This window comes from Bombina bombina, chromosome 11 (genome assembly GCF_027579735.1).
Source record: "Bombina bombina isolate aBomBom1 chromosome 11, aBomBom1.pri, whole genome shotgun sequence".
In the NCBI taxonomy this organism is placed as follows: domain Eukaryota; kingdom Metazoa; phylum Chordata; class Amphibia; order Anura; family Bombinatoridae; genus Bombina; species Bombina bombina.
The window spans coordinates 135,879,492-135,951,580 of record NC_069509.1 but is presented as its reverse complement, the minus strand read 5'-3'; the positions used below and the strand labels follow the sequence as shown (position 1 = coordinate 135,951,580).

Genomic DNA, 72,089 nt, shown 5'->3' with positions numbered 1-72,089 from the left:
TTTGGTACAATGAAGAGATTTGAATAAAACCCCATCCCCTGTTCTGGAACTGGCATAATTACTCCAGCCAACTCTAGATCTGAAACACAATTCAGAAATGCTTGAGCTTTCACTGGATTTACTGGGACACAGGAAAGAAAAAATCTCTTTTCAGGAGGTCTCATCTTGAAACCAATTCTGTACCCTTCTGAAACAATGTTCTGAATCCAAAGATTGTGAACAGAATTGATCCAAATTTCTTTGAAAAAACGTAACCTGCCCCCTACCAGCTGAGCTGGAATGAGGGCCGCACCTTCATGTGGACTTAGAAGCAGGCTTTGCCTTTCTAGCAGGCTTGGATTTATTCCAGACCGGAGATGGTTTCCAAACTGAAACTGCTCCTGAGGATGAAGGATTAGGCTTTTGTTCTTTGTTGAAACGAAAGGAACGAAAACGATTATTAGCCCTGTTTTTACCCTTAGATTTTTTATCCTGTGGTAAAAAAGTTCCTTTCCCACCAGTAACAGTTGAGATAATAGAATCCAACTGAGAACCAAATAATTTGTTACCCTGGAAAGAAATGGAAAGTAGAGTTGATTTAGAAGCCATATCAGCATTCCAAGTCTTAAGCCATAAAGCTCTTCTAGCTAAAATAGCTAGAGACATAAACCTGACATCAACTCTGATAATATCAAAAATGGCATCACAGATAAAATTATTAGCATGCTGAAGAAGAAGAATAATATCATGAGAATCATGATCTGTTACTTGTTGCGCTAAAGTTTCCAACCAAAAAGTTGAAGCTGCAGCAACATCAGCCAATGATATAGCAGGTCTAAGAAGATTACCTGAACACAGATAAGCTTTTCTTAGAAAGGATTCAATCTTCCTATCTAAAGGATCCTTAAACGAAGTTCCATCTGACGTAGGAATAGTAGTACGTTTAGCAAGGGTAGAAATAGCCCCATCAACTTTAGGAATTTTGTCCCAAAATTCTAATCTGTCAGACGGCACAGGATATAATTGCTTAAAACGTTTAGAAGGAGTAAATGAATTACCCAATTTATCCCATTCTTTGGAAATTACTGCAGAAATAGCATTAGGAACAGGAAAAACTTCTGGAATAACCACAGGAGATTTAAATACCTTATCTAAACGTTTAGAATTAGTATCAAGAGGACCAGAATCCTCTATTTCTAAAGCAATTAGTACTTCTTTAAGTAAAGAACGAATAAATTCCATTTTATATAAATATGAAGATTTATCAGCATCATTCTCTGAGACAGAATCCTCTGAACCAGAAGAGTCATCAGAATCAGAATGATGATGTTCATTTAAAAATTCATCTGTAGGGAGAGAAGTTTTAAAAGATTTTTTACGTTTACTAGAAGGAGAAATAACAGACATAGCCTTCTTTATGGATTCAGAAACAAAATCTCTTATGTTATCAGGAACATTCTGCACCTTAGATGTTGAAGGAACTTTACTAAAGGAAATATTATCTGCATTAACAAGTTTGTCATGACAATTAATACAAACAACAGCCGGAGGAATAGCTACCAAAAGTTTACAGCAGATACACTTAGCTTTGGTAGATCCAGCACTAGACAGCGATTTTCCTGTAGTATCTTCTGACTCAGATGCAACGTGAGACATCTTGCAATATGTAAGAGAAAAAACAACATATAAAGCAAAATTGATCAAATTCCTTAAATGACAGTTTCAGGAATGGGAAAAAATGCCAAAGAACAAGCTTCTAGCAACCAGAAGCAATGAAAAAATGAGACTGAAATAATGTGGAGACAAAAGCGACGCCCATATTTTTTAGCGCCAAATCAGACGCCCACATTATTTGGCGCCTAAATGCTTTTGGCGCCAAAAATGACGCCACATCCGGAACGCCGACATTTTTGGCACAAAATAACGTCAAAAAATGACGCAACTTCCGGCGACACGTATGACGCCGGAAACGGAAAAGAATTTTTTGCGCCAAAAAAGTCAGCGCCAAGAATGACGCAATAAAATGAAGCATTTTCAGCCCCCGCGAGCCTAACAGCCCACAGGGAAAAAAGAGTCAAATTTTTGAAGGTAAGAAAAAAATGATTAATTCAAGTGCATTATCCCAAATATGAAACTGACTGTCTGAAAAATAAGGAATGTTGAACATTCTGAGTCAAGGCAAATAAATGTTTGAATACATATATTTAGAACTTTATAAACAAAGTGCCCAACCATAGCTTAGAGTGTCACAGAAAATAAGATTTACTTACCCCAGGACACTCATCTACATGTTTGTAGAAAGCCAAACCAGTACTGAAACGAGAATCAGCAGAGGTAATGGTATATATAAGAGTATATCGTCGATCTGAAAAGGGAGGTAAGAGATGAATCTCTACGACCGATAACAGAGAACCTATGAAATAGACCCCGTAGAAGGAGATCACTGCATTCAAATAGGCAATACTCTCCTCACATCCCTCTGACATTCACTGCACGCTGAGAGGAAAACCGGGCTCCAACTTGCTGCGGAGCGCATATCAACGTAGAATCTAGCACAAACTTACTTCATCACCTCCATCGGAGGCAAAGTTTGTAAAACTGAATTGTGGGTGTGGTGAGGGGTGTATTTATAGGCATTTTGAGGTTTGGGAAACTTTGCCCCTCCTGGTAGGAATGTATATCCCATACGTCACTAGCTCATGGACTCTTGCTAATTACATGAAAGAAACATATATAAATCAAAGATACATAAAAACAATAGTGTGAGCAAGATAATCAGTCTTGGGTTGGATGATAGAATAATCTGATTAAATTTGTATGTGTGATGATATACTGTGGTTTGGGACGTCTCCCTTTTATTCAAAATACTTTATAATGGTTAATTTCCTAATTTCTCGTGTATCTTAACCTTTATGTCTTAAATATTAAAACAAAATAACTTCTTATCTTAATAATTATCGATTGCTAATTATACCACCTTAATCCACCTTATATATACATCTTAAAATGTAGTATCTTTAAAAAGATATTTTCTTGACCTATTGTCAGAATAAAATGTTCATAAAAAATGCTTTGATGTTTAAAAGTCTTTTTAACTTATGTAGCAATATGCAGAGTTTCAGTATAAAAATATTGTGTAATCCAATAAACTTTCGTTATTTCTTAGAGGGATAACCTTGTAACACTTCAGTCTTTTTTATGCAATTTGTAACAAGGATTTCTACTGAGCTTACCGGGTCTTCTGACACCTGCTGTGTCTGGCGATTTGTTTGTTTATCTTACCAGGAAGATATTTATGCATTTTCTCTCTTCAATCTTGTACGATACAAGATTAGCCTGTAAGCTTGGTTCTTTGGAGCCTTTTTTGATCTGTGTGGCTCTGGTGGTGCAGTACCTTCTGTTCGGGATGTCTTTGGCTGTCAGTTTTGGCAGCAGGCTTTAGAATCAGGTAAGTACTTGCACTACACGCTCCGGCGTGTTCGGCGGCTCCTCCGATAATCAGTGTACAAACGGCCGTTTGTTTTAAGCTTCTTCCCCTGTACTTGAAGAAAAGAAGCTTAAAACAAACGGCCGTTTGTACACTGATTATCGGAGGAGCCGCCGAACACGCCGGAGTGTGTAGTGCAAGTACTTACCTGATTCTAAAGCCTGCTGCCAAAACTGACAGCCAAAGACATCCCGAACATCGGAGGAGCCGCCAAACACGCCGGAGCGTGTAGTGCAAGTACTTACCTGATTCTAAAGCCTGCTGCCAAAACTGACAGCCAAAGACATCCCGAACAGAAGGTACTGCACCACCAGAGCCACACAGATCAAAAAAGGCTCCAAAGAACCAAGCTTACAGGCTAATCTTGTATCGTACAAGATTGAAGAGAGAAAATGCATAAATATCTTCCTGGTAAGATAAACAAACAAATCGCCAGACACAGCAGGTGTCAGAAGACCCGGTAAGCTCAGTAGAAATCCTTGTTACAAATTGCATAAAAAAGACTGAAGTGTTACAAGGTTATCCCTCTAAGAAATAACGAAAGTTTATTGGATTACACAATATTTTTATACTGAAACTCTGCATATTGCTACATAAGTTAAAAAGACTTTTAAACATCAAAGCATTTTTTATGAACATTTTATTCTGACAATAGGTCAAGAAAATATCTTTTTAAAGATACTACATTTTAAGATGTATATATAAGGTGGATTAAGGTGGTATAATTAGCAATCGATAATTATTAAGATAAGAAGTTATTTTGTTTTAATATTTAAGACATAAAGGTTAAGATACACGAGAAATTAGGAAATTAACCATTATAAAGTATTTTGAATAAAAGGGAGACGTCCCAAACCACAGTATATCATCACACATACAAATTTAATCAGATTATTCTATCATCCAACCCAAGACTGATTATCTTGCTCACACTATTGTTTTTATGTATCTTTGATTTATATATGTTTTTAGATTGTCTACTAGTAATAAATATATGTTAAAATTACAATCTCCATATCGTCCTTTTAAGCTTTTTTTTTAGCGCTCCCAAACTTCAATAATTGTGTTTTTTTGGTTTATACTAGAAAGTGGTAATCATAGGGAAGATTACCTGTGAGGGAGCTAAAGGACAATAACTTGGCGCTCATCTTAAATTAACCCACACACATGATCAGAGGCCAGTACAGCACCGGTCTTGCGCGTTTCAGCTTGCGCCTTCCTCATAGACCGTGCTGTACTGACTTTACAGCCTCATTATAATCATGTGTGTTCTCATGTCGTCATTACTCTCCAACAGTTTAACCCCTCACATCCTAAAACTTGAAGCATTCAGTTTCAATCATGTCAGCTATAGCCTCATGTTACAAACGGTGCTGAATGTCTATATGTATCTTAATATGCTTTGTTCCTTTTTCCTTTTGTCATAATATTAGCATTGTTTTCAGGATATCATATTTCATTTGAGTGCTGGAGACAATATTAACTACCCTATTATACCATCAACTACATTATTCTATATATTGCGCTTCAAAAAACTTTTGCTACAATGCTGATAAATCTTATGTCTTATTAACACTCTTAGACCCATCATTCTTACATATTATAAACAACCCATCAAGACACTTTGTCAATACTAGAAACATTTCAGTCCGTTTCAACATTGGTTTACTGTGAAAACCCCTTAAAATACAAAACACATTATTTAGCAATTCTTGAAATACAAAGAACATCTTATTGTCATCATACATACATTTATATATAAAGATCGATTCCTGTTCATTGCATTTATATATAAAGATAGATTTTTGTTCATTGTAAATGACAACAGTACATTGTTGTATAAATAACCTTAGCACTGATGAATTTAACTATTAATCCTGCATGTGTTTATATGTGTTGTTCAATCTTTTTACAACTTATTTCTCCCTTTCTAAGCTTACAGCTGCTCATTAAACATCTCAAATTAGTATCTTTATTCCCAAAAGTTGATTAGATCAGTCTGTATATTCAGACCTTGGGGAGACCTCGTTTTTAACTTAAAAATCCAAAATGCTTCTCGTTTTAACAGAAGCCTGTCTCTGTCACCTCCTCTCCATGGAGTCTTCACATACTCTATTACTTGCCATCTAAGATTATCCAGTTGTTCATTATGTGTAAATTTAAAATGATAAGCAACTTGGGAGCTAGGAGATGGTGACTTAACATCATAGATATGTTCCTTTATCCTGTCTCTTGCCTCTCTCGAGGTGAGACCTACATATTGTAAATTACAGTGTGTACACGTTATTAAATACACTACATAGGTGCTACGACTGTTTGTACATGAACTGAGGTCAAAAACCCTTTGTGTGACAGTCGACTGAAATTGCTTGCCTACCTGTGTGTAAGTGCAAGCCCTACAGTTTTGTGCACCACATCTATAGTGGCCCTTGCAGTGTAACCAGCTGCTCTCTTTCCTTGTGTCTTTCATTTTTATCTCACTAGGCGATAATGTGTTACCTAATGTTTTGCTTCTTCTAGATAAACATTTGCATCCATCCTTAATCCAAGGACATAGCTGTTCATCTCCCTGCAAAATAGGTAAACATTTTTTAATAATTTTCACAATCTCCTCAAATTGATCATCAGAAGAACAATTGACACACAAGTATTTTTCCTTCGGAGGGCAGTTCTTCCTACAAAAGAGGGGCACTGCAATGGGTGCAAAATTTGCACCAGCCTTTGCCAACATTTACATGGGTTGGTGGGAGCTTGCCTATATCTATAGGGGGGACTGCCCTCTGAAAGGGAAAATAAAGCTATATAAGAGGTATATTGATGACCTATTTATATGGGAGGGGTCAGAAATTGAGTGTAACAATTTTTTATCAAGTTTGGATAACAATGATAAAGGTTTAAGTTTCACCTATGAAATGAATTCCAGAACAATAAGCTATTTAGACCTCACACTAAAGGGAAATATTGTTTTGAAAGCTATAGAGACAGGTCTTCATAGGAAAGAGCAGGAAATAGCTTGTTGCATTCCAAAAGTATGCATCCAAGACATACCAAATATGGGATATTAAAAGGTGAATTCATTAGACTGAAACGTAATTGTTCTTCTGATGATGTGTATGCTCAAGAAATAGGTCATTCTAAAATAAGGTTTTCACAAAGGGGATATCCAAACTATCTCATAGAGAAAGCTACCAAAGAAGTAGAGGGACTTGACAGAGGTTCAATGATGTATGAGGGAAGTAGAGACAAGAACATGAAGACAGATGGGAATGTTAATCTTCCGATATTTGTAACAAATTATAGTAATCAGTTTGAGGAGATTGTGAAAATTATTAAAAAAATGTTTACCTATTTTGCAGGGAGATGAACAGCTCTATCCTTGGATTAAGGATGGATGCAAATGTGTATCTAGAAGAAGCAAAACATTAGGTAACACATTATCGCCTAGTGAGATAAAAATGAAAGACACAAGGAAAGAGAGCAGCTGGTTACACTGCAAGGGCCACTATAGATGTGGTGCACATAACTGTAGGGCTTGCACTTACACACAGGTAGGCAAGCAATTTCAGTCGACTGTCACACAAAGGGTTTTTGACCTCAGTTCATGTACAAACAGTCGTAGCACCTATGTAGTGTATTTAATAACGTGTACACACTGTAATTTACAATATGTAGGTCTCACCTCGAGAGAGGCAAGAGACAGGATAAAGGAACATATCTATGATGTTAAGTCACCATCTCCTAGCTCCCAAGTTGCTTATCATTTTAAATTTACACATAATGAACAACTGGATAATCTTAGATGGCAAGTAATAGAGTATGTGAAGACTCCATGGAGAGGAGGTGACAGAGACAGGCTTCTGTTAAAACGAGAAGCATTTTGGATTTTTAAGTTAAAAACGAGGTCTCCCCAAGGTCTGAATATACAGACTGATCTAATCAACTTTTGGGAATAAAGATACTAATTTGAGATGTTTAATGAGCAGCTGTAAGCTTAGAAAGGGAGAAATAAGTTGTAAAAAGATTGAACAACACATATAAACACATGCAGGATTAATAGTTAAATTCATCAGTGCTAAGGTTATTTATACAACAATGTACTGTTGTCATTTACAATGAACAAAAATCTATCTTTATATATAAATGCAATGAACAGGAATCGATCTTTATATATAAATGTATGTATGATGACAATAAGATGTTCTTTATATTTTAAGAATTGCTAAATAATGTGTTTTGTATTTTAAGGGGTTTTCACAGTAAACCAATGTTGAAACGGACTGAAATGTTTCTAGTATTGACAAAGTGTATTGATGGCTTGTTTATAATATGTAAGAATGATGGGTCTAAGAATGTTAATAAGACATAAGATTTATCAGCATTGTATCAAAAGTTTTTTGAAGCACAATATATAGAATAATGTAGTTGATGCTATAATACGGTAGTTAATATCGTCTCCAGGGAACAGATCTCTCCCAAGCCTACCAAAAGAGACTCAATCTGCCAATCAATCAGAGATTGGTCTGGCATAGGGACTGCGCCTTCATGAGGCCGGGGTACACTTCTTGGACTGCTTGTTTTCAGGCCAAGAATGGCAGGACTTTCCAGGAAGATTTGGAATAGCCCAAATTCTGGGCAGAAGGGTAAGTTTTCTGAGTTTCCAAAAGAAACGAAAATGCCTTACAGATCTAAGACCTTAGATTTTTTTTTTTAATTTTGGCCCTCAGTGACTCGCAATGGCAGTATCCAGTCCAGGCCCAAACAGAGATTTACTCTTAATGGGGAGAGAAAGCAATCTGCCTTTCGATACCATATCAGAAGACCAAGACTTAAGCCACAATGCTTGTCTAGCTAGCATTCTTAGCATTATTGCAAATCCTTTCTACTACTGCATCACAAATAAAGGAACTTGCTGGTGCTAAAAGGTTGCCACGCCAAACAGCAGTAGCATAAAACCTGTATGCTGAAAAATACTTTTCTATCTAAAGGATTTATGGAAGAGGAAATAACCTCCAAAGGAATGGCGGCACGGCTGGCAAAAGTGAAAATTGATGCATCCACTTTAGGAATAGTTTCTGAAATCTCTGTATTAACTGAAGGAAGAGGACATATAGATTTAATCTTAGCAGATAGGAATACCTGCCTTCTGCAATTAAAGCAATAAAAACTTCCCGCAATAAATCATGACTATTTTCAAGGACACATAATTTGCCACAGCAGGATCCTGGGACATAAAATGAATTATCCTCAGAATTACAGTCCTCGGTCAGAAACACCACTATCAAAGATTTTACATAGCAAAAAACATAGCACATAAAGAGGCCTATTTAACAAAGGTCTGTCAGACCTGATCCGACAGTGCGGATCAGGTCCGACAGACCTCGCTGAATGCGGAGAGCAATACGCTCTCCATATTCAGCATTGCACCAGCAGTTCTTGTGAGCTGCTGGTGCAATGCCCCCCCCCCCCCCAGCAGGGAGGTGTCAATCAACCCGATCATGCTCTGAGCAGCCGGACAGGGTTATGGAGCAGCAGACTTTATTGACATTATTAACTGCTGTGGAGGCTCGCCAGAAACACAGGCCCTCAAGCTCCATTCGGAGCTTGATAAATTGGCCTCCATGTGTTAAATAAAATGTGTACTCCAAAATGTGAAACCAAGCTCTGTTAATTGGAGTCCCTTACCACCTCCACCAATCCTGAGAGCCTTCCTCACACGCTGAATAGCTTGCAGTCTACAGGTTGAGGGTGCAGAGACATAAGGTTTGGGGTAGCTTTTCATGTGGATTGTAGTTGCAGCAGTGAGCCAAAAAAGTTCAAGATTTATTTTTGGTAGGATAAAAAAACATGGAGAGATGGTAAGCCTCCCTGAATAGGTGGGTTTTCAAAGAGCAACAAACTATACAAGGTTGGAGACAGTCTGATTGAGTGGGATACAGAATTCTAGAGGACAGGAGCAGCACGTCAGAAGTCTTGGAGGTGAGAAGAGGGACTTAGTGGTAATAGGAGTGGAAAGACGTAGGTCAGAGGTTGATCGAAGAGGACGGCTTGGGGAGTATTTGGAGATGAGAGAGAAAATCTAGTTGGAATGAGGCTGTTTAGTGCTTTATAGACCAGTGTTAATACTTTGAATTGTAGTCTAGCAAAAAATGTATTTTCCAGACTACCGTAGGAAATTCCCCTACTGCACACTCTAAAAGGATCATGATTCTCTAAAACACGGTCCAATATATATAAAAAATATATTTAAAAACTATGCAGATAGTATATAGTTGTGCTTGTTCTATTTGAGCCAAGGGTAATGTAATTCCTGTCAAATATACATACATGTTAATTTAATAAAACCTCAAAATACATTATAAGCATAATATAAGTGATTTTAGTTGTGGCCACAACTCGTTTATTAAAACTGTATATATATACAAAGTGCAGTTAAATACTGCGCTTGAAAACTCCACAGCCTACCTTATCAGGGCTAACAACCCTATCGATCCAGCATCTGCCCTACCGGATCACCTGGTAGTGGAAGCCTTAAAAACAGGAATCGAGAGACAGGACCAGACGCCCAAAAGTAACCGCAGGCTTGCAGCCTAATCAAGATAACCATCCGGTTTGTGTCTGAGGGTATTGAGGGCCAGAATTACCTCGGGGAACTATATCTGGTCAGTCCACAGAGAGATCCGTTAGAGCCAGAGCCTCCTGCAGGGGGAAAAAAGCTACTAGTCTCTCAGGCTTGCTACTGGCCTGTTTGGAGGGCTGAGGCCTACAACCAGACTAAAGGACACACAGGTACAGGGGGGATAGAGGGTCTCATAAATATGTCTGTCCAACAATACCAAGATCTCCCAAAACCTCCCCTGTACCAAGCAGACAGCCACCTGTTTAAAAATAAAAGGGACAAAACAGAAAAAAAGTTGACACTGAGCCACGTGGCTCCATACTAGTCCTACTAGAAGCTTCCTCACCAGCCATTGCAAGGGCCACTTATACTGGCTGTAACCCTCCTTGCCTAACACTGTTACCTACATCTCCAGCTAATATTCACGGTGACATCTATAATCGCGAACCTTGACCTATACCTAGGTTAAACTACCATTGCTACCCAAGCTCATGTATCCACCTGATTAAGGAACTGACAGTAGCATATAACATGATGGCATAATACGCTGCATTTCCACCCCAGGGGGATTTGATCTTTTTTATTTACTCAGTCTGAATTTCTCTGGCCATGAGGTAACGCTCTTTTATACAGTTTCACTCTATTCTGGGTATCCCTGTATTATGTCTCAGTCTGTTAAAAGGAAGCCCAAAGCTGCAGTACCCACCAAAAAGACTGTTGTAGACGATTTTTATAGATCTCTCAGCTCAAGACCAACCTTCTACACAAAGAGATCATACACCACAGAGCCCAAGGGACCCTGCAGAACCACTTTCTAATACAGAGGATATGGCCTCCAACGTTGTGGACGTTCTCACTCAGCAGATGAACCTTATGCAGGACACACTTACAAAAGCCATAAAAGTGTCTGCCGCGGAACTTTGTAGAGATATAGTTGCCTTTGGGGAGAGTACAGAGGCGCTGGAAAGAAAGCACGAGGATCTGGCTATAGATCACCCTATAATAAAGTAGACTTTTTAATTTGTATATATCGCTCCGCATTCATTTTGACTTGGAATTGCTACCTTTGTTGCTGTCTTTGTGTTTAATCACGTTTCATATAGGGGCATAGTGGAGAGCCCCTAGCAGTTCCAAGTTTACTGGTCCAAGCCGACGTCACAGTATTGGCTTCAGAACGAGACTGCCTACCGTAGGTGAAGCGTTGTATCACAACTGGAACGAAGTTAAAACAAAGAGAGCGGGAGGATATCCATGAAACTTATTCTCAGAGACAGTTCCTAGCCATGAACGGTAAGCCTTGTTATATATACTGACTAATTGAGGGATATTATATTTTCATTAATCAACACCAGATGAACCGCTACAAGTGGGGCTCAGAGTGAGTCGTGTTTTAGTTGCTGGCAAGTTCTATTCGGGCTACAAACTTACACACTGTAATATTATTGGTGCTTATAGTTCACTCTAACCTTCTTCTATCATACTCCCAAAGTCTGGCGACCCAGATATCGGACCTAGAACTCAAACTTGCAGACCTCAAGGACAGATCCGGGAGAAATAATCTGAGATTCCGCGGGATTCCTGAAGAAGTAAATACTGCAGAATTTGAAAGCTTAGTTACTGAACTTTGCCTTAAGCTTATGCCGGCACCTGACCCTCCCGGTCTACTTCTTGATCGAGTCCATAGGGGACCCAGAAATATCCCTCAAGACAAACCCAGGGATGCTCTCTCTTTCCCCCTGTCTTGCGCTCTCTCTCTCCCCCTCTCTTGCGCTCTCTCTCTCTCCCCCTCTCTTGCGCTCTCTCTCTCCCCCCTTTCTTTTGCGCTCTCTCGCTCCCCCCTTTCTTTTGCGCTCTCTCGCTCCACCTCTCTTTTGCTCTCTCCCCCCCTCTCTTTTGCGCCCTCTCCCTCTCTCTTTTGAGCTCTCTCTCCCCCCTCTCTTTTTCTCTCTCTCCCCCCCCCCTTCTCTTTTGCGCCCTCTCCCTCTCTCTTTTGAGCTCTCTCTCCCCCCTCTCTTTTGCGGGCTCTCTCCCCCCTCTCTTTTGCGCTCTCTCTCCCCCCTCTCTTTTGCGCTCTCTCTCCCCCCTCTCTTTTGCGCTCTCTCTCCCCCCCCTCTCTTTTGCGCTCTCTCTCCCCCCCTCTCTTTTGCGCTCTCTCTCCCCCCCCTCTCTTTTGCGCTCTCTCTCCCCCCCCTCTCTTTTTGCGCTCTCTCTCCCCCCCTCTCTTTTGCGCTCTCTCTCGCTCCACCTCTCTTTTGCTCTCTCCCCCCTTTCTTTTGCGCTCTCTCTCGCTCCACCTCTCTTTTGCTCTCTCCCCCCCTCTCTTTTGCTCCCTCTGCCCCCTCTCTTTTTCTCTCTCTCCCCCCCCTTCTCTTTTGTGCCCTCTCCCTCTCTCTTTTGAGCTCTCTCTCCCCCCTCTCTTTTGCGTGCGCTCTCTCCCCCCCTCTCTTTTGCGCTCTCTCTCTCCCCCCCTCTCTTTTGCTCTCTCTCTCTCTCCATCCCTCTCTTTTGCTCTCTCTCTCCCCCCTCTCTTTTTCTCTCTCTCTCCCCCCTCTCTTTTGCTCTGTCTCTCTCCTGCCCTTTCCTATCTCTTTTTGTCTCTCCCCCCCTCTCTTTCTTTTTCTCTCCCCTCTCTGTCACGCCGACCGCGCCCGGTCATGCCCAACCACGCCCCGACAATGCCCGGTCCCACCCGCCCCCGCCACGCCCACTTTCGCCGCAAACAGCATGGATGGTCAGGTAAGGCCAGGTGTTTGTCCTCCTGCTGTCTCTACTGCGCATGACAGCTTAGGACAAACACACTTGGCCTTTTATATAATAGGATCAACTGTGTTTACTCTTTAAATCATAATGACAACAGAAACTACCCAAATGATCCTGATCAAAAGTTTACATACCCTGGTGATTTTGGCCTGATAACATGCACACAAGTTGACACAAAGGGGTTTGAATGTCTATTAAAAGGTAACCATCCTCACCTGTGATCTGTTTTCTTGTAGTGTGTGTGTGTGTGTGTGTGTGTGTGTGTGTGTGTGTGTGTATGTATAAAAGGTCAATGAGTTTCTGGACTGACAGCTCCTTGCATCTTTCATCCAGTGCTGCACTGACGATTCTGAATTCTGGGTCATGGGGAAAGCAAAAGAATTGTCAAAGGATCTGCTGGAAAAGGTAGTTAAACTGTATAAAACAGGAAAGGGATATAAAACGATATCCAAGGAATTGCCTGGCGAGAATTAATGTCTTCACACACTTAGAGAGAATTCTATGGGAGCTGGCCAATAACCCCAGTCTACCTGACAAGTTCCAAGCAATAGCCATCTACCCAGATGTGTCGTTCTTTACCTTACAAAAGAGAAGAACCTTCAGATCCATCACCCAAGCTCTTCAGAAACAGAACATTAGGTATAGATGGGGCTATCCTACCAAGCTGATTATCTCTAAAGAGAGCGTGAGCTACACTATCACTACTCCGAAAGAAGGTCTTGCCTTACTCAAGGACTGGGACCTCACTGTACCCTCTGATCCTAAGGGCTAATCGTCCCAAGCCTCAAAACTCCAATCTTCTGCTCCAGAATGGCTGTCTCGTCCACAGAGACTCTCCTCTTAAGGTGGTTCCGGGGAAATAGAAAACATGGACAGCTGACTTTTGACCCTCCCTTAGGCCTAGGGGTTCACCGCCAGCCTGTTTACTTATTACATATCCAAATAATGTTTCAGAGACGTAGTAAGTAACCTATTTTTTCTGTTTAAATGTTGTCATGTTAAATATGTTCTTTTTTTTTTCTAGGTTCAGACAGAGACAAAAACAGCTTTAGGTTACTTCTAGCTAGTTGACCTCCAGTGTAGGAAGTCTCAGACTACCCCCCTCTTAATTAAGTGATGAGATACATCTAGCTATAGCCGTTCCTAGAGATAATGTCCCGGCTGTTAATACCTTTGGAGATCCACCACACATAGTACGTGTCAATCTCGGCATTGTTTATTCTTGTTCTTCACCATTCTTTTGGATAATTCCCCCATTAGGCCGATATAGTTCCCTAGGAGGTGTCTTAACCCATATGATAGAATTCTTCCCAATAGGCCAACAGTAATTTTCCTATATCTATACAGGCATAGAACCATTATTAAGCACATCAACCCTTTTAGAGAGAGCCCTATTGCACCGCCTCTAGGGAGTAGTAACGGTAGCCTAATCTGTAACAATAGACTTCCTCCTAGGCTCCCTAAAAAACTGAGTAAATCTAATTTTCAATAGTTAATAGTTCCCCCTGGGTGTAAGTCCCTTATGCGGATCATTTTGTCTTAAACCAACATTCCCCCCCCCCCCCACATAACAAAACTGTTTTAATCCCCTTAATGGGGACCGTAGAGGTCAACGTAGTATCTTAGTCGTGCCTCAACTCTGGTGGATTAACCTTCCACCTTCCTTCAGAGAAATCATGAGACTTCACTTAACCAGATTCTTTGTTGTGTTTTGCTAGCAATTTATCATTTTGTATGACTTTATAGCTTGACTTCTTCACATTCCAAATCCGAAATTTGTGCCAAGGCGAAAGAGCGCAGATCATTTCCCTATCTGCTGTAACCCCGGCTGCGTCTTCCTATTCTCGGATCTCCAGGTGTGGTAAAACTCCTTTAATCCCACCCTTTTCCCATTGATGATGGACCGTACATTAGAAACCCTCACATTTGCATCCCTAAATGCCTTAACTCCCCCACAAAGAGAAGTATGTTAAATAATTCAATGAAATCCCTTAGCGTTGCAGTCCTTTTTTGCACACGAAACACACTGGCCCTCATCGTTTCACAAACCATTTAGTCTACCAGACTATCCCACGTTGGTCCATTCCTCTTACACTGACAAATCATCGGGTGTAGCAATATTCTTCCATAGAAATTTAGGGGTCGAACAGTTATATCTTGAAACTGATGCAAAGGGTAGATTCCTAATCCTTCAATGTAAATTAAATGGTGCCCTTTACACCCTGGTTAACTTATATGCCCCCAACCAAGCTCAACCCATCTTCTTGAGAGACCTTTTGTTTAAGGTAGATGCGATAAAAGTGGGGACTCTGATCCGGGGGACGACGACGACTTTAACATGATGTGGGACCCGCAGATGGATAAGAGGCTCCAAAAAGGTAAAAACATAGACTCATACACGGTTAATTCAGCCTCCAAGTTTAGATCCTATGTTGTCCAATATAATATTTATGATATCTGGCAGGCTCTTCACCCCAGCGATAGGGACTTTACCTTTTTCTCTAAACCACATAACTCCTACTCCAGATTAGATCACTTCTTTACAGATTCTTGGACTCTGGACAAAGTCACTAAATCTCAGATTAGAGTATGCTCATGGTCAGACCATGATATCTTGAACTTCACACTATCCACAGATACCCAACTTTCTTCCCTTCCATCTTGGAAACTCCCAAAGGGCCTGTTGAAAGACCCGAATTTCAAATCCCTGATACAGTCTTCCATAGCAGAATTGTTATCCTTTAACGAAAACCCACAGATCTCATACCAAATTCTTTGGGGCTCCCTTGAAGCCTACCTCAGAGGAATCTGTATCCAAAAGCAAGCAGCACTTAAATCACAGAGGAGTGCCCCGTTAGATGTCCTAGTGACTAAATTAAGAGTTAGTCTCTCAATAAGTCCAATCCCTCTCTAGCCATTGCAGACGAGATAACCGCTTTAAAAAAACAAATTAAGAATAAAGAACTGGAGAGAGTACGACATGCCTGTGATAAATTAAAACCACTTTTATACTACCAAGGAAATAAAGTCTCAGCCATTCTGGCCCATAAACTCAGGGGCAGAGCCGCGGCCTCTAGAATTCTGGCTATAGATAAAGAAGGTATGCCAGACTCTTCACCTAAGGACGTTGGAGATACCTTTGCTAACTACTATGACAATCTGTATAATTTGAGCCGGTCTGGAACTACTTCTGAGTTGCCGTTGGACTCTATCACAGCATTCCTACAGAATCTCAACCTCCCTTCCCTTGAGGAGTCTGTTAAGGAGGACCTGTTGGCTTCCTTCTCCCCTGAAGAGCTCCAATTAGCATTAAAGCATATGCAAAACACAAAAGCACCAGGCCCAGATGGTTTCACAACGTTTTTTTACTAACAATTCTGTTTCCTGCTCTTCCCGGTTCTTCTAAACCTGTTTGCCAAGGCATGAGATAGCGGCTCCTTTAACAAGGAATTCCTCTAAGCCTCCGTCTTGGTAATTCCTAAACAAGGGAAAGACCCAACCCAATGCAGTAGCTATCGACCCATCTCCCTGATCAATGTCGATGTGAAGTTGTATGCAAAACTTTTTGGGCAAATCGCATTTGCCGTTTACACCCAAAACTAATTCATCTGGATCAGGTCTGGTTCACTTTGGGTAGAGAGGGCCCAGATAACACCAGAAGGGTCCTCAACATCTTTTCAGAAGTGGCAAGACAGATGATGCCCATGCTGGCCCTGTCTCTAGAATCCGAAAAAGCATTTGACAGGTTCAGATGGGTATATCTATGGGAGGTACTCACCCAATTTGGATTCCCTAGTGAAGTAATTAAAGCACTGCAGACATTGTATTCTGCCCCCCACGCTAGAGTCAGGGGGATGGGGTTCTCCTCTCCAGAATTTCAAATATCAAATGGAACTAGGCAGGGATGCCCCCTCTCCCCGTTGATTTTCACTTTAGCGATAGAGCCGCTAGCTCAGGCGATTCGCAATTTCAAAGTGTCTAAGTCAGTGGAGAAGGTGAAAGGATTGCCCTATTCGCCGATGATATCACCTTATTCCTCACAAACCCGATAGGTTCTCTCCTGAAGTGTTTGAAATTATCGACCACTTTAGCAAACACTGGCCTAGATTACGAGTTTTGCGTTAGAGGCTGTGCGGTGCTAATGAGCACTTTTGTCTCACCTCTCACTTACCTACAGCGCTGGTATTACGAGTTTTCATAAACCCATCGTTAAAAGACAAGAAGTGAGCGTTGAGCAAAATTTTGCTCATTACCGCACTCCAATACCAGCGCTGCTTAAGTCAGCGGTGAGCTGGTCGTACGTGCTCGTTCATGATTTCCCCATAGGAATCAACGGGGAGAGCAGGCTGAAAAAAAGTTTAACACCTGCAAAAAAGCAGCATAAAACTCCTTAACGCAGCCCCATTGATTCCTATGGAGAAATAAAAGTTATGTCTACACCTAACATGAACCCCGAGTCTAAACACCCCTAATCTTACACTTATGAACCCCTAATCTGCTGCCTTCAAGATCGCCGACACCTACATTATATTTATTAACCCCTAATCTGCCGCCCCCAATGTCGCCGCAACCTACCTACATTTATTAACCCCTAATCTGCCGCCCCCAACGTCGCTGCCACTATATTAAAGTTATTAACCCCTAAACCTAAGTCTAACCCTAACCTGAACACCCCCTACCTTAAATATAATTACAATAAATCTAAATAAAATTACTATCATCAACTAAATTATTCCTATTTAAAACTAAATACCTATAAAATAAACCCTAAGCTAGCTACAATATAACTAATAGTTACATTGTAGCTAGCTTAGGGTTTATTTTTATTTTACAGGCAAGTTTGTATTTATTTTAACTAGGTAGAATAGTTATTAAATAGTTATTAACTATTTAATAACTACCTAGCTAAAATAAATACAAATTTACCTGTAAAATAAAACCTAACCTAAGTTACAATAACACCTAACACTACACTATAATTAAATAAATTAACTAAATTAAATACAATTACCTAAATTAAATTAGCTAAAGTACAAAAAACCCCACTAAATTACAGAAAATAATAAACAAATTACAGATATTTAAACTAATTACACCTAATCTAATTGCCATATTAAAATAAAAAGGCCCCCCCAAAATAAAAAAAAAACTAGCCCAAACTAAACTACCAATAGCCCTTAAAAGGGCCTTTTGCGGGGCATTGCCCCAAAGTAATCAGCTCTTTGACCTGAATAAAAAATACAAACAACCCCCCCAACAGTAAAACCCACCACCCACACAACCAACCCCCCAAATAAAATACTATCTAAAAAAAACTAAGCTCCCCATTGCCCTGAAAAGGGCATTTGGATGGGCATTGCCCTTAAAAGGGCAGTTAGCTCTATTGCAGGCCCAAAGTCCCTAACCTAAAAATAAAACCCACCCAATACACCCTTAAAAAAACCTAACACTAACCCCCTGAAGATCGACTTACCAGGAGAAGTCTTCATCCAAGCAGATTAGGGGTTAAACATTTTATTATAGTGTTTGTGATGCGGGAGGGCCTTGGTTAAGGGGTTAATAGGTAGTTTATGGGTGTTAGTGTACTTTTTAGCACTTTAGTTATGAGTTTTATGTTACGGCGTTGTACTTAACTACTGACTTTTAAATGCGTTAGGGATCTTGACGGGGTAGGGTGTACCGCTCACTTTCTGGGCTCCCAGGACAGACTCGTAATACCGGCGCTATGGAAGTCCCATAGAAAAAAGACTTTACGAAGTTTACGTAAGTCGTTTTGTGGTAAGGCCAAAAAACTGTGCAGTGCCACTAAACCTGCAAGACTCGTAATAGCAGCGGTAGTAAAAAAGCAGCGTTAGGACCTCTTAACGCTGCTTTTTTACCCTAACGCACAACTCGTAATCTAGGCGTTAGTTATTATAAAGTAAACCTCTCCAAAACGGAGGCCCTCCCTCTTAATTTACCAAGGTTTGAGATGGAGATCCTTCACTCTACATATGATTATAAGTGGTCTACAGATACCATAAAACACCTGGGAGTTCAGCTAGGTCCAGACATTAAACATGTTAGAGATTCCAACTATTCTTTCCTCCTACGCGAGGTTCAAAATCTACTAACCTCTTGGAATTTCCGAGAGGTTTCCTGGTTGGGTCATATAGCGTCCTTAAATGACAATTCTACCTTATTTTAGATGTTTGCAGCTGAATGTACCAAAAAACATTTTACATACCCTTCAATCCATGTTTTGGAAATTTGTCAGGCAGAAAGGAAAAACAAGGCAAAACTCCTCATAGAAGATTCGAAAAAGGGGGAGTCTCGATGCCGAACTTAGTAAGCTACTGTGAAGCTGAAAAGCTGTCTCATATACTGGCATGGACTACTTTTGGGGAAACTCAGAGATGAAAGGGTGTCGAACAGTTTTCACTGCCAGTGGGTATTCTACTAAGTGATCTACCTTGGGTCCCACTTATAAGTGGAAAGAACTAAAAGTACATAACTATGTTGTCCGGGAGGGTCTCAAGGCGTGGAAAGACCTGAGGCATTACCCTGACATCGCCCCCCATCCACTCGATCCTGGGTCTCCTTAACGCTCTTCCAGACTCACATGGATCCCAATGGAGATCGACAGGTATTCTGTCGATCTCCTAACTTTACTCTCGAAACTCTCTGAAGACCCTAGACCACGTCGATTTTGATCTTCCCAACAACCCCACCTGGCTTGAGTTTGAATACACGAGACTGTGTAGTCTCTTAATTTCCTTGGGGTTCCCCAGAGGAGGATTGAGAGACCTAACTCCTTGGGAGAAGATTTGGGAAAGTGGCTCCAGATTACCAAAAACTCTGTCATGGCACTATGAAGCAATTCTGAAATGTTCTAGCACTGGTAGGCTCTGGCAGGTCAGGACCTGGGAGTCTGACTGTTCCATATATTTATCCGATAAAGAGATACATAGAGCCATATCATTAACAAAGAAAACTTTACACTGTGCCAATTCGAATTATACATGAAGGTCCTCCTTCGCTGGTACTACACTCCTCTTAGACTTTCCCAAATGTTTCCTTTTCACCCCCCTCTGTTGGAGGCAATGTGGAGAGAGAGAGGCTCAGATTTCCACATCTGGTGGTCTTGCCCTGTTCTGGTACCTACCTGGAGACAGGTGTTCCTACTTTGCAAGAAGCTGGGTGGTAAGGTCGAAATAAAGCCAGAGGTGGCTCTGTTCAATTCGTTCCCTGTTAAGTCGCCAAAAACCATTTTAAGACTCCTGATTTTCATATTCGCAGCAATGAAAATTAATGTGGCTAGAAACTGGATGAATCCTGCTCCCCCTGCCTTTTTTTTGGTAATTGAAACAGTTGACCAGTTTGCTAAGATGGAAAGAGGTTTCTATCAGAATCTCAATAAAGAGGACGCCTACTGGTCCACGTGGGAAACCTGGTTTATGTTTAGAGAAACTCGGGATGACCTAAACACGATCCTTGAGTCCTCTCCTGCCCCTGACCCCTTCTAGGTACTTACCAGCCTTCCCACCCTTCTTTGTGCACCTTCCCTCCCCTTACCTCACTTCCCTCATACCCACCCTTTCACACCTGGAGATCCTAACTTGGGCCAATGCACTGAAGGCCCACAGAGTATACTTAAACTAGGTAAGACTGGACCGACCTTAGGTCTTCAAATCAATGAGTAGTCAAGCATATGTTAAATCTTCACCTTGACATACATCTACGGCACGCTACGCTATGTTGCCATTTTTCGACCCATACCCAAAAAAAAATGTTATGGTAGATTTTGGCCATTACTACGGGTAGCCCACATCTCATTAGGGGCAGTACTGTAGTTAATTTTGGGACATATGCTCCCCTTCTGAGAAAAAAACGATTTATTTCAGGTAATTAGAAATTTGTTGATTTTCTTTCCTTTTCATTTCATGGTTATTATCAGTAAATATATATATTACAATATAAGTTATGTCAACAGATGTTATTTAATGTCATTCAAGATTTTTATGTTATGTTCATATAAAAACACAATAAAATGTTTGAAATAAATATAAAAACATGGAACAGGTTTCTCGGCAAAACATTTGTAGGGACATTTTGGTCAAATGTTCTATCTTGTATAAAAAAGCAGCAGCTTAAATATGTTAAAAAAATATATTTAGCTGTTAAAGGAATTGTCTAGTCAAAATTAAACTTTCATGATTCAGACAGAGCCTATTATCACATTTTCTTCGTTCCCTTGATATCTTTATTTGAAAAAGCAGGAATGTTAGCTAAGGAGACGGACTATTTTTGGTTCAGCACCTGGGTAGCACTTTCTGATTGGTGTCTAAATGTAGCCACCAATCAGCAAGCGCTACCCAGTTGCTGAACAAAAAATGGGCCAACTCCTTAGATTACATTCAAATAAAGATACCAAGAGAATGAAGATAAATTGATAATAGGAGTAAATTAGTAAGTTGCTTAAAATTGCATGCTCTGTCTGAATCAGGAAAGTTTAATTTTGACTAGACTTTTCCTTTAAAATGAAACAGGAAGTGCAGGAAATCGCTGTCTAACATGGGCAGTTTCCATAGAAAAAAAAGTTAATTTATGAAGCACATGAATTGTTTAAAAAATGAAATTATTTAAAAAAAATATATAATTTGTTACTCTCTTTTAAAAACATCTGAATATCATTTGTTTTTAAAGGGACAGTATACACATTGTAATTACAAGACACTTTTGTTGTTTTGTCATAAAATATCACATAATAAACCACTTGTCTGATGCATTTGTTTTTCAATAGCTTAACTACACCCATCACTTGCCTCATTTGGAGTCTGCAGCTGACCAGACAAGCTCCAGTCATTTTGTTAGTATAAAGTGCATTATTTTGCAGTTGCTCTATTGTTAAATCCAATAAGGAAAAGGTTTGTATGCACTGCTAGGAGCAAGCTGATTGGTGGATGAACATAAATGCCTTTTCTTTGTGATTGGCTCACCTCATTTGTTCACCTAGTTCCTAGCAGTGCAAGTGATGCGCCTCCATGAAAGGATTCCAAAAGAACAAAGCAAATGTGATAATCCAAGTAAAATTGTATGCTCTTTCTGAATCCTGAAAGAATAAAATTGGGTTTTTATGTCCCTTTAAGAAGAGGGATTCTGGCCCATGTGGCCCTTGTGGACACTTTGTATTATTTACAAGGAGACAAGTACCAGATGCTCATGATGAAGTTTGTTTCTAAACATTACAGTGTGTTAGTGTGACTTCCAGCAGCCTTTTCAAATTAAAGGGACCGTCTACTTGAAAATTGTTATTGTTTAAAAAGATGGATAATCAATTTTTTACCCATTCTCCAGTTTTGCATAACCAACACAGTTATATTAATATACATTTTACCTCTGTGATTACCTTGTATCTAAGCCTCTGCAGATTGCCCCTTAGGTTACTGTTTTTTACAATCTTGCATTTTAGCCAATCAGTGCTGGTTCTTGTATAACCATTATCATTCTCCACAAGAGTGAGCACAATGTTATCTTTATGACACACTTGAACTAGCACTGTCTGGCTATTGTGCAAGATTTAAAAAGCACTGAGATAAGAGGCAGCTTGCTGGGGCTTAGAGACAGGCAAACTTAGAGATTATAAAGTATATTAATATAACAATGTTGGTTATGCAAAACTGGAAAATTGGTAGTAAAGGAATTACTAAACTGTTCTGTTAAGCAAACATTAAATGCAATTTTTTTCTATCATTTATAACAGGAGCGGCCCATTGGCCACGTGTGGCCCTCTGCACTAGAACTGAGAATGTGTCATAGATTTTGTGGTGCCAGAAAAAAAACTGAACTAAAAAACAAAATTTATGCTTACCTGATAAATTTCTTTCTCTTGTGGTGTATCCAGTCCACAGGTTCATCCATTACTTGTGGGATATTCTCCTTCCCAACAGGAAGTTGCAAGAGGACACCCACAGCAGAGCTGTCTATATAGCTCCTCCCCTAACTGCCACCTCCAGTCATTCGACCGAAGACAAGCAAGAGAAAGGAGAAACTATAGGGTGCAGTGGTGACTGTAATTTAAAAAATAAAAACACCTGCCTTAAAGTGACAGGGCGGGCCGTGGACTGGATACACCACAAGAGAAAGAAATTTATCAGGTAAGCATAAATTTTGTTTTCTCTTGTAAGGTGTATCCAGTCCACGGGCTCATCCATTACTTGTGGGATACCAATACCAAAGCTTTAGGACACGGATGAAGGGAGGGACAAGGCAGGTACTTAAACGGAAGGCACCACTGCCTGTAAGACCTTTCTCCCAAAAATAGCCTCAGAGGAAGCAAAAGTATCAAATTTGTAGAATTTAGAAAAAGTATGAAGCGAAGACCAAGTCTCCGCCTTACAAATCTGTTCAACAGAGCCCTCATGTTTAAAAGCCCATGTGGAAGCTACCGCTCTAGTAGAGTGAGCTGTAATTCTTTCAGGAGGCTGCTGGCCAGCAGTCTCATAGGCTAAACGGATTATGCTTCTTAGCCAAAAAGAAAGAGAAGTTGCCGAAGCCTTTTGGCCTCTCCTCTTTCCAGAGTAGACAACAAACAATGCAGATGTTTGACGAAAATCCTTAGTAGCTTGCAAATAAAATTTTAAGGCACGAACTATGTCAAGATTGTGTAACAGACGTTCCTTCTTTGAAGAAGGATTAGGACACAGTGACGGAACAACGATTTCCTGATTGATATTCCTATTAGATACTACCTTAGGAAGGAAACCAGGTTTGGTACGCAAAACTACCTTATCTGCATGGAAGATCAGATAAGGAGAATCACACTGCAAGGCAGATAACTCTGAAACTCTTCGAGCCGAAGAGATAGCTACTAAAAACAGAACTTTCCAAGATAAAAGCTTGATATCTATGGAATGCAAGGGTTCAAACGGAGCCCCTTGAAGAACTTTAAGAACTAAATTTAAACTCCATGGCGGAGCAACAGGTTTAAACACAGGCCTGATTCTAACCAAAGCCTGACAAAGCGCCTGAACGTCTGGAACATCAGCCAGGCGCTTGTGCAAAAGAATAGACAGAGCAGAAATCTGTCCCTTTAAGGAACTAGCCAATAGTTCCTTTTCCAATCCTTCTTGGAGAAAAGATAGTATCCTGGGAATCCTGACCTTAATCCACGAGTAACCCTTGGATTCACACCAATGAAGATATTTACACCATATCTTATGATAGATTTTCCTGGTGACAGGCTTTCTAGCCTGAATCAAGGTATCAATGACCGACTCGGAGAAACCACGTTTTGATAAAATCAAGCGTTCAATCTCCAAGCAGTCAGACACAGAGAAACTAGATTTGGATGTTTGAATGGACCTTGGAGTAGAAGGTCCTGCCTCAGCGGCAGAGTCCATGGTGGGAAGGATGACATGTCCACCAGATCTGCATACCAAGTCCTGCGTGGTCACGCAGGTGCTATCAAAATCACCTAAGCTCTCTCCTGCTTGATCTTGGCAATCAGACGCGGGAGGAGAGGAAACGGTGGAAACACATAAGCCAGGTTGAAGGACCAGGGCACTGCTAGAGCATCTATCAGCGTTGCCTGGGGATCCCTTGACCTGGACCCGTAACTAGGAAGCTTGACGTTCTGACGAGACGCCACCAGTTCTGGTTTGCCCCATAGTTGAATCAGCTGGGCAAATACCTCCGGATGGAGCTCCCACTCCCCCGGATGAAAAGTCTGCCGACTTAGAAAATCCGCCTCCCAGTTCTCTACTCCTGGGATATGGATAGCAGATAGATGGCAAGAGCGAACCTCCGCCCATAGAATTATCTTGGAAACTTCCATCATTGCCAGGGGACTCCTTGTTCCCCCCTGATGGTTGATATAGGCTACAGTCGTGATATTGTCCGACTGAAATCTGATGAATCTGACCGCAGCTAGCTGAGGCCAAGCCTGAAGAGCATTGAATATCGCTCTGAGTTCCAGAATGTTTATCGGAAGGAGGGCTTCCTCCTGAGTCCAAAAACCCTGAGCCTTCAGGGAGTTCCAGACTGCACCCCAGCCCAGAAAGCTGGCATCTGTCGTCACTATAGTCCACTCTGGCCTGCGGAAACTTATTCCCCTGGACAGGTGGACCCGAGATAACCACCAGAGAAGATAATCCCTGGTCTTTTGATCCAGATTTAACAGAGGAGACAAATCTGTGTAGTCCCCATTCCACTGATTGAGCATGCAAAGTTGCAGTGGTCTGAGATGTAGGCGGGCAAACGGAACTATGTCCATTGCCGCTACCATTAGGCCGATCATTTCCATACACTGAGCCACTGACGGCCGAGAAGTAGAAAGAAGAACACGGCAGGAAGTTAGAAGCTTTGATATCCTGACCTCCGTCAGAAAAATCTTCATTTCTACTGAATCTATCAGAGTTCCTAGGAAGGAAACTCTTGTGAAGGGAGAAAGCGAACTCTTTTCTCTGTTCACTTTCCACCCGTGAGACCTCAGAAAGGCCAGAACAATGTCGACGCCTGAATCAGAATGTCGTCTAGGTAAGGAGCCACCGCTATGCCCCGCGGCCTTAGGACCGCCAGAAGGGACCCTAGAACCTTCTTAAAGACTCTGGGCGCCGTGGCTAACCCGAAGGGAAGAGCCACAAACTGGTAATGCCTGTCTAGGAAGGCGACCTTAGGAACTGATGATGCTCTCTGTGAATCGGAATGTGTAGATAAGCATCCTTTAAGTCCACGGTAGTCATATATTGACCCTCCTGGATCATAGGGAGGATGGTTCGGATTGTCTCCATTTTGAAGGATGGGACCCTGAGAAATTTGTTTAGGATCTTGAGATCCAAAATGGGTCTAAAAGTTCCCTCTTTTTTGGGAACTATAAACAGGTTTGAATAGAAACCCTGTCCCTGTTCCTCTCTTGGAACTGGGTGGATTACTCCCATAACCAGTAGGTCTTGAACGCAACGTAGGAATGCCTCTCTTTATCTGGTTTGCAGATAATTGTGAGAGACGAAATCTCCCCTTTGGAGATGATCCTTTGAATTCCAGAAGATAACCCTGGGAAACAATCTATAGTGCCCAAGGATCCTGGACGTCTCTTGCCCAAGCCTGGGCGAAGAGAGAAAGTCTGCCCCCTACTAGATCCGGTCCCGGATCGGGGGCTACTCCTTCATGCTGTCTTAGAGGCAGCAGCAGGCTTCTTGGCCTGCTTCCCTTTGTTCCAAGTCTGGTTAGGTCTCCAGACTGGTTTGGACTGGGTGAAATTTCCCTCTTGTTTTGCATTAGAGGAAGACGAAGCTGCGCCACCCTTGAAGTTTCGAAAGGAACGAAAATTATTCTGTTTGTTCCTTAATTTATTGGACCTATCCTGAGGAAGGGTGTGACCTTTTCCTCCGGTAATGTCAGAGATGATCTCCTTCAGGCCGGGCCCGAATAGGGTCTGTCCTTTGAAGGGGATGTTAAGAAGCTTAGACTTTGAAGTAACGTCTGCTGACCAGGATTTAAGCCATAGCGCCCTACGCGCCAGAATGGCAAAACCTGAATTCTTAGCTTAGCTTGGTTAAATGAAAAACGGCGTCAGAAATAAAAGGAATTGGCTAACTTAAGACCTTTAATCCTGTCTAAGATATCATCTAACGGGGTCTCCACTTGTAGAGCCTCCTCAAGAGACTTGAACCAAAAAGCCGCTGCAGCAGTAACTGGAGCAATGCATGCAAGAGGCTGAAGAATAAAACCTTGATGTATAAAAATTTTCTTAAGGAGACCCTCCAATTTTTTTATCCATAGGATCTAGGAAAGCACAACTGTCCTCGACGGGGATAGTTGTACGCTTAGCTAGGGTAGAGACTGCTCCCTCCACCTTAAGGACCGTCTGCCACGAGTTCCGTATGGCGGCATCTATGGGAAACATCTTTTTAAACGCTGGAGGGGGAGAGAACGGCACACCTGGTCTATCCCATTCTTTAGTAATAATTTCCGGAAACTTCTTAGGGACTGGAAAAACATCAGTGTAAACATGCACTGCAAAGTATTTGTCAATCTTACACAATTTCTCTGGAACCACAATGGGGTCACAGTCATCCAGAGTCGCTAAAACCTCCCTAAGCAATAAGCGGAGGTGTTCAAGCTTAAATTTAAACGCTGTCATTTCAGAATCAGACTGAAGCAACGCCTTCCCTGAATCTGAAATGTCACCCACAGATAGAAGCTCTCCTGCCTCAGCTTCTGAGCATTGTGAGGGTATATCGGACACAGGTATTAAAGCGTCAGAAAGCTCTGCATTAGTTCTAGCCCCAGAGCTGTCTCGCTCGCTGACACATGGGGAGAGCTAGATGGCATAATCTCCCTTTTTTTAGTCAGAGAATCCTCTGGAGATAAATCTTTAAGCGCCATAATATGGTCTTTATAGTTTATAGAAATTTCAGTACATTTGGTACACGTTCTAAGAGGGGGTTCCACAATGGCTTCCAAACATATTGAACAAGGAGTTTCCTCTAAGTCAGACATGTTTAACAGACTAGTAATGAGATAAGCAAGCTTGAAAAACAGTTTAATAAAGGTGAAACAGCAATTAAACAAAAACGTTACTGTGCCTTTAAGAGAAAAAAACTAGCACTTAAAACTGCAAAACAGTGTAAAAATATAGTAAAGTCTTCGAAATTTTTACAGTGTGTGTAGGGGACTTAAGCAACATTGCACCCACTTGCAAATGGATGATTAACCCCTTAGCCCCCAAACCGGATTCAAAAACGTCAACCACTGGTAAAAAAAACAGTTGAGCAACTGCCACAGCTCTGCTGAGGCTCCTACCAGCCCTCAAATACAATTTGGTGAAGGAATAAACCCCTTATAATGGTCCTCAGATGCCAAAGGACTCCTCTAGGGAAGCTGGATGTCTCAGTCTGAATTAAAACTGCGCAGCAATAGCGCTAAAATAGGCCCCTCCCACCATGTACTGGATGTCAGAGGGGCCTTAAGAAAATACTCCTAGGAGTATCTGACTAGCCATGTGGAAAACTAGGCCCCAAATAAAGATTTATCTCCCTCAGAGAAAAAACTTTCTATTTATGAAAAACATGTAAACGTTTTGACACTGAATAATATTAACATGAGTATTACCCTGTTTTGTAAGCATGATCCCAGTCGCTGTTAAATCACTGCATCAGGCTTACCTCAAATACACAATGCTCTGTCAGCATTTTCTAGAACTTATTTCATCTCTCTAGAAATAAAAATACTGAACATAGCTCAAGGCAGGTAATCTGCAGACCGTTCCCCCAACTGAAGCTTTCTTCCATACTCTTCAGTTATGTGTGAGAACAGCAATGGACCTTAGTTACAAACCGCTAAGATCATCAACCTCCTGGCAGAATTCTTCATCTAATTTCTGCCTGAGAGTAAAAACAGTACAACGCCGGTACCGTTTAAAAATAACAAACTTTTGATTGAAGATAACACTACACTAAGTCACCACTTATCTCTTGATACTTCCCTTGTTGAGAGTTGCAAGAGAATGACTGGAGGTGGCAGTTAGGGGAGGAGCTATATAGACAGCTGCGGGTGTCCTCTTGCAACTTCCTGTTGGGAAGGAGAATATCCCACAAGTAATGGATGAACCTGTGGACTGGATACACCTCACAAGAGAAATGTGTGCTTTGGGGACTTCTGGTTGGTTTCCTAACTCAAATGCACCCTCCTGAAGAGGAGAACAGCAGATAGAGGGTAACCTGCAATATTACCTAAATCTGGCACTGTGACATTGGGCATTTTGAGGAAATATAGTTGTGTATTAAATATCTATACATTAGAAGCCTTAACCTCTGCCATCCGTTAGGATGTTCTATGCTTTAGCGCTGTTAGGACGGCAGGGAACGTCCTAACTGTGCAGCTGTCCTGAAAGCACCACCCCTGACCTGATCCTATCATTGAAATCACACGATCCCATTAATGATTGTGTGATTTCCATTTTTACTCATTTGTTTACATCAAAAATGTGTTCCGATGTAGACAAATGAGTCCCGGCAGGAAAGGTTATATTAAAATATTGATCTGCAGCCCCCATGTTTTAGGAAGTTGGCCCTCACTAATGCTGAAAGAGCAGCAGTTAAAATTTGCATTAAAAACATTAACAGGACATTATTAAACAATATTAACTTTTTGTAATTTGTTATAGAATTGGAATGCTATGGTGGTAATTGTACAAGCAAGACATGGCTGCTAGTATATTTTTAATCAGAAAACTTGTTTGTTTTTAAACTTTAATGCATTGTAAAGTAGCCTCCTTCAGATGTAGCAGAGAAAAATAATACTTTAATGTCCCTTCAAATTAAAATCCATGACCCTTTTAGAAAAGTATCTATATGACGAAGATGGTATAGATATTATATGTGCCACTTATCAGTCTTGGAATCTGTTAAGCAAGTCACATGTTCCTTTTTTCAACATGTCCTTGACTTTCCTAAGTCTTTTTTCATTGACTGGACGAACATAACTAAAGGGACCAAGCAAGGCCATGCCATCCTGAACCTCTCCCATTATCAGGAGATATCCATCCCCTGACCCTGCCAGGTTGGCACAAGGGCAAGCACCTACATTGCCACCATCTCCAATGGTAACCTCCAAATATTTTGTGTGGAAGAGGCGAAGACCCATATGGTCATCCTTTAGTACTTCATTCAGAGCAACTCGAAGGACTCTCTCCTCTCCAGATTCCTCCAGTTTGCCAACAATAACAAAGTCACTACGACACAGGCTAGGCACTAGCCTTCCTCTTAGATGGCATCCTTGGCACTGCTTGGCACGGGGCAATGGGCATCGCTCCTCACAGGCCTGTCGGGTCTCAAAATTGTTCTGATTTCCCTGGCAGCCTCCATAGATGAAAGAGAAACACTGGCGCATCAGCGTGCTATATGCCCAGCGCCACTCTGGAACCTTGCAGGGGCCTCTAACAGGTGGTAAAGTGCAAGGATCAGGAGGCTTGGGGTGACATGATGCTCGACACTCTTCATAGGTTAAGAAAACATTGCCACTGCCTGAACATCCCTTTTGAAGGAATGTTTGGCACTCGCCACTCTGAGTGTTATAGTACCAACGTACCATAACAGGACCTTGGCACTCCCTGCGATCTGGAATCTTTTGACACTCTAAAGGATGTAATGACCTTTGGAGAGCACCTTTAGGAGCAATAGGTTTTTTTAAGACAGAGAGTGGAAAGTGAGCTCGGAGAAGCCCTGCAGAGTTCCGTGCCATGCAAACATAGATGCCAGCATCTTCCGGACGGGCATTGTATATAACAAGTTGACCCGAATTAGTTACCACCAGATTTCCATACATTTGGTCAGGTCGCATCAGTGGGGTAGAAGGTACATCACCCATTTTCTCCCAGAGGATTTCAGGTTGGGGGTGTCCACTTGACTCACACTGCAAGCCCACAGTTCCACCAATAAGTACAGACTGAGGGGCCGGAGTATGATACAACGCAGGTGGAACCGATAGCTCCAGAGGTGGTGGTGGTTGGGTGGGCTGTGGTGTAGTCTCAGAAGGTGCTGGGCTAGTATTGGGCCACGATGAAACAAACTTACAAGGCACTTCTGTCAGACTGATGCCCCTGGCACAAGCCTCAGCGTCCATGTAACAGTGATTATAATAGGTGAGGCCGTCTGACGCACAGGTGAAACCTGGCTGCTTCCCACATCGTTCCCGGCAACGACAGACAGGACGTCCCTCCCACATCTCACAATCTGAGCCCTGCTGAGTACACACAAAGCCAGCACAAGTAGAAGGCTGGAGAGATCCTTGGGCCAACACACCGGAATCTGGGTATCGCGCAGCCACGCAGCTCTGTTGTCCACACACATTTGTACAACATTTTTCAAAGGCTTCACAATCCTGTGGGGAAATAAAATAGCAGATATTGTAGTAATGAGGTCAGTGAATTAATAACATTGTTAATAAGCTTTATGGGAACTTTAGTTAACAATCTTTATCTTCTTAATCATGAACATCATTATTTATTCTCTAGGACAAATCTATCCATACAAAGCTGGTATCAGTTAATTAAACGTTCATGTATATAATTTTAAACAACTTTCCAAATGTATTCTACTATCTAATTGGCCTTGTTCTCTTGGTATCTGTTGTTGAAAAGCATACCTAGGTAGGCTTATTAGCTGCAGTGCACTACTGGGAGCTAGCTACTGAATGGTGGCTGCACAAATATGACTCTCTTCATAGGCCCAATATGGTCAGCTAGCTCTCAGTAGCTCCTCCAACAAATGATACTAATAAAATGAAGTCAATTTGATAATATAAGTAAATTGGAAAGTTATTTAAAATTGTAAACTTTATCGTAGAAACATTTTAGGTTCCATGTACCTTTTAATGATTGCATAGATAAGCATTGCAGTGCCTATGGTATGTTTTTTAAAAATATAAAGAAACATTAAAATGATAGTAAATTCAGTCTTAGGAACAGTTCCTAATACTCTATGCGCTACACACAATATATATGTCTTTAAAAAAATCTTCAATAAATATATGTAGATTTATATTTTTAAAAAGTAATAATTAATAATTCAAGTTACTCACCCCCCCCCCTTGTTAAACACATTTTTTCTGTTTTGAAAATGCCATACAATCAAAACAAATTTGTACCTCCCTCGCTATAACTTTTCATGGGGACGTACTCCTTTGCCTCAGTAGAGGAATTCTTTACCATTTGCCGTTTCCTACGAGGCAAAAGAGTGATCTGCCATTATAATGAGTGGCACAGCTTTGCGTTGGCTGTACCGCATACAACGTACAAGAAAAAATAGGTTTTACACAGGGTTACCCACAGGTTTGAAGAAGGTGACTATTACCTTTAAATCATATAATTTATGCTTACCTGATAAATTAATTTATTTCTTGGTGGTGAGAGTCCATGATCCATTACTCCTGGGAATTATTCTTCTGGCCAAAACTCCAAAAGCCCTTAAAAATCCCTCCCACCTTACTAGAAACTAGTCTGATGTATAGCCAAGACAGAAAAGAGGAAGATAGGAAAAGAAAATAAGAGCCGCAAAAAGCAATAGAAAAAATTGGGTGGAAGCTTGTGTTTTTTTCACTCCTTGGCATGATTACTTGCATATTTTTTTTCTGCTTGTTAGTCTCACAGCTTGAGTGTTAGTTCCCAGGAGTAATGGATCATGGACTCTCACCACCTTTATGAAAGAAAATATAATTTATGCTTACCTGATAAATTAGTTTGTATTGTATAGTATTGGGTACTTGTAAAGCGTGGCTAATCACCCGTAAGGGTCTCAAGGCGCTGCTCATTTTATCAACCTCGGAAGGATGAAAGGCTGAGTGGACCTCGCCGGGGATCGAACCTGCAACCCTTGGGTTGCTACAGAACTCAGCCACAGTGCCTTAGCATGCTGAGCTATCTGTCCAGTTTCTTTCATGGTGGTGAGAGTCCACAATCCATTACTCCTGTAAACTACTCTTCCTTACCACTAGGAGGAGGCAAAGATTTCCAAACTCCAAGAACTCTATAAAACCCCTCCCACCTCACAGGTACCTTAGTCTAACGTATAGCCAAGCAAAATGAGGTAGGAAAAAATGAATGAGTCATAAAAGGAGCAGGGAAAGATGTGCACAAAAAAGGAAAAAAACAACCCAGATCAAAAACAGGGTGTGGTCTTGTGAACTCTACTCCTGGGAAGTACCCAAGCTGTGGAGTCCATGAGTAATAACAGAAAAGGGAGGGATCTATGAAACATCTTTTTTTAACTTAGAAACTAAATCCACTACCCCAATAGAGCCTACAAAATGCAATAAAAAAATAACCAACAGGCAGAAAATAAGTTAACCTGAGACAAATGTCTGAAGGACATCCTACCAAAGGCTACCTTAGAAAAGGCAAAACATGAAAATGGTAAAAGAAAATATATGCAAGGAAGACCAAATTGGTCCATTGATAAAACAATCAGAAATAAAAAGGTTCCCTGATACTTAAATCAGAGAGATAAGTGTGACCAAAACACCCAGATCCCAACTAAAGTAATATATACATATAAGAGGGCAGTGCCTAGTGCTAAGGTATAGAGTACTTAAAAAAGAGAGAAAAGAAGCACTATTAGGGCACACTTTACATACTATTAGTGGGTGTAAGTTATACCATAAATAAGAGAGAAGATGGGGTTGACCACATTGAAAATTTAAAAGTTAACTTTTACTCGTAATATATATACAAGGGATAAATACACAGACATTTTAAAAACAACTAAAAAACATACAAGGGTGACTGCTTCCTGAGTGTGTGTGGTTATACTATTAAGTCCCAATCCGGTTGACACAGCAAGATCAAATCAACAGATATATGAGAAGTAATTTCGTTGAAGATAGCGAAAATATAAGCTATTGAATCAGCAGCCAAAGTGGCTGATACCTATTACCATTTATTACCTTTATAAAAGCTACCTGGAATCCAACTCATTAAATTAAACTAAGCTGTGTGGCGATGCTGTGATAGTTCACATATAGGTGGCACAAATATAGAGCTATTAGGTGAGAGAAACTGGTACCGATACCTTTATCACAGTAATTATAAGCTCCCAGAATACCAATTATCTGAGTAGAACTAATGAGTAGAGCTAATGATTGAAACAGGCTGGTACTATTACCTTTAATTGCCGTAATAATAAGCTCCCAAAATAACAATTCTCTAAGCAGCAATTGAACTGTATTATCATACGTAGTTATCAGATTGATAGGTGGTTATTACACCTATGGGTGGCATACATATAGAACTATAGAATATGCAGCCTAAATGGCTTGTACCTATTACCAATTATTACTGTTCTAAGTGTTACTAAAACTACCAAATAATACTGTGGTTAGTGTTACCAGAGCAACAATTAGATACTACAGAAACTGCAACCAAAGTGGCCGATACCTATTACCAATTATTACCGTGGTTAACTTTGCCAGAGCTATAGCTCTATAATACCTATTACCAATTATTTCAGTTTAATGCTAGCAAAGCTACAAAATATTACCGTAGTTAGTGTTACCAGAGTAACAATGAAATATTACTGAATCTGCATCCAAAGTGGCTGATACCTATTATTACCGTGGATAATGTTGTTAGAATTATAGCTCTAGGATAAAGCTAAGACTATTGAGAGGGATATAGGTTGTTCACATATATGTTGCATAGGCACAAAACTGTTAAATTCACAGCAAAAGCAGCTGGAAGGATTTACCAATTATTACCATATTTAACGGTACCCAAGTTACAACTTTCTAAGTGATGCTTAAGCTATATTGTGACACACACAAAAACCGGAACCGCATGAGGTTAACTGCGGTAATGAGACTGAATCAACTATAGTACACAGACAGGGAACAGTCACTCATTAGCTCTATATTTATATCATCTATATGTGAACACAGTTCTACTCAGAGAATTGGTATTCTGGGAGCTTATAATTACTGTAATAAAGGTATCAGTACCAGTTTCTCTCACCTAATAGCTCTATATTTGTGCCACCTATATGTGAACTATAACAGCATCGCCACACAGCTTAGCTTAATTTTTATGAGTTGGATTCCAGGTAGCTTTTATAAAGGAAATAAACGGTATTAGGTATCAGCCACTTTGGCTGCTGATTCAATAGCTTATATTTTCACTACCTTCAAGGAAATTACTTCTCGTATATCTGTTGATTTGATTTTGCTGTGTCAACCGGATTGGGACTTAATAGTATAACCACACACACTCAGGGAGCAGTCATCCTTATATGTTTTTTAGTTGTTTTTAAATGTCGGTGTATTCACCCCTTTTATATATATATTACGCAGTGGAGAAACTACAGGGGGTGCAGAGGTCGCAATTGCGAGCTCAATCCTATTGGCTGATTGGATCAGCCAATAGGATTGAAGTTCAATCCTATTGGCTGATTGCATCAGCCAATAGGATTTTTTCAACCTTAATTACGATTGGCTGATAGAATTCTATCAGCCAATTGCAATCTAAGGGACGCCATCTTGGATAACGTCACTTAAATAGACATTCATTCTGGAAGAAGACTTTGCTGGAAGAGGATGCTCCGCGCCGGATGTCTTGAAGATAGACCCGCTCCGCGCCGGATGGATGAAGATAGAAGATGCCGTCTGCATGAAGACTTCTGCCCGTCTGGAGGACCACTTCTCCCATCTTGGATGAAGACTTCTCCTAGCTTTGTTGAGGACTTCTTGCCGCTTCGTTGAGGACTTCTCCCGGCTTCGTTGAGGATGGTTGTCGGCTCTTCAAAACTGTAAGTGGATCTTCAGGGGATAGTATTGGGTGGGTTTTATTTTTAGGTTAGGGTTTGGGCCGCAATAGAGCTAAATGCCCTGTTAAGGGCAATGCCCATACAAATGCCCTTTTCAGGGCAATGGGGAGCTTAGGTTTTTTTAGTTAGGGTTTTATTTGGGGGGTTGGTTGTGTGGGTGGTGGGTTTTACTGTTGGGGGGGTTGTTTGTATTTGTTTTTCCAGGTAAAAGAGCTGATTTCTTTGGGGCAATGCCCCGCAAAAGGCCCTTTTAAGGGCTATTGGTAGTTTAATTCAGGCTAGGGTTTTTTTTTATTTTGGGTGGGCTTTTCTTATTTTGATAGGGTATTAGATTAGGTGTAATTAGTTTAAATCTCTTGTAATTTGTTCTTTATTTTGTGTAATTTAGTGTTTTGCTTTTTTTGTAATTTAGATAATTGTATTTAATTTAGTTAATTTATTTAATTTAGGTAATTTATTTAATTGTAGTGTTAGGTGTTAGTGTAACTTAGGTTAGGTTTTATTTTACAGGTAAATTTGTATTTATTTTACCTCGGTAGTTAGTAAATAGTTAATAACTATTTAGTAACTATTCTACCTAGTTAAAATAAATACAAACTTGCCTGTAAAATAAAAATAAACCCTAAGCTAGCTACAGTGTAACTATTAGTTATATTGTAGCAATCTTAGGGTTTATTTTATAGGGAAGTATTTAGTTTTAAATAGAAATTATTTAGTTAATGATAGAAAATTTTAGTTAGATTTATTTTAATTATATTTAAGTTAGGGGGTGTTAGGATTAAACTTAGGTTTAGGGGTTAATAACTTTAGTATAGTGGCGGCGACGTTGGGGGCGGCCGATTAGGGGTTAATAAATGTAGGTAGGTGGTGGCGACGTTGGGGACGGCAGATTAGGGGTTAATAATATTTAACTAGTGTTTGCGAGGCGGGAGTGCGGTGGTTTAGGGGTTAATATGTTTATTATAGTGGCGGTGATGTCGGGAGCAGCAGATTAGGGGTTAATAATTTTATTTTAGTGTTTGCGATGCAGGAGGGAATCGGTTTAGGGGTTAATAGGTAGTTTATGGGTGTTAGTGTACTTTTTAGCACTTTAGTTATGAGTTTTATGCTACAGCTTTGTAGTGTAAAACTCATAACTACTGACTTTAGAATGCGTTACGAATCTTGCGGGATAGGCTGTACCGCTCACTTTTTGGCCTAAAAAAAAAAAGCTTGTAATACCAGCGCTATGGAAGTCCCATTGAAAAAAAGACTATACGCAAATTGCGTACGTTGATTTGCGGTAAGGCCAAAAAAGTGTGCGGTGCCCCTAAATCGGCAAGACTCGTAATACCAGCGGTAGTAAAAAAGCAGCGTTATGAGCCTTAACGCTGCTTTTTTACTCGTAACGCAAGACTCGTAATCTAGCTGAATAATAGTATGTAAAGTGTGCCCTAATAGTGCTTCTTTTCTCTTCTCTCTTTTTTAAGTACTCAAAACAATCAGAAATATAAGAAAAGGCAACTGGATAGGGATGGAAAAATGTTTTGCAACATTTGAAAAATTAAACTAATTTTAACACATTCGTTAGTTTCAAATTTAAAATGTTTGTACTATATTCTAACATTCGTTTAATGTAATAGTATTTCTAATGCTTTCTTTAAATGTAATATTCAATTCAAATTTTTCTAATAATTCGATTCGAATTATGCAATATTCTAATTCGAAAAATGTGAATCAGTATATTTGTAAAAGTATTTCTAATGCTCTCTTTAAATGTAATATTTAAATAATGCAATATTCAAAATAGAAACATTCAAATTGATTTATTTGTGTCTATTATGTATTAATTTACTAAATTCCCTACCACATGAACTATTGAACTTCTGAATAGTATTTATTAAATTGAATGTTATATTCAACATTTTGAATGTGGATATTGAATCTAATTATTAACATTCAAAAACGAAAGTGGCATTCGATTACCGAATCTTAATTGATTTTCATTCTTATCAACATTCGATTGTCCAAAACAAATGTCCACAGAACTTTTCGTTCTACCAAACAAATTACACTTTCAACACATTCACCCATCCCTATAACTGGACTGAAAGAAAGAACAGAAACCCACCTGGGTGAAGGCTAACCTGCCTCAAAGTAAACTAAATTTAAAAGCTTCATCCAAGAAGCCAAAGAAACAGCAACAAAAATGACAACAGAATGACATAGAACCAGCAAAGGGAACATCAAACTAAAAGTGTCAGGGTGCCAGGAATCAGACTGAGACTAGAAGTGCAAAAATAATCACACCTTTATTAATAGCAAAAAAATAATAAAAAGTCCACAAGTCAAATAACAAGCCAGGAGTCAAAACCAGAGCTGGTAGTCAGACGAGCCGAGTCAGGAGCCAAAGCGAATAGTCAGACGAGCCGGAATCAGGAACAAGGAAAACAGCAGAGCCAGGAACAAGCCAGGGATCAGGAAACAGGAAGGACGTCAGGCAGCCAGGTAATACACAGGAACTCTCACAAACAGGTCTGAGACAACGCAAAGGCAAAGCATACTGAACAGAGGCCCTTTAAATAATAAGTGATGACATCACAATTCTGAGACTGCATCCTGTCTCACATGGATGATGCACACCAGTCTGGCCATAAAAGGAAGTGCAGGAAATGAGCAGCATCCCCCACAATGCACCATAGTCAGGAAGAGAGGTGAGATAAATGGCTGCCAGCAGCACATGGCAACGACAACAGGGAAAAAACCCTGATAGTACCCTCCCCTCAACGACCCCTCCCCCGTGGGAGGACAAAAGGCTTATTGGGGAAACGGGCATGAAATGCACGGAGGAGGGCGGGAGCATGAACATTAGAGGAGGGAACCCAAGAACACTCCTCCGGACCATAGCCCCTCCAGTGAACCAAATACTGTACACGGCCCCTGGACATATACGTGAGTCAATAATGCTGCTGACCTCATACTCCTCATGATTGTCAACAAAGATAGGACGAGGCAACACAGTGGTAACCAATTACAAACCAATGGTTTCAAGAGGGAGACATGAAAAACATTGGAGATGCGCATAGCAGGAGGAAGGTCAAGAGCGTAGGCCACAGGATTAACCCGTCTGACTATTCGCTTTGGCTCCTGACTACTGTCAGGGTTTTTTCCCTATTTTGTTTGCCATGTGCTGCTGGCAGCCATTTTACTTACCTCTCTTCCTGACTATGGTGCATTGTGGGGGATGCTGCTCATTTCCTGCCCTTCCTTTTATGGCCAGACTGGTGTGCATCATCCATGTGAGACAGGATGCAGTCTCAGAATTTTGATGTCATCACTTATTATTTAAAGGGCCTCTGTTCAGTATGCTTTGTCTTTGCGTTGTCTCAGACCTGTTTGTGAGAGTTCCTGTGTATTACCTGGCTGCCTGACGTCCTTCCTGGTTCCTGATCCCTGGCTTTTTCCTGACTCTGCTGTTTTTCTTGTTCCTGATTCCGGCTCGTCTGACTATTTGCTTTGGCTCCTGACTCGGCTCGTCTGACTACCAGCTCTGGTTTTGACTCCTGGCTTGTTATTTGACTTGTGGACTTTTTATTATTTTTTACTTTGAATAAAGGTGTGATTATTTTTGCACTTCTCGTCTCAGTCTGATTCCTGGCACCCTGACATTACGCAAAGGCCAAGCATACTGAACAGAGGCCCTTTAAATAATAAGTGATGACATCACAATTCTAAGACTGCATCCTGTCTAACATGGATGATGCACACCAGTCTGGCCATAAAAGGAAGTGCAGGAAATGAGCAGCATCCCCCACAATGCACCATAGTCAGGAAAAGAGGTGAGTAAATTGGCTGCCTGCAGCACATGGCAAACACAACAGGGAAAAAAACGCTGACAGTAAAAAATAATAATAAGTCCACAAGTCAAATAACAAGCCAGGAGTCAAAACCAGAGCTGGTAGTCAGACGAGCCGAGTCAGGAGCCAAAGCGAATAGTCAGACGAGCCGGAATCAGGAACAAGGAAAACAGCAGAGTCAGGAACCAGGAAGGACGTCAGGCAGCCAGGTAATCCACAAGAACTCTCACAAACAGGTCTGAGACAACGCAAAGGCAAAGCATACTGAACAGAGGCCCTTTAAATAATAAGTGATGACATCACAATTCTGAGACTGCATCCTGTCTCACATGGATGATGCACACCAGTCTGGCCATAAAAGGAAGTGCAGGAAATGAGCAGCATCCCCCACAATGCACCATAGTCAGGAAGAGAGGTGAGTAAAATGGCTGCCAGCAGCACATGGCAAACACAACAGGGAAAAAACCCTGACAAAAAGTTTGTCTGAAAACCTTAGTAGTGTCAACATAACACTACAAAGCTCTAACAGAAGCCAAAACAAATGGGGCACGCAGAATAAATCTAAGGAAATTAAACATAAGGAAGGAACAACAATGTCCCAACTTAAATAGAATACATCACCTTATCCTAAATAAGATAATGAGAAACCTCATCAAGACCAATGAAAGATTCCAAGGGGGGGGAATTAGAATATAACAGGCCCCCAGTTTTATACACTGCATTTTTTTAAATTTATTTTAATAAATCAACTTTTAATGATCAGTGTTAACAAGCCTTATATTTACAAGCCAGCACACCGTTTTGATTGATGTGAAGTGTGGTTTGAGACTTTGAAGGAATCCGGGGACAGTTGCAGTAACCGGGAGTAGGTGAACTGATGCACCTGTTAAATCATTAGCCTGCGTCTACCAGCAGATAAGGGTGCCCGTTTGAAATGTAATTACCCTTTTTGCTTTACATACTCTGTAATTTGATATGGACTACTAATACACACGAGGCGCCTGTTTTTTGCTTGCCAGATATCGTATAATTGTTCCACTTTTTCGTGTGAAGAGGAGTGCAGCCATCCTGGCCCTGTTGATGAACTTTGCTTTTCCTGCTCACATTGAGCTCTGGAGACTGGGGCTTTATTATCAAAGGGTGTTTTTTGTGTATTGAATTGTTACTACATTACTATATTGTTGTTGAACTTATTGTTCTTCTAAAGTGTCTTCTATAGACCCTTTCATAGGTGAATTTGCTTAAAGGGACAGTATACACCTATTTTCATATAACTGCATGTAATTGACACTACTATAAAGAGTAATATGCACAGATACTGATCTACAAATCCAGTATAAAACCTTTTAAAAACTTACTTAGAAGCTCCAAGTTTAGCATTGTTGAAAAGGTTAGTCTGGAACACCCAGTGAAAGCAAAAAAGAGCAGACACTCCCCCCCCCCCTGCATATGAAAATACTCTTTACACAAACAGGAGCAATCTGAAGTAGGTATATATCAGTATTCTACAACCTTGGGGCTCTGAAAATCAGGCAACGGTCTTTAAAAATAATCAAAACTATACATTTTTAAAAAACAAAAGCTGTATAGGCTATATAAATAGATCATCTACAAAACATTTATGCAAAGACAAATCTAGTGTATAATGTCCCTTTAAATCTAGGCCAGGCTAGGACTAAACTAAGAATGTCAGAAACATTATCAATTGTGAAGGTTAAGGGTATGTGTGGCACTAAGAATGCAGGAAGAGATACATAGAACAAATGAAAGTCTCTTGAAAGCTTTACTGATTGAGAAATTAAAGAACAGCAGGTACTGCAGATTGTTTCTGCTAAGTGATTTACGTAAGGCCTTTTCTGTGATCTTCAAAGTCCATTAGACACTGGTGTCTGATTAGAGTATTAAAGAATAATTATTAAGTACAACAGGCACAGCTGATTTGAACAAGGCTGTCACTGGTATGGTACACATAGGTTTCTCAGCAGGCACAGGATACCCAGCGGGTACTGTTGGTGAGACAATTACAGGATACCAGATAGGTATAGCAGGTACAGCTGGAGTGAAGAAGACTGTCACTGGTATGGTAGACACAGGTTTCTCAGCAGGCACAGGATACCCAGCGGGTACTGTTGGTGAGACTGTCGCAGGATTCCAGATAGGTACAGTAGACACATCTTCAGGAACAGGGTGAGCATACACCAGTATCAGGATATTCTGCTTTAATTTCAGGATCCAGGAGAGTATGCATGGGAGCAAGGTGAGCATACAAAGGTATCAAGGTAAGTATGCTTGGTCTCAGGAGTAAGGTGTATATACACAGGTATCAAGGTAAGTATGCTTGGTCTCAGGAGTAAGGTATGTATACACAGGTATCAAGGTGGATATGCTTGGTCTCAGGAGCAAGGATGTGAGCATACACGGGTATCAAGGTGAGTAAGCTTGGTCTCAGGAGCAAGATGAGCATACACAGGTAACAAGGTAAGTATGCTTGGTCTCAGGAGCAAGGTGAACATACAAAGGTATCAAGGTGAATATGCTTGGTCTCAGGAGCAAGGTAAGCATACACAGGTATCAAGGTAAGTATGCTTGGTCTCAGGAGTAAGGTATCAAGGTGAATATGCTTGGTCTCAGGAGCAAGGTGAGATCACAGATTTAACAGACATAAAGTCATACTTTTGCATCAGAAAGGCCACTCTCAAAGGGAAATAGGCAAACAAAGTGGATACTCAAGATGTGGTATTCAAGCTGTTAAAAAGAAATGTGAAGAATCAGGAGAGGTCAAGGGCAAACAAAAAGGACCGGAAGGCCAAGAAAACTTTCAAAATCTGATGAGGTTTTCCTGAGTTTCTTCTTTGAGAGACCGGAAGTAGTCCTTCAAGGACCTGGCTCGGCATCTGGCAGCTTCATCAGGATGCCAAGTTGACCCTTCTACAGTCCTAAGACGCATGATCAGGAATGGTGTTTGTGGAAGGGTAGCAGCCAAGAAACCACTTTTTTGGAAAGGAAACAGGGTGAAAAGGCTAAGATATGCTAAAGCTCATAGGTTTCTCAGCAGGCACAGGATACCCAGTGGGTACTGTTGGTGAGACAATTACAGGATACCAGATAGGTGCAAAGACATCAGTACCAATAGATAACACAGTTATCAACCTCTCCTCATATACACTATCTGACACTGAAAAAAGAGTCTTGAGTTATGGATTAGGCTTTGTGCCTTCACGTAACTTTGACCTCTTTTAGACCATCAGATGTCAAACGATTGGTGAGAGATCTAACTCTTAGAAAACATTTTGCAGATACAGATACTATGACACCTACACATACAGCAGAGATATTCAATACACCAGATTATGACAAGATGTGTTTTACAGATATATGTGCCCTCACTAATCTTGAGGATCTATCTATACAAGGAGAAATTCCTAATACCCAGAAATGTGGCAAAATACAACACACGCTGAAGTCTCGCTCAAACTTTTATCCTTTACAGACAAGGGGTAAGAGCTTAGAGGTTTTTCACAAAAGAGTAGTGGAAGATCTTACACTTCTTTCAAAATCTCAGACTGGTAAGGCTTCGAACTTGTCAATGAGAGAAAGAGAGGCTATCGTCACTCTCCAGAACAACCCGCACATAGTTATCCGTCAGTCGGATAAGGGTGGTAGTTTGGTTGTTCTGGATAAGAATACATATATTGATGAAGCACTCAGACAGTTGAGCGATGCTGAAGCATATCAACTACTTCCCAGAAATCCCACCGCAAACTATAAAGATCTTCTTGTGGATCTTTTGGATGATGGTTTGGAGATGGGCATCATTGATCAGCTGTCATTTGACTGCCTCCTAGTGGACAGTCCGGTGATGCCCATCTTCCATCATTTTCCAAAGGTCCATAAAAGCCTGACAAATGTACAAGGTAGGCCCATAGTGGCCGGAATAGGTTCCCTTTTGGAGCCACTTTCCAAATGGGTAGATGACTATCTCCAGCCTTTGGTCTCTTGTCTACCTAGTTATATACGTGACACTGCACATGCGCTATCAAAATTTGAGACCACACTTTGGGAACCACAATTTAGTTGGCTCACCATAGATGTGGTCTCATTATATTCAACAATACCCCATGAATTCGGCATTAAGGCGGTTTCTTTCTTTTTGGAACAACATACCAATATTTCACAGGAACACAGAAACTTTTTGATTCGAGCCATTGAATTCCTGTTGCAACATAATTTTTTCATGTTCAATGATGATTGTTATCTCCAGAGACGTGGAACCGATATGGGGGCTAAATTTGCCCCCTCTTATGCCAACCTCTTTATGGGGTGGTGGGAGCGGTTCCACGTCTATGGAGATAGCAACATCTTTTCATCTTCAATAGTGAAATATATGCGCTTCATTGATGACCTGTTGATTATTTGGTCTTCAGGTCATTCTCAGGCACAGGCATTTGTAGAACATCTTAACAAGAATAAGATAGGCCTGAAGTTCACGTTTGAATGGAACAAGAGATCCATCAACTACCTTGATGTTACATTGACATTTGATCAATGTTCCAAAAAGATAAACTCTACTCTCTTCAGAAAACCGATCTCGGGCAATGCCCTGTTACACGCTCGCAGCAGTCATCCTGGGCATGTGTTTAAGGGTATTGCCAAAGGTCAATTTATGTGAGCTAGACGAAACTGTACTCGTTTTGAAGATTTTCAGGGAGAGAGTCAAAGCCTTAGCGAAAGGTTTGCAGACAGACAGTACCCTAAAAAATTGGTCAAACGATCCTATATTGAAGTTAGCCAAATGGACAGAGAGGGTTTGTTTACACACAAGACAAAGAAATTGACTAACAGAACTGATACAAAGACAAAACCAACATTGGTTACTACATACTCTAATCAATATTACCAAGTGTGTAATATAATAAGAAAGAATTTGCCGATTCTAAGAGGGGACACTAGACTGCGCGGCGTCATTAAAGATGGGTGTAACTTTGTTTACAAAAAGAATCTGACGCTGGGCAATCTTTTAGCCCCTAGTATGCTCAAGAAGGAAAAAAGAAATCATTCTTGGTTACACTTCAATGGTACCTACAAATGTGGAAAAAGGTCATGCAAATCTTGTGACCACATATATGTATCTAATACCTTCACTTCAGCTACAACTATGGAAGTTTTTTACACAAAAGGATGTGTTAAGTGTGGTAACAGATATGTGGTATACTTGATAGAATGTACCCAGTGTGTCCGCCAATATGTGGGCAGAACCACTAGGGAAGTGGGGACTAGGATAAAAGAGCATCTTTCATACGTGAACCAAGAGAGAGCGGTTTCAGCTCTATCTAAACATTTTTTGGAGGTCCATCATGGAAATCTGAGTACCTTTAGGTGGCAGGCTATCGAGCAGATTGTAAGTCCCCCAAGAGGTGGCAACAAATTTCACATCTTATCCAGACAGGAGATATACTGGATTCATAAACTCGGTAGCCTGCTACCTACAGGATTTAACTCAGAGTTTGACATTATTAATTACTGGCATAGGTAGTATACTGGGTAGGAAATTCTTTGTAAGTTCAAACAATGAAAGGGAGTTGAAAACTAAAGATTTTAAAAATTCATTACTCATTAAATAGGCTTACATCAGTAATATGGATGTAAATTATAGGATATTAGTGATTTTTATTGTACTGGTATCAAATATTAAAAATAACAGTCTAACAAACGTTTTAAACTCCATAAAGTGTTAAGCTGGAAAGTATATGTGTTAAACTATAACTAGTGATTATATTATATTATCTTGTTGCCACTGTTTAGCTCTAGTTTGATACCTGTTTAATTATTATTATTTTAAAATCTATAATCTACAAGATAGCCATGTTAATATCTATTTATGTAGCTAAAGATAGGCATGTTAATATCTATTCATGTGTCATACAGTGTTGTGTCATCGTTTCTATCAATTTCAAACTTATTAATATCTCATGTTATCATTACTAACTTTGGTAGCAGTTAGGTTAAAACACATCTTTGCCATTCACTACTATTAATATGCCTTATGTATAATGAATAATCTATAGCATTGTTACTTCCTGTTTAAGTATTTACATCCTTATTCCTTCTATTTAAGACTGACAAATGTTCAGACATACTTTCTCAATAATTGATTTTACTTTGTATGTACTATAGAGTATTAAGTCTTTCTAGCTATTATTGTCATCATCACATGTAATATACAAAATATATATATGCACTTAATGCATTTAAGTTATATAACACTTTTTAGTTTTCTAATAAAATGTTGTGACCTTAATTTAAAATATGTTGTCACCTAAAGGGTTAAAGCATGTATGTGCAGTGTATAAACTACACCAATTGCAGATGGGTTGTGGCTTTAAATAGCATACACCTGTAGTCTGCATTTTATGTCTAAGACTACGGTCTGAGTGACCGAAACCGGTCAGACTTTCTTTTTACTGCTGTTCACCCTTTGTTTTTTCTAACAGAGTCTGCCTTTTTTAATAGTTACTAATAAATTTACTATTTTAAATTCACACTATATCTGAGAGACTTTTGACTTTTTATTTAAACACATTTTCTTCAGTCGTGGATGCTTGGAACTTCTTTGGGAATTTTTTTTGCATTACTATATTGTTGTTGAACTTATTGTTCTTCTACAGTGTCTTCTATAGACCCTTTCATAGGTGAATTTGCTTAAAGGGACAGTATACACCTATTTTCATATAACTGCATGTAATTGACACTAGTATAAAGAGTAATATGCACAGATACTGATCTACAAATCCAGTATAAAACCTTTTAAAAACTTACTTAGAAGCTCCAAGTTTAGCATTGTTGAAAAGGTTAGTCTGGAACACCCAGTGAAAGCAAAAAAGAGCAGACACTCCCCCCCCTGCATATGAAAATACTCTTTACACAAACAGGAGCAATCTGAAGTAGGTATATATCAGTATTCTACAACCTTGGGGCTCTGAAAATCAGGCAACGGTCTTTAAAAATAATCAAAACTATACATTTTTAAAAAACAAAAGCTGTATAGGCTATATAAATAGATCATCTACAAAACATTTATGCAAAGAAAAATCTAGTGTATAATGTCCCTTTAAATCTAGAAAAATGTAAAAATGAAGCTCTCCAACATGCCAAAGTTTCAATGCTTTATTTTAGAAAGTGCAGAGTCAAACAGCCACGACGTTTTGGGGAGCCATGCCCCTTAATCATGTGGTAAGTGATAGTACAGGTACACCTGTTTAAATAGCTCACCTTGGGATTTTAACCCTTACAATCTTGTAATTTACATTCTATAAATGCAACAGCACCATCTGCTGGTGAAAGATAGGTAGACCATGTACAAAAATTAAAAACAAAACAGCTATGAAGCCCCTATAACAGAACCACATCTACACATGCAAAAAACACTGCAATTTATTCATTAGAACTTATTTATACAACATTAAGCACCATGATTTAAGACTAGTACTACAGAATATGAGAACACAAGAGCAACACCAGTTCAATAGAACACAGACCAGTCTATCTCTCTATTAAGCCCCCTAGGTTCCAGGGTATCCAACTTAAAAATCCAATAGGATTCACGTTGTTTCAAAAGGGTATCCCTATTGCCACCCCTACGAGGGGTCCTAATTTGTTCGATTACCTGGAACCTCAGTTGGCTAATATGGTGTCCCATAGCTAGAAAATGATAAGCTACTGGTGCAGTGAGTACCTTACATCTGATGTTGCTCTTGTGTTCAGTGATTCGATCCCGTACCCTCCTAGAGGACTCGCCAATATAGGCTTTCCCACATGGGCATTTGATCATATAGATAACATAATTGCTATTACAAGTAAAGTAGTCCCTATAATGAAATTTATAACCACTATGTGGGTGTAAAAAATAGGGACTCCTTACTATAGAATTACAATTGCTACACCCTAAACAGGGAAAACAGCCTAAATTCTTTTTGGTGATAAACCGCTGTGACAATGTTCTACCAGGGCCAATGTCAGCTTTAATCAAAGAGTCCCTCAAGCTCTTACTGCGCTTATATGCTGGCATAGGCATTTGGTCAAATTCAACAACCTCCGAATTGCAATCTTTTAGGATACCCCAATATTTTCTGATAATTTTCCAAACCTGATCACTTTGTCTGGAAAATTCAGATACAAAAATCATTCTCTTTGAATCTTTTTTAGCAGACAAACCAGGTTTTAACAATGATTTTCGATCCAATTGAGACACCTGATTGATGGCCAGGCCAGGCTAGGACTAAACTAAGAATGTCAGAAACATTATCAATTGTGAAGGTTAAGGGTATGTGTGGCACTAAGAATGCAGGAAGAGATACATAGAACAAATGAAAGTCTCTTGAAAGCTTTACTGATTGAGAAATTAAAGAACAGCAGGTACTGCAGATTGTTTCTGCTAAGTGATTTACGTAAGGCCTTTTCTGTGATCTTCAAAGTCCATTAGACACTGGTGTCTGATTAGAGTATTAAAGAATAATTATTAAGTACAACAGGCACAGCTGATTTGAACAAGGCTGTCACTGGTATGGTACACATAGGTTTCTCAGCAGGCACAGGATACCCAGCGGGTACTGTTGGTGAGACAATTACAGGATACCAGATAGGTATAGCAGGTACAGCTGGAGTGAAGAAGACTGTCACTGGTATGGTAGACACAGGTTTCTCAGCAGGCACAGGATACCCAGCGGGTACTGTTGGTGAGACTGTCGCAGGATTCCAGATAGGTACAGTAGACACATCTTCAGGAACAGGGTGAGCATACACCAGTATCAGGATATTCTGCTTTAATTTCAGGATCCAGGAGAGTATACGTGGGAGCAAGGTGAGCATACAAAGGTATCAAGGTAAGTATGCTTGGTCTCAGGAGTAAGGTGTATATACACAGGTATCAAGGTAAGTATGCTTGGTCTCAAGAGTAAGGTATGTATACACAGGTATCAAGGTGGATATGCTTGGTCTCAGGAGCAAGGATGTGAGCATACACGGGTATCAAGGTGAGTAAGCTTGGTCTCAGGAGCAAGATGAGTATACACAGGTATCAAGATAAGTATGCTTGGTCTCAGGAGCAAGGTGAACATACAAAGGTATCAAGGTGAATATGCTTGGTCTCAGGAGCAAGGTAAGCATACACAGGTATCAAGGTAAGTATGCTTGGTCTCAGGAGTAAGGTATCAAGGTGAATATGCTTGGTCTCAGGAGCAAGGTGAGATCACAGATTTAACAGACATAAAGTCATACTTTTGCATCAGAAAGGCCACTCTCAAAGGGAAATAGGCAAACAAAGTGGATACTCAAGATGTGGTATTCAAGCTGTTAAAAAGAAATGTGAAGAATCAGGAGAGGTCAAGGGCAAACAAAAAGGACCGGAAGGCCAAGAAAACTTTCAAAATCTGATGAGGTTTTCCTGAGTTTCTTCTTTGAGAGACCGGAAGTAGTCCTTCAAGGACCTGGCTCGGCATCTGGCAGCTTCATCAGGATGCCAAGTTGACCCTTCTACAGTCCTAAGACGCATGATCAGGAATGGTGTTTGTGGAAGGGTAGCAGCCAAGAAACCACTTTTTTGGAAAGTGGAAAGGAAACAGGGTGAAAAGGCTAAGATATGCTAAAGCTCATAGGTTTCTCAGCAGGCACAGGATACCCAGTGGGTACTGTTGGTGAGACAATTACAGGATACCAGATAGGTATAGCAGGTACAGATGGAGCGAAGAAGGCTGTCGCTGGTATGGTAGACACAGGTTTCTCAGCAGGCATAGGATACCCAGCGGGTACTGTTGGTGAGACTGTTGCAGGATTCCAGATAGGTACAGTAGACACATGTTCAGGAACAGGGTGAGCATACACCAGTATCAGGATATTCTGCTTTACTTTCAGGATCCAGGAGAGTATACATGGGAGCAAGGTAAGAATATGCTTGGTCTCAGGAGCAAGGTGAACATACACAGGTATCAAGGTAAGTATGCTTGGTCTCAGGAGTAAGGTGTGTATACACAGGTATCAAGGTGAATATGCTTGGTCTCAGGAGCAAGGTGAGATCACAGATTTAACAGACATAAAGTCATACTTTTGCATCAGAAAGGCCACTCTCAAAGGGAAATAGGCAAACAAAGTGGATACACAAGATGTGGTATTCAAGCTGTTAAAAAGAAATGTGAAGAATCAGGAGAGGTCAAGGGCAAACAAAAAGGACCGGAAGGCCAAGAAAACTTTTAAAATCTGATGAGGTTTTCCCGAGTTTCTTCTTTGAGAGACCGGAAGTAGTCCTTCAAGGACCTGGCTCAGCATCTGGCAGCTTCATCAGGATGCCAAGTTGACCCTTCTACAGTCCTAAGACGCTTGATCAGGAATGGTCTTTGTGGAAGGGTAGCAGCCAAGAAACCACTTTTTTGGAAAGGAAACAGGGTGAAAAGGCTAAGATATGCTAAAGCTCATAGGTTTCTCAGCAGGCACAGGATACCCAGCGGGTACTGTTGGTGAGACAATTGCACGATACCAGATAGGTATAGCAGGTAAAGCAGGAGCGAAGAAGGCTGTCACTGGTATGGTAGGCACAGGTTTCTCAGCAGGCACAGGATACCCAGCGGGTTCTGTTGGTGAGACTGTTGCAGGATTCCAGATAGGTACAGTAGACACATCTTCAGGAACAGGGTGAGCATACACCAGTATCAGGATATTCTGCTGTACTTTCAGGATCCAGGAGAGTATACATGGGAGCAAGGTAAGAATACTTGGTCTCAGGAGCAAGGTGAGCATACAAAGGTATCAAGGTAAGTATGCTTGGTCTCATGAGTAAGGTGTGTATACACAGGTATCAAGGTAAGTATGCTTGGTCTCAGGAGTAAGGTGTGTATACACAGGTATCAAGGTGAATATGCTTGGTCTCAGGAGCAAGGAGGTGAGCATACACAGGTATCAAGGTGAGTAAGCTTGGTCTCAGGAGCAAGGTGAGCATACAAAGGCATCAAGGTGAATATGCTTGGTCTCAGGAGCAAGGTGAAATCACAGATTTAACAGACATAAAGTCATACTTTTGCATCAGAAAGGCCACTCTCAAAGGGAAATAGGCAAACAAAGTGGATACTCAAGATGTGGTATTCAAGCTGTTAAAAAGAAATGTGAAGAATCAGGAGAGGTCAAGGACAAACAAAAAGGATTGGAAGGCCAAGAAAACTTTCAAAATCTGATGAGGTTTTCCCTAGTTTCTTCTTTGAGAGACTGGAAGTAGTCCTTCAAGGACCTGGCTCAGCATCTGGCAGCTTCATCAGGATGCCAAGTTGACCCTTCTACAGTCCTAAGACGCTTGATCAGGAATGGTCTTTGTGGAAGGGTAGCAGCCAAGAAACCACTTTTTTGGAAAGGAAACAGGGTGAAAAGGCTAAGATATGCTAAAGCTCACAAAGATTGGAATGAAGATCAGTGGAAAAGAGTATAATGGAGGGACCAATCCAAGTTTGAAATATTTGGGTCAAATCGTCGACAAATCCAAACATTTTGGAAGCAAATAGAGTTTGGGCTAAATATATTTCTACCTATTAGACTCAACTTAGAGTCTATTCATATCTTTTTTTTTTACTTCATAAAGAAGTACTCAGAATAAGCCCTTGCTAAATACTGCAATTCTAATAGCCAGGCAAATGATTTTAAAATCTTGGAAGGATAGAAAAGCACAGAGCATAGATGCTTTTGTGCACAATATGAAATATCAATTAATTTTGATCCTATGACTTTTTTTGAATAACAAATTGAAAGCTTTCTTGGCCAAATGGGACAGAGTAATATTATCCCACTCCAAGGAGATCCAACTGCAGATAATCGATCACTATCGTGCTTCCCCCCTCTTCCTTCAGCTGATACAACTGGATGATTACCCCATATATTGGAGACAATATCTCTACTAAACCCTCCCCTTATCTAATATTTTTTTCTTCTCTTCTTCCGTTTTGTTTAATACGGTACACTCTGAATTTTTTGGTATATTCTTAAGCTTTATATATTTTCGTTTATTATTTTTGTTACTGCAGGTCTTGAGTGCTGAGCACGGGCTCTCAGCTTCTCTGGTTGACCATGGCGAGGCCTGTTCTGAGTGGAACCTATCCTGTGAAACCGCTGTATGGTCTTGCCCACCATGCTGCAGCTCAGTTTCAGGGTCTTGGCAATCTTTGTATAGCCTAAGCCATTTTTTTGTAGAGCAACAATTCTTTTTTTCAGATCCTCAGAGAGTTATTTGCCATGAGGTTCCATGTTGAACTTCCAGTGACCAGTATGAGAGAGTGTGAGAGTGATAGCACCAAATTTAACACACCTACTCCCCATTCACATCTGAGACCTTGTAACACTAACAAGTCACATGACACCGGGGAGGGAAAATGGCTAATTGGGCCCAATTTGGACATTTTCACTTAGGGGTGTACTCACTTTTGTTGCCAATGGTTAAGACATTAATGGCTGTGTGTTGAGTTATTTTGAGGCGACAGCAAATTTACACTGTTATACAGGCTGTACACTCACTACTTTACATTGTAGCAAAGTGTCATTTCTTCAGTGTTGTCACAGGAAAAGATATAATAAAATATTTACAAAAATGTGAGGGGTGTACTCACTTTTCTGAGATACTGTATGTATTTATTTATATATATATATATATATATATATATATATATATATATATATATATATATATATATATATATATACACACATACATTCTACAAGAAATTGCTACAGGTCCTAACTTTCCTCTATGCTACATCAATCCATTGTCTGGGACTACAATTCCCACAAACCTCTGCTGCCAAATCTCTAATGAGCATGTCTAATTTTTTAAGATGTTTGCATGTAAGCATTCTCAAAATGTTGGAACAAAATGGTACTTTATATCTTAGAAACTACTGGTCATTTGTTTACCAGACAAAAAATGCACCTGCTAGATTAATAACATCTAGGCATGTCAAATAAAGATTGGTGCAGTGTTTTTAGTGGTAGATTGGGCTAATCATTTTCATTGCTAAGAGACAGATGAAAAGTACCTGTTTTCAACTCTTAAAGTAATAAATAATCAATTTACTTTTAATTTTCAACATTTCCAGTCCGTGAGGGTGCCTACAAAAAATGATAAATTTCACATAAACATATTAATTCTATTTAAAGTTACAAACACCTGAAAAGCACGGTTTAACACTGAAAAATACACCTAAAAACAGGGTTTAGCATTGAACAATCTAGTGAGCTTACACTACAGCAACAATGAATGCAATGAATAGGTTTTGATGAAAAGCCCTTTTTTTTAACACATTTCATCTTTCAGGCTAGAGCAATTATGAATACTATGTTTATTTTACTGAGTTTGACCTTCATTCCCCTAAATGAACTAATAGCAGTGACCTGTCAATTTGTCACTTCACTCTTGACCAAAGTACACTAATGGCATTGACACAGTTAAGGATCAACGGATCAAATACTTAAAAACCAAAACAACTAGATGTCAGTGACTTTAGCAGAGTTTAGTTCCTCCCAAGTCCAAAACATTCTAATGGATCTGTCCCAGTAAAGTGTATTGCCCTAGAGTGTCTTAATAAGCCAGTATATCATTACTAGTAAGCTAGACAGACAGACAGATAGACATAGTGAGAGCTAGATAAATAGATATTCACAGATAGATCTATAAATAGATAGATGCAAATAAACATGCATACATACATAGAGGTTCTTGTCTGAAATGGAACCCCAACAGCAAAATATAACTTCTACTAAAATATTACAGTGCATTGTAATTATTTTTACCACTTCATGGGTTAACCTAAACTAATCATAACCTTAATATTTAGATGGAGTTTTTTCGCTATGACATTTTTACAATCATTGTTGCGAGCTCCTCTTTTTGCAATATATACATGTGTGTGTTAATTCTGACAATAACTTATTCCATGCAGATCACTGGAGCTCAGCTATTCTTTTTATGGTCAAACATCTACAAACATATTCTTGATGAAACGAAACAAGTACTTGCAGGTTGTATAATTAAAGTATTTTTCAGCCTATCACCTACTTGACAGGGCTCAGAATCTGCTGGTTTACGTATAAGTATATTTAAAGTGATTCTAAATGTTAACGTTCTTGAAAACCTAACCTGAATCTATACAATAAATTAAATGAACCTTAATTCATCATTTTGAAGTGAATATTCACTATAACCTTTTTATTTTCTTCATCGTTCTATTGCAATACCCCCCTCTAGCACCCCACAGCAAAACAAATTTTATTCGTGAGTTGATGTTTCTATCTCTTATCCAATAGTCATGCTAGTCATACGGCACTCAAACTCATGGAGAAAAAAAAAATTGTGATGGGCAGCCGGAGGGAACAATGAAGGAAAAAAGTCTATTAAAAACGCTTTGTTCTTAATCCCATGAGTCCTTGGATTTTGTGATAGTATATCTTTTGCTTAGTACCCGGGTTGCTGACCCATTGAAGAGGCAGGTTCACAACAGATAGATAGATAGATAGATAGATAGATAGATAGATAGATAGATAGATAGATAGATAGATAGATTCAACAATATAGATAGAGAAACCTCATGCTTCCAATATAAAGAATTTTCAGACAGCATGATAAAAGCAAAAATCTTTTGTAACCAATTTGCTTTTCTACAAAACACTAATAAAAAAATAGCTATACTTCCCCAGTTTACCAGATTGCTTTATAGATCTATCAGTTTATATTGGTACAGTTATTTTATAGAAGTTTTCAAAGAACATCTGTTTTTTCTGGATCAAGAACAGGATTTTTTTTATTTTTTTTTTATTTTCTCATTGCTAATCATAAAATAAGATGCTCTGACTGTGAAGAAAAGAGATTACATTTTAGGGTTATTTTTTTTTTTCTTACCTGGTCAGACCGACACTCCCGCTCACACGTACTCTGGGCATCCACCCAAAGATTAGCATTTAGTTCATTCGGACATATGCCTAGGTGACTCCTGGATGGACTAACATCTTGTGCCCGCAGGCAGAGCAATAGAACCCAGAATATAGCCAGCATCTCCCCTCATCTGCCTGCAGGAATCACACAAGTTGTATACACATTAATACATGCGACGTGTTTGTACTTTTTTATATGATGCAAGACCAATAGCCTGTGACATTATCTCATATGTTCAGGTGAAGTGCATTCTTTGCATGTAGTATTTTGTTATGATAATGTTTGTATTCCTGTCTTTTTAACACAAAGTGTTATTACTTTTTATTATAACACTGTGTGTATATATGTATACACACACACATATATATATATACCTATATATCTATCTATTCATACACACATATATATACCTATATATCTATCTATTCATACACACACACATATATATATACCTATATATCTATCTATTCATACACACACACATATATATATACCTATATATCTATCTATTCATACACACATATATATACCTATATATCTATCTATTCATACACACACACATATATATATACCTATATATCTATCTATTCATACACACACACATATATATATATACCTATATATCTATCTATTCATACACACATATATATACCTATATATCTATCTATTCATACACACACACATATATATATATACCTATATATCTATCTATTCATACACACACACACATATATATATATATATATATATATATATATATATATATATACCTATGTATCTATCTATTCATACACACACATATATATATACCTATATATCTATCTATTCACATACACACACATATATATATACCTATATATCTATCTATTCACACACACACACATATATATATACCTATATATCTATCTATTCATACACACACACACACATATATATATATATACCTATGTATCTATCTATTCATACACACACACACATATATATATACCTTTATATCTATCTATTCATACACACACACACACACACATATATATATATATATATACCTATATATCTATCTATTCATACAAACACACACACATATATATATATATATACCTATGTATCTTTCTATTCATACACACACATATATATATATATATAAACACACACATATATATATATATATATATATATATATATATATACAGTACATACACACACACAAGACATTTTATATATACGCACACATATATATATATATAAACACACACACATATATATATATAAATATATATATATATACAGTACATACACACACACAAGACATTTTATATATACGCACACACATACACACGCATATATAAATATATATATATATACACACGCATATATAAATATATATATACACACGCTCAAACACAGCAATGTAAAGTGTTCTCATGAATGTGCATTACATGTTAGTGAACATATGAATATTCCTAGTTACCTGTGTGTTTGAATGTTAGAAACTTCACATATATATTTTAATTAAATATCTACCTGTACATTCAGATTTATATGTAACGTCACTTGCCTGTTTGTGTGTGTGCAAATGCTGATAAGTTAGAGTATAGGTGAGTCTTTAGTCTGTTATAGATGTCTGCATTGTGTCTGAATTCTAACCTTCCTTAAGCATGTTCCCAGAGGTGTCTGTCTCCAGGTGACTGTCGGGATGTCAATGTCCCCTAAAAGTTTAACCCCTTGCACTGCATGGAGGAACGAACCCCAGCATCCTACGGGTGCAGTCTGTAGAGGGATGTCTGATGAGACCTGGCTCTGTGTCTCTCTTGTCCCCCTCTCTCCCGCCCCCAGCCTGGGACAGTATAACTTCCTAAGTAGAGTCCTGTGTGGGAGGGAGGGGGCAGACCCTGTGTGTCTGTTTATGTGGGGAGAGGGGGGCTGTGTGTTGGCCTTTTGAGGAGTGATGGGGAGAGCAGGAAGGGAGGTAAGGCCTATGTCATGCAGAAAGTGTTTGTGCAGGTAACTTATATAAAGAGGAGTGGGTGTGTATCTGTATAACAGAAAGGTCTATGATAGTGTGTGAAAGTTGTGTGACTCTGTGACAAAGGTGTATTTCATTGTGTGTGTGACAGAGAGGCGTGTAGTGTTGTGCTTCTGTGTGACAGAGGTGTATGTTAGTGTGTGTGTGTAAGAGGTGTGTTATAGAAAGGTCTGTTACAAACACACACTAACATACACATCTGTCACACAGAAGCACAACACTACGTCACACACTGACATACACTCTTTGTCACACAGAAAGCACAACACTACATCAAACACTAACATACACCTCTGTCACACAGACACACACACAACACTACATCACACACTGACATACACTCTCTGTCACACAAAAGCACAACATTGTATCACACACTGACACACACTCTCTGTCACACAGAAGCACAACATTCTATCACACACTGACATACACTCTGTCACACAGAAGCACAACATTGTATCCCACACTGACATACACTGTCTGTCACACAGAAGCACAACATTGTATCACACACTGACATACACTCTCTGTCACACAGAAGCACAACATTGTATCACACACTGACATACGCTCTCTGTCACCCAGATGCACAACATTGTATCACACATTGACATACACTCTCTGTCAGACAGATGCACAACATTGTATCACACACTGACACACACTCTCTGTCAGACAGATGCACAACATTGTATCACACACTGACATACACTCTATCACAAAGAAGCACAACATTGTATCCGACACTGACATACACTCTCTATCACACAGAAGCACAACATTCTATCACACACTGACATACACTCTCTGTCACACAGAAGCACAACATTGTATCACACACTGACATACACTCTCTATCACACAGAAGCACAACATTGTATCACACACTGACATACACTCTCTGTCACACAGAAGCACAACATTGTATCACACACTGACATACACACTGTGACACAGATGCACAACATTGTATCAAACACTGACATACGCTCTCTGTCACACAGAAGCACAACATTGTATCACACACTGACATACATTATATGTCACACAGAAGCACAACATTGTATAACACACTGACATACACTCTCTGTCACACAGATGCCCAACATTGTATCACACACTGACATACATTAATATGTCACACAGAAGCACAACATTGTATAACACACTGACATACAATGTTATGCATCTGGGTGACAGAGAGTGTATGTCAGTGTGTGATACAATGTTGTGCTTCTGTGTGATAGAGTGTATGTCAGTGTGTGATACAATGTTGTGCATCTGTGTGACAGAGAGTGTATGTCAGTGTGTGATACAATGTTGTGCTTCTGTGTGACAGACAGTGTATGTCAGTGTGTGATACAATGTTATGCATCTGTGTGACAGAGAGTGTATGTCAGTGTGTGATACAATGTTGTGCTTCTGTGTGACAGAGTGTATGTCAGTGTGTGATACAATGTTGTCCATCTGGGTGACAGAGAGTGTGTGTCAGTGTGTGATACAATGTTGTGCTTCTGTGTGACAGAGATTGTATGTCAGTGTGTGATACAATGTTGTGCATCTGTGTGACAGAGAGTGTATGTCAGTGTGTGATACAATGTTGTGCTTCTGTGTGACAGAGAGTGTATGTCAGTGTGTGATACAATGTTGTGCTTCTGTGTGACAGAGAGCGTATGTCAGTGTATGATACAATGTTGTGCTTCTGTGTGACAGAGATTGTATGTCAGTGTGTGATACAATGTTGTGCTTCTGTGTGACAGAGAGTATATGTCAGTGTGTGATACAATGTTGTGCTTCTGTGTGACAGAGAGCGTATGTCAGTGTGTGATACAATGTTGTGCTTCTGTCTGACAGAGTGTATGTCAGTGTGTGATACAATGTTGTGCATCTGGGTGACAGAGAGTGTATCACACACTGACATACACTCTGTCAGACAGAAGCACAACATTGTATCATACACTGACATACACTCTCTGTCACCCAGATGGACAACATTGTATCACACACTGACATACAATCTCTGTCACACAGAAGCACAACATTGTATCACACACTGACACACACTCTCTGTCACCCAGATGGACAACATTGTATCACACACTGACATACACTCTCTGTCACACAGATGCACAACATTGTATCACACACTGACATACACTCTCTATCACACAGAAGCACAACATTGTATCACACACTGACATACACTCTCTATCACACAGAAGCACAACATTGTATCACACACTGACATACACTCTCTATCACACAGAAGCACAACATTGTATCACACACTGACACACACTCTCTGTCACACAGATGCACAACATTGTATCACACACTGACATACACTCTCTGTCACACAGATGCATAACATTGTATCACACACTGACATACACTGTCTGTCACACAGAAGCACAACATTGTATCACACACTGACATACACTCTCTGTCACACAGATGCACAACATTGTATCACACACTGACATACACTCTCTATCACACAGAAGCACAACATTGTATCACACACTGACATACATTATATGTCACACAGAAGCACAACATTGTATCACACACTGACATACACTCTCTGTCACCCAGATGCATAACATTGTATCACATACTAGCACACACATCCCTGTGAAACACATATCACACACACTGACATACACTCTCTTTCACACAACATCGTATCACACACTGATACATATTTCTGTCACATACAGCACACAGTGACATACACCTCTCTGTCACACAGTCACATAACACTGAATCACACACTGACACACACCTCTCTGTTACACACACACACACCACATACCAACATAAAACTGTTTGTCACACAGGCGTACAACACTGCATTACACACTAACCGTCTTATGTCAGTATGTGGTGTTTGTGTGTAACAGAGGTGTGTGTCAGTGTGTGATGCAGTGTTATGTGACTGTGTGACAAAGAGGGGTTTGTCACTGTGTGTGCCAGTGTGATGAAGTTGCATGTATCTGTGTGCCAGAGAAGTGTGTGGTGTGCATGATGTGTGTGCGCATGTGTGTCAGGTGCGTGTCGGTGTGTGATGTAGTGGTAAGATGTGTATCAGTATTTGATTCACTTGTGTTGTGCGATTGATGTGTTCTTGTGACAGATATGAGTTTGTATTTTATTAAAGTGTGTCTTTGTGAAAGTTGTGTGTGATGGTGGATGTCACAGACTTATACAACTCTGTTGGATAGACTAAGATGTCTACAAACAGATGTAGATTATATATAAAACAGTGCTATGTGTGTCACTATGAGAAGGAATTGTATGAATCTACTTGTCACAGGTGTACAGCTGTGTTATTGAAGTTACATGTATGACAGAAGTGTGGGTCGGTATGGCAGATCTGTGTGATGTGAGTGCTTAGACATTTTTGTGTAACAGACAACATGCCCTGTAACTTATGATAAGCTCATAATGTTTGTGCAGCAATGCAAACAGTTCAGACTGTGCACTGGGTGCAGAGATTAACCAAACGAGCAGATAAAATGAGCAAATAATATTGATGGAATTCACAGTGAGGGCAATCACCACATGCACTTTTCTTTACAAAAATAAATATTTTTTAATAAGTTGTGAAAATAACATTTTTTTCTTACAAATATGGTCTATGTGTGCACTGAGAGGTGACAAAGGAACACAGAACACAAACTGTGTGTGACACAAAAAAAGTTCATGTGATAAGTGAGGTCGTGTTAGGCAGCAGTATGTCTGTGTGTGACAACAAGGACATTGTGTGTGCTTGTCAGACAGCAGTATGTAACGTTTTAGGCAAGAGAGGTGGCCTTCAGCATAACACAGGGGCAGTGTGCAGAGATTAGCAGTGTGTATATACACAGAGCAGTGTGTGTGCTTGTCAGACAGCAGTATGTAACGTTTTAGGCAAGAGAGGTGGCCTTCAGCATAACACAGGGGCAGTGTGCAGAGATTAGCAGTGTGTATATACACAGAGCAGTGTGTGTGCTTGTCAGACAGCAGTATGTAACGTTTTAGGCAGGATAGGTGGCCTTCAGCATAACACAGGGGCAGTGTGCAGAGATTAGCAGTGTGTATATACACAGGGCAGTGTGTGTGCTTGTCAGACAGCAGTATGTAACGTTTTAGGCAAGAGAGGTGGCCTTCAGCATAACACAGGGGCAGTGTGCAGAGATTAGCAGTGTGTATATACACAGGGCAGTGTGTGTGCTTGTCAGACAGCAGTATGTAACGTTTTAGGCAAGAGAGGTGGCCTTCAGCATAACACAGGGGCAGTGTGCAGAGATTAGCAGTGTGTATATACACAGAGCAGTGTGTGTGCTTGTCAGACAGCAGTAAGTAACGTTTTAGGCAAGAGAGGTGGCCTTCAGCATAACACAGGGGCAGTGTTTAGCAGTGTGTATATACACAGAGCAGTGTGTGTGCTTGTCAGACAGCAGTATGTAACGTTTTAGGCAGGATAGGTGGCCTTCAGCATAACACAGGGGCAGTGTGCAGAGATTAGCAGTGTGTATATACACAGAGCAGTGTGTGTGCTTGTCAGACAGCAGTATGTAACGTTTTAGGCAGGAGATGTGGCCTTCAGCATAACACAGGGGCAGTGTGCAGAGATTAGCAGTGTGTATATACACAGAGCAGTGTGTGTGCTTGTCAGACAGCAGTATGTAACGTTTTAGGCAGGATAGGTGGCCTTCAGCATAACACAGGGGCAGTGTGCAGAGATTAGCAGTGTGTATATACACAGAGCAGTGTGTGTGCTTGTCAGACAGCAGTATGTAACGTTTTAGGCAGGATAGGTGGCCTTCAGCATAACACAGGGGCAGTGTGCAGAGAATAGCAGTGTGTATATACACAGGGCAGTGTGTGTGCTTGTCAGACAGCAGTATGTAACGTTTTAGGCAGGAGATGTGGCCTTCAGCATAACACAGGGGCAGTGTGCAGAGATTAGCAGTGTGTATATACACAGGGCATTGTGTGTGCTTGTCAGACAGCAGTATGTAACGTTTTAGGCAGGATAGGTGGCCTTCAGCATAACACAGGGGCAGTGTGCAGAGATTAGCAGTGTGTATATACACAGGGCAGTGTGTGTGCTTGTCAGACAGCAGTATGTAACGTTTTAGGCAAGAGAGGTGGCCTTCAGCATAACACAGGGGCAGTGTGCAGAGATTAGCAGTGTGTATATACACAGGGCAGTGTGTGTGCTTGTCAGACAGCAGTATGTAACGTTTTAGGCAGGATAGGTGGCCTTCAGCATAACACAGGGGCAGTGTGCAGAGATTAGCAGTGTGTATATACACAGGGCAGTGTGTGTGCTTGTCAGACAGCAGTATGTAACGTTTTAGGCAAGAGAGGTGGCCTTCAGCATAACACAGGGGCAGTGTGCAGAGATTAGCAGTGTGTATATACACAGGGCAGTGTGTGTGCTTGTCAGACAGCAGTATGTAACGTTTTAGGCAAGAGAGGTGGCCTTCAGCATAACACAGGGGCAGTGTGCAGAGATTAGCAGTGTGTATATACACAGAGCAGTGTGTGTGCTTGTCAGACAGCAGTATGTAACGTTTTAGGCAGGATAGGTGGCCTTCAGCATAACACAGGGGCAGTGTGCAGAGATTAGCAGTGTGTATATACACAGGGCAGTGTGTGTGCTTGTCAGACAGCAGTATGTAACGTTTTAGGCAAGAGAGGTGGCCTTCAGCATAACACAGGGGCAGTGTGCAGAGATTAGCAGTGTGTATATACACAGAGCAGTGTGTGTGCTTGTCAGACAGCAGTAAGTAACGTTTTAGGCAAGAGAGGTGGCCTTCAGCATAACACAGGGGCAGTGTTTAGCAGTGTGTATATACACAGAGCAGTGTGTGTGCTTGTCAGACAGCAGTATGTAACGTTTTAGGCAGGATAGGTGGCCTTCAGCATAACACAGGGGCAGTGTGCAGAGATTAGCAGTGTGTATATACACAGAGCAGTGTGTGTGCTTGTCAGACAGCAGTATGTAACGTTTTAGGCAGGAGATGTGGCCTTCAGCATAACACAGGGGCAGTGTGCAGAGATTAGCAGTGTGTATATACACAGAGCAGTGTGTGTGCTTGTCAGACAGCAGTATGTAACGTTTTAGGCAGGATAGGTGGCCTTCAGCATAACACAGGGGCAGTGTGCAGAGATTAGCAGTGTGTATATACACAGAGCAGTGTGTGTGCTTGTCAGACAGCAGTATGTAACGTTTTAGGCAGGATAGGTGGCCTTCAGCATAACACAGGGGCAGTGTGCAGAGAATAGCAGTGTGTATATACACAGGGCAGTGTGTGTGCTTGTCAGACAGCAGTATGTAACGTTTTAGGCAGGAGATGTGGCCTTCAGCATAACACAGGGGCAGTGTGCAGAGATTAGCAGTGTGTATATACACAGGGCATTGTGTGTGCTTGTCAGACAGCAGTATGTAACGTTTTAGGCAGGATAGGTGGCCTTCAGCATAACACAGGGGCAGTGTGCAGAGATTAGCAGTGTGTATATACACAGGGCAGTGTGTGTGCTTGTCAGACAGCAGTATGTAACGTTTTAGGCAAGAGAGGTGGCCTTCAGCATAACACAGGGGCAGTGTGCAGAGATTAGCAGTGTGTATATACACAGGGCAGCGCGTGTGCTTGTCAGACAGCAGTATGTAACGTTTTAGGCAAGAGAGGTGGCCTTCAGCATAACACAGGGGCAGTGTGCAGAGATTAGCAGTGTGTATATACACAGGGCAGCGCGTGTGTAGTGTGAAACATAACGGGGATCTGTCTGGGTACTTGTATATGTGTGACACAGAGGTGTATAGTTCCAGGGGGGGGGTGGGGGGCAGACCAGTGCCTCCCTGTAAAGGGAAGTAACCTGATTCCACCCTGTTTCTATTCATTGATGTTTTTGTGGTTTTCATACCCTAGCTCCCTTCCTCCCTCCCAGGAACTATAAATAGGGGGATCAAAGGCCACTAACATTTAACCCCTTCCCACGCATACTCGGCTCCTGCAATGACATCTCCCTGACAATACATCCCAATTCCTTAAGACACATTTTCATGTACTGCTGCTACTACAAGGACCACAATGCATTGGGGTTAAAATACTAATAAAAGAAATCACCACAGGGTCAAATAAATACATAGTGACTATCACTTGAATGATGCCATAGCACTATATCCTCATCTTAAAAATAAACACCCCAGCTTTATAGGGATTACTATTCAGAAGTTCAGTTAACTTTAAAATTAATACAATATATAAATGTTTATATAAACTACCATATTGGCAACACAATTGTTTTATATTTTTTATATTTAAATACCAGTACAGTGCTGTAATTATATTTGATAAAATATTATTATGTCTATATGCAAAATTAATATATTTTCTAAAATCTGATTAGTGGAAAATTCAAAACAGATATTTATGAAAAGTACAAGAAATCAATAATATGTATTTAATAGCTGATACTTTAAAGCAGAAGAATTTATTTTAAACAATAAAACAACTTCTAATTAGTTTTAAAAGTCATTTAAAGAGACATTAAACGCTGGTTTTCAGGTTGCTGCAAATTGCCTAAACCAACTATTTCATTTGCAGGTTACAAAATTAGCTGTTTGGTCTCTCTAGGGAGTGTGGGACATTTTATAACAATTTTAAAGGGACATAAAACAGGTTGAGATCTTTGCATATCCTAAAAGGGCTAATTAAGTCAAACATAGCTTGCATAAAAATTGTTTAAAAATTGCTGGCAAGTATTTTAAAATAATTTTCAAAATTAAGCAAAATGAATGACATAGCTAAGCTGCCTGGAGCAGCCAACTCCACCCCCCCTTATCAGTTTTTAGACACAGGCATTGTATTTCAACTGAGTTCACAGCTTCTAGGCATGCTCCAGCAGATAAACCCTATTCACTTTTGCATTCTACCAAAACAACAATAGATATAGATACAGCCATAGAAGGAAATGTGTGGGGGGACTTAGGGCTTTACAATTCAGAAACTAAAAAGAAAGGGTTAATGGCGAGGCACTGCAGTATAAATTTGCAGGTAAAGTAATTAAAGTACATATTATATTTTGTCTCTATTCCAACTTGTTTTATGTCCCTTTAAGGTTCTTTAAAGAGTAAGATGTAAATTTTATCTATATGGCACTGAGATAAGAGGCGGCCTTCCAAGGCTTATAAATTAGCATATGAGCCTACTTAGGTTTAGCTTTCAACAAAGAATACCAAGAGAACAACGCAAATTTCATGATAAAGGTAAATTGAAAAGTTGTTTAAAATTGCATGCCCTATCTGAATCATGAAATTTTAATTTTGACTAGACTGTCCCTTTAAGGTAGGCTTATGAGAATGAGCAATATTTGTTTAACATTGTTACTTTGCTGCTCCTTCAACAAAGGATACAATGAAAATAAAGCACATTTGATAATAGAAGTAAATTAGAAAGTTGTTCAGAATCGTAAAATAAACATTGTGTTTCCTGACCCTTTAAAGTTTCATGGTTCACATACAGTATTCACTTTTAAGAGCCTTTTTATTTTAATTCTGAAATTGACTTGGCATCCATGGTACCACACATATGCCTCTTATTTGTTGGCTAAAAGATGTGTTTAGCTAGATCCTAGTAGTGCACAAGCTGCTCTGAAGCTAATTTTAACTATGTTTTTAACCCCTTTGCATGAGTTAAACAGATAGTAATTTGCAAGCAATGGGGCATTTTCTGTTTGCACTTTTATGTGTCTCAACAACTTACTCCCCAGAAGGTCCAAGCCTGGGTAGGTGAGGTGCTTTAAAATAAAAATGTTTCCCTCTAGGTTGTTCAATGTGCTTTTTGAACATCTCAGTTTTTTTATTTGGAGACTGGCTATTAAAGGGATAGGAAACCCAAAAATGTTATTTCATGAGTTAGAACATATCATTTTAAACAATTTTCCAATTTATTTCTATTATCAAATTTGCTTAATTTTCTTGTTATCCTTTGCTGAAGGAACATCATTGCACTACTGGCAGATAGCTGAACACAAGAGACAAATGTGTGCAGGCACCAATCAGCAGCTAGCTCCCACTAGTATAGGATATGTGTGTATCATTTTCAACAAGGGATACTGTGAAAACAAAGCACATTTGGAAATTGAAGTGAATTTAAAAGTGTCTTAAAATAGCATGCTGTATTTTAGCCAATCAGTGCTGACTCCTAGGTAACTCCACAGGAGTGAGCACGGTGTTATCTAAATGGCACACATGAACTAGCACTGTCTAGCTGTAAAAACTGTCAGAATGCAATGAGATAAGAGGCGGCCTAGAAATTAGCACATAAGCCTACCAAGGTTTAGCTTCCAACAAAGAATACCAAGAGAACAAAGCAAATTTGATGATACAAGTAAATTGGAAAGTTGTTTAAAATTACATGCCCTATCTAAATAATTAACTTTTCATTTAGACTAGACTGTCCCTTAAAAAGTAATGCAGCATAACTGTAGAAAGCAGACAGGAAAATATCACTTGAACATCCCTATTTAAAAAAAGGAAGATATTATTCCAGTTTACAATAGTAAGCACTCTGTGAACAAATATCCTTTAGCTACTTTCAACTGCATGTTAAAAAAAAACAACAGCCAATCAGCTTCATCATTGCTAATGTCACACTTTGCTTTACTGTGATCTCATGAGACTTCACTAAAATCTCATGAGATTTCATGGTAAACTTCTTTAAACTAGGAGGGAAATAACATGACTGTGCACGCACATGCCAAATGCATGCTCCTTTGCAAGTCCCGGGACTAGCATGTTGATTGGCTGCTTAAAGTCCCTTTACAATGGTATGCGGCTACTGAGGAACTTTTGACGTAAAATATCTTCCTGTGGTGTTCTGGGATGGTTTTCACTCCCAGTCATTACTGTAGACCTCTGAATCTCAAAAGTATCAGTGGCCATACATTTGCAAATCGGTATTTTGTTAACATGTCCATTGCTCTATCTAGCACATGAAAAGAAGTAAAGAAAATCAGGAATAAGTAGCAGAAACTGATAATCCCCGCGTTACAAGTACATTTCTCTACCCCCAATATGGATCTTATTGCAACCTTTGATAGCACCCATATTTTAAGGGTCTAGAACCGTGCATCACAAATCATATCTGGATTCAATCAGTAGGCTTGGACTGGTGGCTAATAAGGGGGGTATTTGAGGGCTTTAAGCACCCCCATTGATTACTGTAGCAGATCATACCTAGATAAGCTCAGCAGTGTGCACATTAAAGGACCATTATGCACTAATATTGTATACTGTATGTATACATTGCCAGTTATTTAATTGTGTCCCAAGGGAATGTAAATAGGTAATTGTAATCAAGGTAAATTTTAAAAAATTACTTACATTTTCAATATTTGCCCGTCACCATAATGCTCCGCCTTCATTGAATGGGAGAGCTAAGTAGGAGTATTTAAACGCCGACTGACCAATAAGGACGTTTATGTAAATGAATGCATTGAAATTTCCTATAGTAATTACTCATGCAGTATATCTAACGTGTATGGCTCACTCGGTCACAACATTATTTCTCTTGCAAGGTGTATCCAGTCCACGGATTCATCCATTACTTGTGGGATATTCTCATTCCCTACAGGAAGTGGCAAAGAGAGCACACAGCAGAGCTGTCCATATAGCTCCCCCTCTAGCTCCACCCCCCAGTCATTCTCTTTGCCGGCTCTAAGCACTAGGGTCTCTCTACGGGAGGGTAAAGTGAATGTGGTGTTAGAAGCTTCTTCGGAGGCTATTTTTGGGAGAAAGGTTTTGCAAGCAGTGGTGCCTTCCGTTTAAGGTACCTGTCTTGTTCCCTCCCTTCATCCGTGTCCTAAAGCTTTGGTATTGGTATCCCACAAGTAATGGATGAATCCGTGGACTGGATACACCTTGCAAGAGAAAACAGAATTTATGCTTACCTGATAAATTACTTTCTCTTGCGGTGTATCCAGTCCACGGCCCGCCCTGGCATTTAAGTCAGGTAAATTATTTTTTCATTTAAACTACAGTCACCACTGCACCCTATGGTTTCTCCTTTTTCTTCCTAACCTTTGGTCGAATGACTGGGGGGTGGAGCTAGAGGGGGAGCTATATGGACAGCTCTGCTGTGTGCTCTCTTTGCCACTTCCTGTAGGGAATGAGAATATCGCACAAGTAATGGATGAATCCGTGGACTGGATACACCGCAAGAGAAAGTAATTTATCAGGTAAGTATAAATTCTGTTTTTGCGCATGCGCATTCAGTAGTACACACAGACGTGAGTGCACGGCACATAATTGAAATCCTCCTGTAATAAAAAATGTGATGACGTTTGCATCTAATTTAGCTGTCACACATAATATGGGGTAAAGCTCAATGAGAGCATTTGTGCATTTGGCTTGTCCCCTATTAGATTGATAATTTGTATTGGTTTGTATTATGATGCTACTATCCACATTGGCTACCGTTTCTCAAAAATTTCCATTTTCTGTTGCCAGTTTTACTGTGAGGAGCATTTGATTGTGCTCCTCGCAATAGAACTGACATCACCACCAATGAGAAGCATCGGATCGCGGCAGCGCGCACAGCAGTGCCGCTATCCCATGCTGAAGAGAAAATTATGTCAGAGCTAATGGCACGCATGAGCAAAAGAAGGAGTCTGCACAGGAGCGCGCATACACGAAGCGGCTGAACGTATTCTGAAAACATTGATGGGCTTGGTAAGTAATAAAAAATTCACACTGTTCAGCTGCAAATATTTTCTTTTTCCTTTAGGTTTAAAAAAAGTTCAACAGGGATACAATTAATCTACGTAACAGGCTGCAGAATAATAACATTAAGAAAAAATGAGTGTATAATGTCCCTTTAAGCACTAACAGGCAGAAATGCTTGCAGTAATGTATAACATTGTTACAGATATTTTTGTAAACTGTGCTGCCATATAAGGCTTTATCGTTCTCATTTCAATGGCTTCTATGAACAGTGTTTTAAAAATATAATGAGTGTGTTTAGAAAAACAAGTTGGATCAAGATTGGAAAACGTATTACAATGTGCTGTATACTCCTTGATCATGCACGTACCACTGTAGTATCATTTTACATATCAATGTCATGATAACAACATTACTGTGCATGACGGTCATGCTGCAGAGAACTACAAGAAGTTGTATGATAACAATTTAAAAAGAGGTAGCACAAAGAATAGAGTTTGGGATAGAAAGCACAATATTATAATTAATATAAAAATATAATTTATGCTTACCTGATAAATTAATTTCTTTCATACAGGTGGTGAGAGTCCACAATCCATTACTCCTGGGAATTACACTTCTCTACCACTAGGAGGTAGAGAGTGGTACACTTCTCTACTACTAGCACCTCAGTGTAGCGTATAGCCAAGCACAAAGAGGAAGGAAAAGTAATAATTGGAGCAGCGATAAAAGATATGCACAAGAAAAGGAAATAAAAAACAACTCAGCAAAAACAGGGTGGGGTCTTGTGGACTCTCACCACCATTAAATAAATTAATTTATCAGGTAAGCATAAATTATGTTTTATTTCATACAGGTGGTGAGAGTCCACAAGCCATTACTCCTGGGAACTAATACCCAAGCTGTAGAGTCCACAAGTAATAACAGAAAAGGGTGGGATCTAGGAAACATCTTTTTTTTCAATGAGAAATTAAATCCACAATACTAATAAAAGCTATAGAAAAGGCAATAAAAAATAACCAACAGGCAAAAATAAATCAACCTGAGACAACTGCCTGAAGGACATCCTACCAGAGGCTGCCTCAGAGGAAGCAAGGACATTAAAAAGGTAGAATAAAAATATGCAAAAAAGACCAAATAGCTGACTAGCAAAAACTAGTTCACTGATAAAACATTCTTAAAACACAAGAAGTGGTCATCTAGGTAGAGGCTGACTTGCCTCCAAGAAAACTATATGAATTAAAAACTTCAACCAAAAAGGCAAAGAGAAAGCAGAAATGATCTGAACTTCCTAGAACCAGCAAAAGGAACAAATCAAGCATTTGCCTGAAAACCTAAGTAGTGACAACACAACACTATGAAGCTCTAACAGAATCCAAAACATGAAGAGACAACTATGAATAATAAAGAAGGAACAACAATATCTTAACTCATATAGAGAGAAAACATAGCCTTATCTTAAAGAAAAAAAGAAAATGAGAAACACAATAAAGAGTAGAAAACTCTTCTAACAGATGAAATAGCTAAATTAAACTAATCTTCAAAAAATAAGATTAATATCCTCTTGATGCATAAGCCCAAAATAAAGAACCTGCAAAACCCTCAAGACCAAATAAAGGTTTCAAGGAGATAAAAAAATAATAATAACAAACATGTACAGAAAAATGAGCCTTCAAAAGAACTGGCGGATACATCCTTATCCAAACCATCCTGTAAAAATAGCAAGAAATCTGTGAATTCAAAAAGAATGTGAAGAAAAAACTTGATTGGAACACCAATAAATAAAGGCCATCTAGACCTGTATAAGAATCTCAATAACTGAACAAATAGTTAAAATGATTTCTGATTCTATCTCCATGCCATCAAGCCAAGGAGAGAAACTGGATAACAGAACCAGATCTGCATGCCAAATACTAAAGGAACAACCTGGAACAAAACAGAAGCACCCTGGAATAAAAGACTAGAGGTGGAAAAAAATATAGGCTAGCCAGAATGACCACTGAACTACCAGAACATCCAAAAACACGGTCCAAAGATCCCTGGATTGTACACAGTTCCTAGGAAAATAGAGATTCAACTGAGAAGCCCATCAGAACTATCGCTGGGTGACCCCAAAAATCTATTATATGTTAGAACATAACCAGATATGTTATACAGTCTTGGAACATGAACAGCAGAAATCAGACAGCAATAAGCTTCTGCCCAGGAAAGAAATAGAGATAGCACCCTCATAACTAGGGAACTGGAATGGGCACTGACCCTGTCAGCATTCACCAGAGTAAACAAATTGGTCTGGTATCTAGGTTTGCAGCCTTGCAAGCATATGATATAGTGCTCAAATCCAGTAAATGACACTGAAACATTTAGCAAATGCATTCTATTATTTCCAGACGGAACCAGAACAACTTTGATACTAGTTCTGATAAAAAGGGACGAAACAGAAATCTGAACTTAAAATATACCCTTGGACTTCTAGTCCTGAGGAATAAAAGCTCCTTAAAGGGATTATCTTGCATCTGCCTCTGCAGACTACCCCTTTATCTCTGTTCTTTTGACAGACTTGCATTTTAGCCAATCAGTGCCGACTCATAAATAACTCCCCAGGAGTAAGCACAATGTTCTATATGACACACACAAATTAGCAGTGTCTAACTGTGAAAATTGATAAGAGGCGGCCTTCAACAGTTTAGAAATCAATTTGAGCCTACCTAGGTTTAGAGTTCAACAAAGAATACCAAGAGAAAAAAGCAAATTTGATGATAAAAGTAAATTGAATAGTTGTTTAAAATTGCATGCCCTATTTGAACCGTGATTTATTTATGAATTAATTTTGACTTGACTGTTCCTTTAACCACAGACATTGTAGAAATAATGGAAATCAAAACCAGAACCAAATAAACTCTTTCTTTGTAAAGACAGAGATACAAGTTTGGAATTAGAAATAATGTCAGCAGACAAGGTTCTAATTATAATACACTTCTAGAAAATAACTGCTTGCAAATAAGGCTGTGCCCTCCTAAGGAAGGGAAAAATCTTCCTAACTAAAGGGACTATAAAGGAAGAAATATCTTCCAAAGAAATGCTAGAACATATAGCCAGAGTACAAATTGCCCAGCCATTTTTGGACTATCTTGCAAAAGGTCAATAATAGAAGGCTTGAGAAGAATTTCTGGATATAATCTCACAAACAGCAACAGGGAAAAGAAACACAACAATGTATTAAACAGTATATAACTATTAACTGGTATATCTCTATTTAATTAAGGGTTATGTAATCTCTAAAGTAAGTAAGAAAGCAAAATTCCCTTAAAAAGAGAATGAATATGTTAACATAAAATGAAATAAAAAAGGAAATAAAAGGAAGTGAGTAAAAAGATCAGAGTAAGACTCTTGTTCAAGTTCAACAAATTAAAAACATCCTCTCTGAGGACACAGCAGCCTCAAAACTAGAAACCTTAACCTTAGCAAGTTAAGAAGTCGAAGAAGGTAAATTCTGAACTGACCATTTACCCTTAGTGGAAAAATGCATGGCCACCATCATTTCAGCACTGTTGTTCAAATGAAGTCCAGGAGAAAGAGTTGTATATTCTTCCTGTAAGGAACAAACAGAAGCAGCAGTAATACTCTTTGACGCAAGAGCAGTAGTAGTAATGACCAGAATGCATTAAAACATTATGTATTGCATAAGATTGCTGAAGGAAATACCTTAGCATATACCAATATAAACATTTAATACTGGTAGTAAAATGCTCAAATGACCCAGCTTCAAAGGCAGATTTAGGAGCAGAATTACAAGGCTCCATAACTGCAAAAAAACTAATAATAAAGTTAAACGATAATATCCCCATTAAAAGAGTTCTTGAAGAAAGGGAGACACTTACCCCTTGTGATTTATTTTTTTTAAAAACCTACAAATTGAAAAATCACTAATACAAGTAGATCTTGCATTCAGACAGCACACTTGTAAACGGATGCACATCATGATCAAATTTACGTCATATATAATAGAAAAGGGGGCCAAAATGTACACACACTATTACGCCGAAGCATGCAGACCCGAAGGCCTCTGTCATGCCCTGCCTGTCTTACCACTACTGTTGCTGTTTCTTTAAGAAGCTCCTTTTTGCAAGACCATATGTTGGATGCTTTGTGCCTTTAAGAGACAGCTTTGATTATGTTCCATTAGATGTCTGCATCTGTCAATCACCTTTCTGTGGGAGTTTCATTCACTGCTGAGATGCCAGTCCTGAACCCTTTATAAGGCTTATTCAAATGCCTACTCTTTGCATTAGCAAAGGTTATCACTGTCTGTTCATGGGGGCCTATCTATCAAGCTCTATCAAGCTCCAGTTATGAAGCTAAAGACCGCTGCTCCATTACCCTGTCCGCCTGCTATGTCCGCCGGAATTCAACCCGATCGAGTA

At 39.9% G+C, this 72,089-nt stretch overlaps 1 protein-coding gene across 1 annotated transcript; it reads right to left on the bottom strand.

Moving 5' to 3' along the window:
- Positions 1–29,031: 29,031 nt before the first annotated feature.
- Positions 29,032–55,727, bottom strand: WFIKKN1 (WAP, follistatin/kazal, immunoglobulin, kunitz and netrin domain containing 1). Its single transcript, XM_053695189.1, has 3 exons — positions 55,565–55,727; positions 53,888–54,054; positions 29,032–30,704 (listed from the first exon to the last, which is right to left on the bottom strand). Exons 2-3 carry the CDS (start codon positions 54,038–54,040, stop codon positions 29,214–29,216), a joined length of 1,644 nt encoding a protein of 547 aa, XP_053551164.1. The 5' UTR covers positions 54,041–54,054; positions 55,565–55,727; the 3' UTR covers positions 29,032–29,213.
- Positions 55,728–72,089: the final 16,362 nt, after the last annotated feature.

Bases quoted from the DNA above. Each gene is read 5' to 3' on its own strand.
- WFIKKN1 (XM_053695189.1), bottom strand. From the start codon at position 54,040: ATGCTGGCTATATTCTGGGTTCTATTGCTCTGCCTGCGGGCACAAGAT. The intron at 30,705-53,887 runs GTAAGAAAAAAA...ATTTCCCCACAG, and splicing joins GGGAGTGTCGGTCTGACCAG to GATTGTGAAGCCTTTGAAAA.